The sequence below is a fragment of the Ylistrum balloti genome, unplaced genomic scaffold (assembly GCF_031769215.1).
Source record: "Ylistrum balloti isolate Yb309-2 unplaced genomic scaffold, AGI_CSIRO_Ybal_v1 Utg370614, whole genome shotgun sequence".
NCBI classification, from domain to species: domain Eukaryota; kingdom Metazoa; phylum Mollusca; class Bivalvia; order Pectinida; family Pectinidae; genus Ylistrum; species Ylistrum balloti.
This window is the reverse complement of record NW_026782377.1, coordinates 39,141-111,229: the sequence shown is the minus strand read 5'-3', so window position 1 is coordinate 111,229 and position 72,089 is coordinate 39,141. Positions and strand designations below refer to the sequence as shown.

Below are 72,089 nucleotides of genomic sequence, written 5' to 3'. Positions count from 1 at the left end.
AGATACAGGGTATGGTTTACAGGGGTACAGGGTATGGTTTACAGGGGTACAGGGTATGGTTTACAGAGATACAGGGTATGGTTTACAGAGATACAGGGTATGGTTTACAGGGGTACATGGTATGGTTTACAGGGGTTCAGGGTATGGTTTACAGAGATACAGGGTATGGTTTACAGAGATACAGGGTATGGTTTACAGGGGTACAGGGTATGGTTTACAGAGATACAGGGTATGGTTTACAGAGATACAGGGTATGGTTTACAGGGGCACAGGGTATGGTTTACAGGGGTACAGGGTATGGTTTACAGGGGTACAGGGTATTGTTTACAGGAGTACAGGGTATGGTTTACAGAGATAAATGGTATGGTTTACAAGGGTACAGGGTTACGGAGTACGGGTACAGGACTGCCCAGTTATATAGTATGGTAGGGGTATGGGGATGGACATCACAGAGGTAGGAGTACAGGGTAATGGAAGTAGGGGCACAAAGCTTAGGGAGTACAGAGGTAAAGGGTGTGAGCAGAGGTATGGATGTAGGGGTGCAAAGCTTAGGGAGTACAGAGGTAAAGGGTGTAAGCAGAGGTATGGATGTAGGGGCACAAAGCTTAGGGAGTACAGAGGTAAAGGGTGTGAGCAGAGGTATGGATGTAGGGGCGCAAAGCTTAGGGAGTACAGAGGTAAAGGGTGTGAGCAGAGGTATGGATGTAGGGGTGCAAAGCTTAGGGAGTACAGAGGTAAAGGGTGTAAGCAGAGGTATGGATGTAGGGGCACAAAGCTTAGGGAGTACAGAGGTAAAGGGTGTAAGCAGAGGTATGGATGTAGGGGTGCAAAGCTTAGGGAGTACAGAGGTAAAGGGTGTAAGCAGAGGTATGGATGTAGGGGCACAAAGCTTAGGGAGTACAGAGGTAAAGGGTGTAAGCAGAGGTATGGATGTAGGGGCACAAAGCTTAGGGAGTACAGAGGTAAAGGGTGTAAGCAGAGGTATGGATGTAGGGGCACAAAGCTTAGGGAGTACAGAGGTAAAGGGTGTGAGCAGAGGTATGAATGTAGGGGCACAAAGCTTAGGGAGTACAGAGGTAAAGGGTGTGAGCAGAGGTATGGATGTAGGGGCACAAAGCTTAGGGAGTACAGAGGTAAAGGGTGTGAGCAGAGGTATGAATGTAGGGGCACAAAACTTAGGGAGTACAGAGGTAAAGGGTGTGAGCAGAGGTATGGATGTAGGGGCACAAAGCTTAGGGAGTACAGAGGTAAAGGGTGTGAGCAGAGGTATGAATGTAGGGGCACAAAACTTAGGGAGTACAGAGGTAAAGGGTGTGAGCAGAGGTATGGATGTAGGGGCGCAAAACTTAGGGAGTACAGAGGTAAAGGGTGTGAGCAGAGGTATGGATGTAGGGGTGCAAAGCTTAGGGAGTACAGAGGTAAAGGGTGTGAGCAGAGGTATGGATGTAGGGGCACAAAGCTTAGGGAGTACAGTGGTAAAGGGTGTGAGCAGAGGTATGGATGTAGGGGCACAAAGCTTAGGGAGTACAGTGGTAAAGGGTGTGAGCAGAGGTATGGATGTAGGGGCACAAAGCTTAGGGAGTACAGAGGTAAAGGGTGTGAGCAGAGGTATGGATGTAGGGGCACAAAGTTTAGGGAGTACAGAGGTAAAGGGTGGGAGCAGAGGTATGGATGTAGGGGCACAAAGCTTAGGGAGTACAGTGGTAAAGGGTGTGAGCAGAGGTATGAATGTAGGGGCACAAAGCTTAGGGAGTACAGAGGTAAAGGGTGTGAGCAGAGGTATGGACGTAGGGGCACAAAGCTTAGGGAGTACAGAGGTAAAGGGTGGACAGCTACAATTGTAAGTATATGACAGTGGGCATGTTCAGACTAGAGGGGGGACATATGTAACAGATGGGCAAATACTGGAGTACAGTTTGATAGATATCTCTCAAGACAAAATCATTTTGAGATAATTTCATCATGTTTGACGGTAAATCTTCCAACCCGTTTCATCACTACAAATTTGTGTGTCCTTGTAGATATAAAGCAGATACAGGATAGTGCTTAAAGCTGACAGACGGACTGGGGATTGATCTAAACATATACTTCTTCTCATCGTCACCTAAGCTTAGGGTACCTGTATACATAAACAAACTATTTCTGAAGACAAACATAATTAGTAAGTATTAATACTATTCCTACAAGTCTCCAACATGCGTTTTAGTCTCTACTCATTTGTTCCCCATTTAACTTGTACTTTACATCTCTCCAGATATTACAGTCTCTTGACACAAATATCCAGACATTTATTCTCTATTTAAATCCTACAACAAGAGATATTACTTGATAAGCTTTCAGTCTGCCATCACAGACCCAGATCTCTAAGATAAGCTGGTTCCATCTCTCAGAATTACTTTTTTCTTTATATGATCACCTAATATAGATGTCCTTATGTCAAGTCTCTCAGGAGATTCCCAGGAATAAAATCTGAAGATTATTTCCCTACATATCTGTTTTGCTTTACTCTCCAATGGTATCAAGAGTGTCTGCAGAAAGGTCCTCCCTGAATTACAGTTGCATTTTTTTCCAAGTTAAATGGGTCCTTGAATTTATAAATATTTAATGTATACCTTTGAGACTGAGATAGTTAAAGGATGGTCACTCAAGACAACATATTCCTTCAAAACAGACTCTCTACTTTTCTAAAACAAACAATGACTTAATGTTTACATACATGTACAGACAGTACACAAGTACGAGATATCCTCGCAATAAGGTTAGTCATAACCTCAGGGTTATACAGAGGCATCACGTAATATCTATTGTTGTAATATATATTGGTCAGCAGGATGGATGACTTTGAAGCTAGTGAGATGACTTAACTTTGTGTTACTTAAAGTACATATTGACCCAATATTCTACACTATAGTTTCTGAGTCATATGACTTGGTGGTCAGTTAAGAATGACCTTCCAATGGGCTAATATATTTCTGACCTAAGGACATTAGCTGGACACCATAAATGTGTTGATAGGTATTCAATACAGCATAAACATGTATATCTGTCAGACCAAACTGGGAATTTATGTGACAATCTTAAAACCTAGTGAATAAACACTGAACAGTAAAATCTCATTATACAAATCAATATTCTCTGACAGTACAGCTACATATAATGCCAATAGTTATACCAGTTCGTATACTTTCAATACAAAGTATCTGTAGATATCATATATTTCAATACATCATTTAATTTAAATATATGATTACAAATCATTGAAATCTCACTATACTACCACTACACTATGAAATTTCAGTACACTCCCAATTTATAATCATTGAAATCTCACTATACTACCACTACACTATGAAATTTCAGTACACTCCCAATTTATAACCATTGAAATCTCACTATACTACCACTACACTATGAAATTTCAGTACACACCCACTTTATAATCATTGAAATCTTACTATACTACCACTACACTATGAAATTTCAGTACACTCCCAATTTATAATCATCGAAATCTTAATATACTACCACTACACTATGAAATTTCAGTACACACCCACTTTATAATCATTGAAATCTTACTATACTACCACTACACTATGAAATTTCAGTACACTCCCAATTTATAACCATTGAAATTTCACTATACTACCACTACATTGTGAAATTTCAGTACACCCCACTTTATAATCAATGAAATCTCACTATACTACCACTACACTATGAAATTTCAGTACACTTTCACTTTATAACCATTGAAATTTCACTATACTACCACTACATTGTGAAATTTCAGTACACTTTCACTTTATAACCATTGAAATTTCACTATACTACCACTACATTGTGAAATTTCAGTACACCCCACTTTATAATCATTGAAATCTCACTATACTACCACTACATTGTGAAATTTCAGTACACCTCCACTTTATAATCATTGAAATCTCACTATACTACCACTACACTATGAAATTTCAGTACACTCCCACTTTATAACCATTGAAATCTCACTATACTACCACTACACTATGAAATTTCAGTACACTCCCACTTTATAACCATTGAAATCTCACTATACTACCACTACACTATGAAATTTCAGTACACTCCCACTTTATAACCATTGAAATCTCACTATACTACCACTACATTGTGAAATTTCAGTACACTCCCACATTATAATCATTGAAATCTCACTATACTACCACTACATTGTGAAATTTCAATACACTCCCACTATACAGTTAAAAACTTTAATACTTTCAAATTCAATCTCAATATGTACCTTGATAACGTGGATATTATCATTTTCTGTCTACTACTTCCATTTTTGTCAACAGGTCAGGTTAGCCCCATTTTCCTATTTCACAACTCCTTTACATGTCACCTCTTGAATGATTTATCAAGCAAGGTGGTAGTATAGATTTTATAGTAGGTTTACTTTGTATGTGACAAAGAATATCTGAAGAGTACCAGATGTTCTCAAAATGTGATTCAACATGTTTACCTCACAGATCCTCAAAATAGAAATCCATTTTATGATTTCATAAGTGGTCTTTCTTATACATGTATTGACATTGTAATACATATATTCAGATATCAAATATATTAATTCACTCACTGAAAATCGGATATCTTAAAAAAGTGTGTTAAACAAATTTGATCAAGGTCGTAACTCCACACATACCTGTACTCATTTATACAACTGTCTAGACTGAAGTAAAAATGCATAATAGGAAAGAGTAATGAAAAATAGATCCTGGCACCACTGGGGTTGGAACAAGCAAGCCCTCCTATGTCTCTACCGAACACTCTTCCAACCACTGGAGGGAAATCCCCATTAGCTGCGACTGGTGAGGTGACCTGTACTCTCAGCGTCTACACTATTTCTTCCTTCTCAAAGTCTTTGACCCCAAAGACAACAGCAACCCAAGGACAATATCCCCAAGGATGCATCTCAGTCTCCTATAATTTAAACACTTGGATTGGTCAACAACAGTAAATCTGTAATCGAAAGTGAAAGTCCTACCAGCTGAGACTTAAGTAAGGCTCAGTACTCTTACCTTCTACAAAAACAAAAAACAAAATACTAGAAATTATGGGTTTTATTTTGGCTGACATTAAGAGATTGATGGGTTTTGAGTGTAATGGTAGATGTGGGTAAAGCTCCCAGGAACACACGGTGAGTTGGTGTCAGTCATACTAAAATCATTAATGGATACTGATTATCACTGAGGAGCATCAAGTTCACGTTAATACTATTGCTACATGTACTGATTGTCTACATCTGATTAATTCTTTCCTGTATCTACAATGAATGTAAAGTAGAAATTATCTTATGAGAAAGAGGACTGCATGGCCTAATATTTTAATATAAGCATGTACTATAAGTTAATGCATCCTCAAAGAAAAACATCCTAATTATATGTTAATACAAGATCAAGATTTTAATTTTCAGGAATTCATTTCAAGATAAAATCAACGTTGTTGGTTATGAGATAGTTAGGATGAAAATTCAATGATATTAAATTGCTCTCACACAGTGTGCATAGATCATGTAGACAAAGACATGTCTAAAACAGTTAACATCACATTGGGGAAATAGTAAACAGTAAAGCTGTGATCTGTTGTTGATCAGTGGATACCAGAGACAACAATAAAAAGAATTAGCAATATGTCTGTCAAACAAAACATGTGTAGTTTATTTGTATTCTTGTCTAAAACAATTCACTGAACTTTTGATGAAGAACTCATACACCTGTTACAAGAGACCTTAATTTACTCCTAGATCTTGTTGACAAGTGTCACAGCACCTGACAAGACAGGTATGTGAAGGCAGGATCCAGCCATCTAGATGTCTTACCATCATGTAATATGTATAAAGCAGTCTATTTTTATATCCAATCCCTAATTAGTGTATCACATATACATCTATTTATAGGCCTGAAAAGTTTACAAAATCCAGGAGACACTATATCCTTTTCCATCTGGTTAGCTAACAAACAAAATTTAATACAATTAAGTATTGTGAATTCCTTATGTACATAAGACCAATTAAACCTGGATATGATAAATTATCATATTTTTGTCCAAATATCACGTTCGTGATAAATGATGCATCTCAAAGCCTGTCCCAGTATACAATTCTTCCTTGTTGCATGAAGTTGGACATCTTTGTTAATAAGATGAAAAGTCAAACAAGAAAAACTCTACTATAAAAGAGAAAGGAGTGTAATCTCCTGGAAATTAGATCTGTCTGTGACTGTAATTTACACAGATTATTACAGGTAGATAGATCTTCACAGCATTCACCAAACCTGAATATTCTAGGAAAATAAGGTCATCATGATTGGACTATAATGGACATATAAGATACTATGTAGATCAGATAATGTATATAAAGGTACAAGGTAGTATACATTGAATACATGACGTATTAGGTGAATATGTACTGTAGAATACAGATAATGTATATATATTGATAGTATGGTGAATACAATGTACCAGGTGAATACTGTAGAATACAGATAATGTATATATATTGATAGTATGGTGAATACAATGTATCAGGTGAATACTGTAGAATACAGATAATGTATATATATTGATAGTATGGTGAATACAATGGAATAATACAGACAATGTATATATATTGATAGTATGGTGAATACAATGTATCAGGTGAATACTGTAGAATACAGATAATGTATATATATTGATAGTATGGTGAATACAATGTATCAGGTGAATACTGTAGAATACAGATAATGTATATATATTGATAGTATGGTGAATACAATGTATCAGGTGAATACTGTAGAATACAGATAATGTATATATATTGATAGTATGGTGAATACAATGTATCAGGTGAATACTGTAGAATACAGATAATGTATATATATTGATAGTATGGTGAATACAATGTATCAGGTGAATACTGTAGAATACAGATAATGTATATATATTGATAGTATGGTGAATACAATGTACCAGGTGAATACTGTAGAATACAGATAATGTATATATATTGATAGTATGGTGAATACAATGTACCAGGTGAATACTGTAGAATACAGATAATGTATATATATTGATAGTATGGTGAATACAATGTATCAGGTGAATACTGTAGAATACAGATAATGTATATATATTGATAGTATGGTGAATACAATGTATCAGGTGAATACTGTAGAATACAGATAATGTATATATATTGATAGTATGGTGAATACAATGTATCAGGTGAATACTGTAGAATACAGATAATGTATATATATATTGATAGTATGGTGAATACAATGTACCAGGTGAATACTGTAGAATACAGATAATGTATATATATTGATAGTATGGCGAATACAATGTACCAGGTGAATACTGAATGGATTTTTCACAGTTTTAATATTTCAGCAAATTGTTTTCAAGTATACACACAACTGTCATTGAATCCTTCAACATTACAGAAGTATGTATTGATACTATAGGAATTATGTGCTTTTTAAAGCTTTCATTCTCTCTTCTCCGTGTAAATCTGCAATTAATTCCTACATTAATGGTATATATTATTAGCTGTGTAACAGATATGGCTTCCTTTCAAATGGTATCAACATATCAAAGGCAAGAGGATGGAGATGACATTTAAGCTCGTATATTCTCTTAATAGAAATTAAAAATCAACATCAAGATTACATCATAGCGTAATCAACATAGTCCTATAAGGTTTAACTTTAAAGGCTCTACATGCTACTGTCACCACAAGCTTATAGTATTAAGTCTTATATTGATTAACTAGTGCAGTGTGTTAAAATTATCTTGAATTTTTTTAATAAATGTGAAAATATTGTGGGTATTACTTAATAGCAATTTGATTAACAACAAGAAAATATTTTTCGTGATTTCAGATTGATTAAAAAAATACAGAATCAGTCTATACTTAGAGAATATGAAGATTCACAATTACGTGTAGAACAATGAATGGTTATTTATTAATACAGGCCTACCATGTGCCAGCCTGTATATCACATTGTTAGCTGGGAAAAAAAACGTGAACATCAGAGTTTGGAATAGTGGAAACTCATGCTATCTCAACAGTATCTTTTCACCAGTAAGTATAAACCAAATCAGACCACAATAGTCAACAGCTCAGCCTCGAATGAAAAATCATAGACCATGACCTGGATCATATAACATCGACCTACCACTGTCAACATAAAAAAGTGCCTTTCAAAAATTTTTATTTTCATGGTTGGTAATTTACTACACTACTAATACATCTGTCTAGGTAGATAAACATCACCATAACAAAAAGTCAAGGTCAATAAACATCACCATAACAAAAAGTCAAGGTCAATAAACATCACCATAACAAAAAGTCAAGGTTAATAAACAAACCATAACAAAAAGTCAAGGTCAATAAACAACACCATAACAAAAAGTCAAGGTTAATAAACATCACCATAACAAAAAGTCAAGGTCAATAAACAAACCATACCAAAAAGTTAAGGTCAATAAACAACACCATAACAAAAAGTCAAGGTTAATAAACATCACCATAACAAAAAGTCAAGGTTAATAAACATCACCATAACAAAAAGTCAAGGTCAATAAACATCACCATAACAAAAAGTCAAGGTCAATGAACAACACCATAACAAAAAGTCAAGGTTAATAAACATCACCATAACAAAAAGTCAAGGTCAATAAACATCACCATAACAAAAAGTCAAGGTTAATAAACATCACCATAACAAAAAGTCAAGGTCAATAAACATCACCATAACAAAAAGTCAAGGTTCATAAACTAACCAAAACAAAAAGTCAAGGTCATTAAACAAACCATACCAATAAGTCAAGGTCCATAACCTAACCATAACGAAAAGTCAAGGTCAATAAACAAACCATACCAAAAAGTCAAGGTCAATAAACTAACCATAACGAAAAGTCAAGGTCAATAAACAAACCATAACAAAAAGTCAAGGTCAATAAACAAACCTTACCAAAAAGTCAAGGTCAATAAACTAACCATAACAAAAAAGTCAAGGTTTATAAACTAACCATAACAAAAAGTCAAGGTCCATAAACTAACCAAAACAAAAAGTCAAGGTCATTAAACAATCCATACCAAAAAGTCAAGGTCAATAAACAAACCATAACAAAAAGTCAAGGTCAATAAACTAAACAAAACAAAAAGTGAAGGTCAATAAACAAACTGTACCAAAAAGTCAAGGTCAATAAACTAACCATAACAAACAGTAAAGATTAATAAACAACACCATAACAAAATGCCAAGGTCAATAAACAAACCTTACCAAAAGGTCAAGGTCAATAAATAAACCATATCAAAATGTCAAGGTTTATAAACTAACCATAACAAAAAGTCAAGGTCCATAAACTAACCAAAACAAAAAGTCAAGGTCATTAAACAAACCGTACCAAAAAGTCAAGGTCAATAAACTAACCATAACAAAAGGTTAATAAACATCACCATAACAAAAAGTCAAGGTCAATAAACTAACCATAGCAAAAGTCAAGGTCAATAAACAAACCATAACAAAAAGTCAAGGTCAATCAACAACACCATAAAAAATCAAGGTCAATAAACAACACCATAACAAAAGTCTAGGTCAATAAACAAACCATAACATAAAGTCAAGGTCAATAAACAACACCATAACAAAAAGTCAAGGTTAATAAACAAGATTATTTACAAAATGTCTAGGTAAACATACAATACTACACACAATTAGGAAATGAAACAGGTCAACATGTAACACTGTACAATAACACAGATAACTGCCAAGGTCAAAATACAACACTGTACCAAAACTGTGAAAATACAATACCTTTGATAACTGTAACTGTCAAGATCAAAGTACAATACCTTTGATAACTGTAACTGTCAAGGTCAAAATACAATACCATAGATAACTGTAACCTTCAAGGTCAAAATACAATACCATAGATAACTGTAACCTTCAAGGTCAAAATACAATACCATAGATAACTGTAACTGTCAAGGTCAAACTACAACACTGTACCATATATACCTGTCAAGGTCAAAAAACAACACTGTACCATATATACCTGTCAAGGTCAAAATACAATACTGTACCATATATACCTGTCAAGGTCAAAATACAACACTGTACCATATATACCTGTCAAGGTCAAAATACAATACTGTACCATATATACCTGTCAAGGTCAAAATACAATACTGTACCATATATACCATAGATAACTGTAACCTTCAAGGTCAAAATACAATACCATAGATAACTGTAACCTTCAAGGTCAAAATACAATACCATAGATAACTGTAACCTTCAAGGTCAAAATACAATACCATAGATAACTGTAACCTTCAAGGTCAAAATACAATACCATAGATAACTGTAACCTTCAAGGTCAAAATACAATACCATAGATAACTGTAACCTTCAAGGTCAAAATACAATACCATAGATAACTGTAACCTTCAAGGTCAAAATACAATACCATTGATAACTGTAACCTTCAAGGTCAAAATACAATACCATAGATAACTGTAACCTTCAAGGTCAAAATACAATACCATTGGTAACTGTAACTGTCAAAGTCAAAATACAACAGGTTCATATCAACAAATAAGAAATGGAAAAAGCTAATTCGCAACAATAAATACCAAGTGATGATCTGTCAAGGTGAAAATACCACATGGTTTAAAATTGTCAAAACCAGATATTGTAGCTATAGAGATGCAGCACTTTAGTAAAGGAAATTGAGCAATATATACATTCCACTTAAATGGAACATGACTAACCAGTATGACATTACTTTTATATAGAATCTGCATTTATTTTCCATAATTATAGTGCAATTACAGCAATGTTCTACGGCTTTAAATGAAATACAATTCATCAAGATTACAATGTCATAATATTTCCTTGGGTTATGATTTATCTACAGAAACCTCTGAAACATTTCATACGACAAAATTAACACTATGTTTTACAAACATCATCTGTAGGCAGAATCATTTATTTATCTGTTCAGGACTTCAATTTAGCAAATATTTCGTTTTTTGGTTTGAGAGGGGTTGGAGAGAGGGAGAGATGCACTTTCTAACAAGGTGAAACAAATTGTTTTGCATCTCCCGTGGCGGAAATGATTGCACACGGACCAATCCTCTTTAAACTTCAACACCAACAAATCCAGCATATAAAGATTCTTCGAGACAAAAGATTCTAAACCAGGATGTGTCTTATTCTAATCTAATGTAAACCTTAACCACAAAGTGAGTGTTGAATGTCTACTACCGCTATGGTGAAACACTTATCGAAGTAGACCAGATTTCGCCTTTAATTACTTACCGGAATCTGAATCGGTACAAAGTTTTCAGGAAAAATCGGAGCACATTAACCTCAAATACTGTTACGTTTTCCAATACAGAAAACAAAGTCTTTAGAACTCCCATGGTTTATCTCTGTACTGAAACTTACAGCGTAGGGATGAGAGTATTTTTGGTAGGTCATAGCTACCCTAGAAAAGTTCTCTAGTTAAGTAATGGTCTATAGGGCGGTATAGGGTTGTATGTATGTCATCTTACCACTTCTACATAATAAAGGTAAGGAAAGGTAAGGTGAGATATCAAAGTAAGACAAACTAGTAGTCGATGATAAACTCCGACAAGGTCAGCAACACCCAATCAGATCCCTGAATACATGTAAGGCTGGAAGGTTATCAAAGTAGAAAAATAATATAACTTTATCTACTCAAAATCAGTTTACTGTAACGATATATCTTGTGATGTCACCGCTACATTAATGTCGGTTGACCTCTATCACTTTCACTGAGAAATGGTACGGGTTATTTTCGTATTTCGGTGTCCCGTTTGGCACCCGTTTCCACATCAATCTCGGCCTAGTTTCCTCATTACTGATAGTCAGACACACACAAATAACCACAACATTTAACAAGGCAAACAATCACAAACTTTCCCCTGTGATAAAAATGGATTGTATGTCTAACAGGGACACTGGAAACGGCGTCCTCGATATCATTGTACGTGTGCCATTTAACCCAGATTTAGCTTTATAGACACGTTGAGTTTCTTTTGATAGTCATACTGTGGTTGTTCTCATGCCAGTTTCCCCTTCAATGTTAATATCTTTACATGGTTGTGTCTGCTTTTATCCAGAATGAAGGATAAGTGACCTTTTTCTTCAAAAAACCAGACATGTTTTGAACATGTTGGCAATTTCAAATGAATCTGCAAGTCAGCAAAATGCTCGCATTTTTAAAAAAAATACTTACTGGTGTTGTTAAACAAAATATACTTGCAGTATCTAGTGAGTGTCTATTTGAGTAGGTTTACGAAAGCATGTAGGAGTTAATTTAACTAAAATCATTGTTTTCTTATTGCGTTTCATTTTTTTATCGAGTTCACATTTAAATCGGTCCGAAGGGCGAAATTTGCATCAAGATAGCTGTGAAACTCCGATTTCTTCCATCACCATGCCACGTTGAAAACATGGGGAAATGGACGAGGTCGAGATACACCATTATCACAATCAAAGACCACAAACTTGGACCATGCCAGTAATGACCTCTCGACAACTTAACTATTGATGTGATAGAACGAGAAATTACAACATAAAACACTCTAGGTATCACTCCGACATTCCGAGACAAACGCCGACATGTTAGCAAAATTATGATTCAAACTCAAGATGAACAAAAGGAAGGACTAGGGAACAGTTCCAGCAACAGTAAATTTCTCCGGTCCACTGATAACATTGCTATTTAGAACTGGCAGTCTCATATCATCGTGTGCTACTGACCAAGACTACGATGTACTTCTGTACTAGTCAAATTCACTCCATATTGCCTTCCAGAACTGTTTCATTACCTTGCAGCAATCTATGAAAGCAGTTCACTGTGCAAGAAACATAGAGATGTTTCCTCTTTAGGTATTCTTCGTATAAGAGAAGTTAATGTCATAAAACATTTTTTCTAAAGAAATAGAACACAATATAGATTGGGAATTAAGTTAATGTCGTGAAAAAAAAGAAAAGAAATAAAACGCAATATAGATTGGCAAGCAAATATAACAGCAAACCGTGCCACATATATCTGTAATAAAAGCCTGTGAAACCAGATATTAGTTAAGTAAAACATCGGATAGGACTGTTTACCCTTCAACGTCTATAACTGAATAACAATGATGTCATGTTAACCTTACACCTCAAGTGTTATAAATCAATTATACAATTTATAAAACACGTCAAAAATCACTAAAGGTCGACCCTGACCCTAATTAAGGTTAATGACCTAGGACAGCTTTTACATATAAAGAACGATGTATAGCGAGTCAGATTCCGGCACAGCCTTCCCAAAGATCTGTTTATTTCAAAAATCGATTTTCGCATTTACTATCATCAATATATAAAAAAAGAATAAAATAACCATTACATGCAGGTGTGAATGAGAAGATATCCTACAACAAAAGGGGTACAGATTTGGACTTCAATGTTTATACCCAAGGTTGTAAAACAAAGGACTAATCAATGTTGTTAACAGATTCTGACTTCACTGGAGGATGAAGAAGGGGTGTGCGCCAAGGCACTGTACAGAAAGCATCCGACATATGAAGAATAGGGGGCGTGACCAAGATACTGTACAGAATCTGACATGAAATGCTACATTTGATGATGGAGAATGGGGGCGTGACCTGGGCATTTTACATTTCACATAAAGTTCTAATTTGATGTGAGGAGTGAGAGTGTGACACAAGCACTGTACAGCATTTGATATAAAAGTCTACACTCAGTGGTGGAGAATAGGGACGTGACTATTGCACTGTACAGCATCTGACATAAAAATCTACATTTGATGATGGAGAATGGGGGCGTGACCAAGGCACTGTACAGCATCTGACATAAAAATCTACATTTTATGATGAAGAATTAGGGCGTGACCAAGGCACTGTACATCATCAGATATAAAAGTCTACGCTTGATGGTGGAGAATCGGGGCGTGACCTGGACATTGTACAGCATCTGACATAAAATTCTACATTTTACGATGGAAAATGGGGTGTGACTAAAGCACTGTACAGCATTTGACATAAAAGTCTACACTTAATGGTGGAGAATAGGGACGTGACTATTGCACTGTACAGCATCTGACATAAAAATCTACATTTGATGATGGAGAATGGGGGCGTGACCAAGGCACTGTACAGCATCTGACAAAAAAATCTACATTTTATGATGAAGAATTAGGGCGTGACCAAGGCACTGTACATCATCAGATATAAAAGTCTACGCTTGATGGTGGAGAATCGGGGCGTGACCTGGACATTGTACAGCATCTGACATAAAATTCTACATTTTACGATGGAAAATGGGGTGTGACTAAAGCACTGTACAGCATTTGACATAAAAGTCTACACTTAATGGTGGAGAATAGGGACGTGACTATTGCACTGTACAGCATCTGACATAAAAATCTACATTTAATGACGGAGAGTGGGCGCGTGACAAAGGCACTGTACAGGATATGACATACAATTCTACATTTGGTGATGGAGAATGGGGGCGTGACCAAGGCACGGTACAGCATCTGACATACAATTCTACATTTGATGATGGAGAATGGGGGCGTGACCAAGGCACTGTACAGGATATGACATACAATTCTACATTTGGTGATGGAGAATGGGGGCGTGACCAAGGCACTGTACAGCATCTGACATAAAAGTCTAAACCTAAGGATTGAGAATAAGCCTGTGACCAAGCAGGGCTTTGTACAGGTTCTGACTTTAAATTATGTGGTCAAGGATTCATATAAATCCTGACCGCAAATTCTACACCCTAGAAAGGATAATGAGGATTTGACCAAGGTTCTTACTACAAATTCTACCAGTGATGATGGAGAATGAGTATGTCACCAACGCTTTGTTGACCTCTCAAGTTATTGTAAGCTTATCAATATCATTTTTAAATGTAATGCATTTGACCTATTCTTACATGGATATCTCAAGCAAAAACGTTCAGTCTGGAATCGCTATTTCATGTTTGAGTTTGATAGGCAAAGCATAGCTACCATGGCACAGATTGTCAAAAACCATTGTAAATTCATCTATGCATAAAATCCATGCTTTCCTCTACATAGCAAGCCTAAAGGAGCCCATGTCAGGGCACAAACACTTTGAGGTCACAGAATGTCGGGATGGTATGATCTATCATTTGGTGCTAAAATAACTCGCAATAAATCATCTAGTCCGGAAGGAAATCTTTTCAAGTAAATGTCACATTTCTTACGCAGTAAAGAAAACGTGAATTGTGGGGGAGAACCACAGAGACATAACGTAGAACCACAGTATTACATCCTGGTCGCACAGAGACAACTTTATCATTGCACTATTACATACTGGTCACACAGGGACAAGTACTACTGCGCTATTACATACTGGTCACACAGGGACAAGTACCACTTCACTATTACATACTGGTCACACAGGGACAAGGTCCACTTCACTATTACATACTGGTCACACAGGGACAACTACCACCACACTAAGACATACTGGTTACACAGGGACAAGTACCACTTCACTATTATATACTGGTCACACATACTGGTCACACCGGGAGGGACAAGGTCCACTTCACTATTACATACTGATCACACAGGGACAAGGTCCACTTCACTATTACATACTGGTCACACTGGGACAAACTACTATTACATACTGTCACACACTTACCACTATTACATACTGGTCACACAGAGAGGGACAAGGTCCACTTCACTATTACATACTGGTCACACAGGGACAAGTACCACTACACTATTACATACTGGTCACACAGGGACAAGTACCTCTTCACTATTACATACTGGTCACACAGAGAGGGACAAGGTCCACTTCACTATTACATACTGGTCACACAGGGACAAGTACCACTACACTATTACATACTGGTCACACAGGGACAAGTACCACCACACTATTACATACTGGTCACACAGGGACAAGTACCACTTCACTATTACATACTGGTCACACAGGAACAACTAGTCACACAGGGACAAGTACCACTACACTATTACATACTGGTCACACAGGAACAACTGGTCACACAGGGACAAGTACCACAACACTATTACATACTGGTCACACAGGGACAAGTACCACTACACTATTACATACTGGTCACACAGGAACAACTGGTCACACAGGGACAAGTACCACAACACTATTACATACTGGTCAAACAGGGACAAGTACCTCTTCACTATTACATACTGGTCACACAGGGACAAGTACCACTTCACTATTACATACTGGTCACACAGGGACAAGTACCACTACACTATTACATACTGGTCACACAGGGACAAGTACCACTTCACTATTACATACTGGTCACACAGGGACAAGTACCACTTCACTATTACATACTGGTCACACAGGAACAACTAGTCACACAGGGACAAGTACCACTACACTATTACATACTGGTCACACAGGGACAAGTACCACTTCACTATTACATACTGTTCACACAGGAACAAGTACCACTTCACTATTACATACTGGTCACACAGGGACAAGTACCACTTCACTATTACATACTGGTCACACAGGGACAAGTACCACTTCACTATTACATACTGGTCACACAGGGACAAGTACCACTTCACTATTACATACTGGTCACACAGGGACAAGTACCACCAAACTATTACATACTGGTCACACAGGGACAAGTACCTCTTCACTATTACATACTGGTCACACAGGGACAAGTACCACTTCACTATTACATACTGGTCACACAGGGACAAGTACCACTTCACTATTACATACTGTTCACACAGGAACAAGTACCACTTCACTATTACATACTGGTCACACAGGGACAAGTACCACCACACTATTACATACTGGTCACACAGGGACAAGTACCACTACACTATTACATACTGGTCACACAGGGACAAGTACCACTTCACTATTACATACTGGTCACACAGGGACAAGTACCACTTCACTATTACATACTGGTCACACAGGGACAAGTACCACTTCACTATTACATACTGGTCACACAGGGACAAGTACCACTTCACTATTATATACTGGTCACACAGGGACAAGTACCACTTCACTATTATATACTGGTCACACAGGGACAACTACCAACACACCAAGACATACTGGTCACACAGGGACAAGTACCACTTCACTATTACATACTGGTCACACAGGGACAAGTACCACTTCACTATTACATACTGGTCACACAGGGACAAGTACCACTTCACTATTACATACTGGTCACACAGGGACAAGTACCACTTCACTATTACATACTGGTCACACAGGGACAAGTACCACTATACTATTACATACTGGTCACACAGGGACAAGTACCTCTTCACTATTACATACTGGTCACACAGGGACAAGTACCACCAAACTATTACATACTGATCACACAGGGACAAGTACCACCAAACTATTACATACTGGTCACACAGGGACAAGTACCAAGTACCACTTCACTATTACATACTGGTCACACAGGGACAAGTACCACTTCACTATTACATACTGGTCACACAGGGACAAGTACCACCACACTATTACATACTGGTCACACAGGGACAAGTACCACTACACTATTACATACTGGTCACACAGGGACAAGTACCACTACACTATTACATACTGGTCACACAGGGACAAGTACCACTTCACTATTACATACTGGTCACACAGGAACAACTGGTCACACAGGGACAAGTACCTCTTCACTTTTACATACTGGTCACACAGGGAGGGACAAGGTCCACTTCACTACTATATACTGGTCACACAGGGACAAGTACCACCAAACTATTGCATACTGGCCACACAGGGACAAGTACCTCTTCACTAATGCATACTGGTCACACAGAGACAAGTACCACCAAACTATTACATACTGGTGACACAGGGACAAGTACCACCACACTATTGCATACTGGCCACACAGGGACAAGTACCACTACACTAATGCATACTGGTCACACAAGGTCAAGTACCACCAAACTATTACATACTGGTCACACAGGGACAAGTACCTCTTCACTAATGCATACTGGTCACACAGAGACAAGTACCACCAAACTATTACATACTGGTGACACAGGGACAAGTACCACCACACTATTGCATACTGGCCACACAGGAACAAGTACCACTACACTAATGCATACTGGTCACACAAGGACAAGTACCACCAAACTATTACATACTGGTCACACAGGGACAAGTACCTCTTCACTAATGCATACTGGTCACACAGAGACAAGTACCACCAAACTATTACATACTGGTCACACAGGGACAAGTACCACTACACTATAAGCCAACTTCTGGCATTCATCAGATTATTGATGCCTGAGTTAGAAGGCCATTGTTATGCTTCTGTTTGAAGGAAATTTTCTAATCTGTTTTGGTATGTTAAAACAGGTCTGGGTGTCAGTGGTGGTCCCATGCCTTGGTGAATAGAGACCCAGGTATGTACCGACTGTCCATCTGTACCAGTTATTGGAGTGAGAGAGCCATTGACAGAATGGGGTCAGTTTTGTTCTAAATGTCATTAGCAGACATGTCTCCTTGATTTACCTGTGTCATAGGTTATTTTCCTAACAGGTATATACCAATGATATCCATAAGTTAGCACTGTAGTAAATCAATATACCTTACACACTTAAACCTTTCTGCCTTATAGCTATTACACCACAGTCTCGTGCTATTTCTATGAATGAATCAAGAGTTTTTGTATATATCGTGACTGCCCATCATAGTATAACTTAAGGGTGACTGATCAGGGTATTCACTAGAAATTCTCTATCTAACCTGTAAAGTGACCAGATTTCAAATCTAAGTGTTGATTTTAATGAGTTCTTGAGGCTGAAAAAGCCTTTAGATACTATAAGATAAGTAACTATTAATTTCAATGGAGATGGTCTCTTAATCATTAACCTCATATGTTCAAGAATCAATTAACTATTACAGATTTGACCGATTATTTTTTCCTAATTGTTTTGAGCGACAGTTGATTTTTTGTGAGTAGTATTAACAATGTTTTTTTTTAAAAACAAAATATGAGCCCCACAAAAATAAATGATTTTGCAGTACTATAAAAGTCCTCCTTTACTCAAATGAAAATGAATGTTCATTAAAATGACATCCTTTATAGTAAGTCAACACTTTTATAATTAAACACAAACAAAACTCAGATATGATAAAAAAAATCAACGTAAATACATGTATTGAGTTGAAGTTGGATTAATTATGGTTTAGGTTGGAAATAACTTATGTAGTGAAGAAGTACAGAAGGATATGTAGACTACCTACTTCTGCTTATAGACTATGGAAAATCTTTTCAGTGGTGGGTTATCTTGAAGAAAATTTCATTATTCCTTTTAGGTGAAAGCATTTTACAACACATACTCCACAAATAAAGCTAATGTAACATCACATAGTTAGCATTGTTGAAGTGTGCTAATGGGACAATTAATAGCTTGTGAGGGATTTATCATCTGTCCATCTGTCTCACAAGGGGTGAACTTCCAGACATAAGTGAAAGAGTGGTAATGTTAGTGACTGAGAATAACACTCAGTACATCCCTGATGTCAGCAGTACATAGTTGATGTTGTATCACAGAAACAACAAGTTTTCCACTGTATAATCAAACATGACACTACAGGACCTTTTCTATCAACTGATTCTAACAAGGTCATCATATCAAAATCTAGGGCTGTCACATGAGCACAGACCCTGGTTAAACTACCTATGTTACTTTTAAGTCCATTAAATATCTAAATTGTATTTCTTGTTAAGTATAGATAAACTATGTCAACATCTTTATGAGAAATTCACAAGTCTGATACTACAGCTTTGATAAAAAAAAATCAATTTAACTTTATCTAAAGCTAACATTAATGAAATCTTGACTAATTGTTCGGTGACCATTTTCTAAAGTAACACAAGAATCACTTTGTTATATACCCTTTGGGATTTAATTCTGCTATCGGCCTATTTCTCGTCATTGAAATTAGATGACTTTAAATACCCATCCACTACTTAAATTGTCCACTGCAATTTCTGTGAATGTATTTTCTCTGGAGGCAGATCTAATGTGTTTCAATTCCCCTACAGGAAGTTTTCCTTTATTATACCGTGTTGTCTACCACAATAGATGTATATAACCCAAGTACATACATTCTTATTTCAAATTGATTCCACTTTGACAACATTACATAAGACACTATGTATAGAACCCTACCATGTATCTAGAGCAATAACCTCTCACATATAAATATATATTAATGTTGATCAGTGTGTTAAATCTCCTAGAAGAAGGAAATATGTTTATGAGTGTAATCTATATTCAATACAGATAATATTTCTGTTTATTTGTTGATGTTATGACCGTATAAAGCCGTACCAGTAAGATTTTAGTATGATGTGTTTATATAATTGTATATAGCTGTGGTCGCTGAGAAAACAATAACACTATCCTTGACCAGGCCTATTTACCTATAAGAGATCAATATTGTAACATACCTTACCTGTGATATTTACCTGACCTACCTTTACCAGCTCTACATCAATACTTGTATGTATGTTGGCATTCTTACCTTTGCTGAAAAGATCTACATAAAGCTGTCAGTGACCAGAACTTAAGATATACATGTAACAATGGCGAAAAGATTATTTTTGTGTGATTTCAACCAACATTACATGTTAAATATTTTAAATTCAAAGGTGAATTAATACAAATTTGTAAAAAGGTACATGAAAGTATCTTTACACTGAAGTATATATTAACACTGATGATAAATATATATCTACACTGGTGTATTATGTATATCTACACTGTTGTGTAATATATATCTACACTGGTGTATTATATATCTACACTGGTGTGTTATATATATCTACACTGGTATATTATATATATCTACACTGGTGTGTTATATAGATCTACACTGGTGTGTAATATATATCTACACTGGTGTGTAATATATATCTACACTGGTGTGTTATATATATCTACACTGGTGTATTATGTATATCTACACTGTTGTGTAATATATATCTACACTGGTGTGTAATATATATCTACACTGGTGTATTACATATCTACACTGGTGTGTTATATATATCTACACTGGTGTATTATGTATATCTACACTGTTGTGTTATATATATCTACACTGGTGTATTATATATCTACACTGGTGTGTTATATATATCTACACTGGTGTGTTATATATATCTACACTGGTATATTATATATATCTACACTGGTGTGTTATATATATCTACACTGGTGTGTTATATATATCTACACTGGTGTGTTATATGTATCTACACTTTTGTGTTATATGTATCTACTGGTGTGTAATATATATCTACACTGGTGTGTAATATATATCTACACTGGTGTGTTATATATATCTACACTGGTGTGTTATATATATCTACACTGGTGTGTTATATATATCTACACTGGTATTATATATATCTACACTGGTGTGTTATATATATATATCTACACTGGTGTGTTATATATATCTACACACCATATATATCTACACTGGTGTGTTATATATATCTACTGGTGTGTAATATATATCTACACTGGTGTGTAATATATATCTACACTGGTATGTTATATATATCTACACTGGTGTGTTATATATATATATATCTACACTGGTGTGTTATATATATCTACACACCATATATATCTACACTGGTGTGTTATATATATCTATACTGGTGTGTTATATATATCTACACTGGTGTGTTATATATATCTACACTGGTGTGTTATATATAGCTACACTGGTGTGTTAACCTCTTTGATAAAGAGAATCTGGTACTCCAGGACCCTATTTGTTAAGAGAAGTAAGACCAATTTATCACAGTTAGCTGAGGTATTCCAAACCCCTTTGATAAAGAGAATCTGGTACTTCAGGATGCTATTTGTTAAGAGAAGTAAGACCAATTTATCACAGTAAGATGAGGTATTCCAAACCCCTTTGAGAAAGAGAATCTGGTACTCCAGGACCCTATTTGTTAAGAGCAGTAAGACTAGTTTATCACAAATAGAATGTGGTATACCAAACCCCTTTGAGAAAGAGAATCTGGTACTCCTGGACCCTATTTGTTAAGAGAAGTAAGACTAGTTTATCACAGTTAGCTGAGGTATTCCAAACCCCTTTGATAAAGAGAATCTGGTACTCCTGGACCCTATTTGTTAAGAGAAGTAAGACTAGTTTATCACAGTTAGCTGAGGTATTCCAAACCCCTTTGATAAAGAGAATCTGGTACTCCTGGACCCTATTTGTTAAGAGAAGTAAGACTAGTTTATCACAGTTAGATGAGGTATTCCAAATTCCTTTGATAAAGAGAATCTGGTACTCCTGGACCCTATTTGTTAAGAGAAGTAAGACTAGTTTATCACAGTTAGCTGAGGTATTCCAAACCCCTTTGATAAAGAGAATCTGGTACTTCAGGATGCTATTTGTTAAGAGAAGTAAGACTAGTTTATCACAGTTAGTTGAGGTATACCAAACCCCTTTGATAAAGAGAATCTGGTACTCCAGGACCCTATTTGATAAGAGAAGTAAGACCAATTTATCACAAATAAAATGTGGTATACCAAACCCCTATGATAAAGAGAATCTGGTACTCCAGGACCCTATTTGATAAGAGAAGTAAGACCAATTTATCACAAATAGAATGTGGTATTCCAAACCCGTTTGATAAAGAGAATCTGGTACTCCTGGACCCTATTTGTTGAGAGAAGTTTGACCAATTTATCACAGTTAGTTGAGGTATTCCAAACCCCTTTGATAAAGAGAATCTGGTACTTCAGGACTGTTTTTGTTAAGAGAAGGCTAGTATATTATAGAATTAGGTACATGAGGTGGCAGCATTCCTACAGATGACTACAGTACACAGGAATCTCATTCAGAGTAACATATCGTTCTAGTGTGAATCAGGCACTGTACCAGTTCTTGTATCATGATGGACATGTTATGTACATGTGTTAATGAGATATCTATCACAATAACAATGGCAGATGCTGCTGGGTTCAATTTACACCTTTATTATTATTTTTAATTTTTCCAAGTAGTCTTGACACTACCTTCTTTCAGTATTCAGATCCATGGGTTTTACGTTTTACGTATTGCCAACATTTACATATAGAACAATTACACTTAAAGTACTACCCTTACTTAGTGAACAACAGGAATGTTCAACCATGTCATTGAGTTCTCACAATAGAACATTATCACCTATCATTGGGCCAGTTATCACCTGTAATGTTGTGATAAAATACTTAATCATCTTGTTTTATTCTTGTTCAACCTGGTTAGCTTTTAGTTAACAATGACCACTTTCAACATTTCATCTGCAAAATTCATAAAATTTTCCACAAAGTTATAGAGAAACATTGAATTAATTTTCAATGGTTTTCAGCTGACTCTTACAACTTTAAGTCATAAAATCGGAAAAGTCAACACTGGTTATAATCAACATACTGTATGTCCTTTTAAACCAAAAATTAAAGCTAAATTTGAGAATCCAAAAACATAGCCTCATCTAGATGAATGTCCAGATTGGTGTCTCTAATGAAGGAGAAATAGTTGAAGAGTTCAAACAGGTTAAAGTAGATCGATAAATGAAAAAAAAAAAATCATTCTGTATATAAAGAGTCTCACTGTAGGCTCCACAAAGTCCCAGAGTGTTGATCGCGGATCAGGTCTGTTTTGAACTTGTCATTTTCAATTTCCAAAACAGAAATGGCAGATGCCAGAGGACCATAAAAAGTGTAGGAAACTGGTCTACCATGACCTCTACAGCACAGAAGCAATGCCGGATATCCTCACCTAATGTTTTTTTCTGAATCCGTGTTCTATATCACTGTCAAGAAAGCAGTTAAAAGCATAGAAACCAACTTGGAACATCTGGAAACAGTTTTAAGCTGAAGTGCTCCAATTATAAATGTCCTTTTAATGGTCAAAGCAGTTTTGTTTTCCAACTCTTTGTTCACAGATAAAATAGCTGGTGTAGATTTTGTTACGCAGCAAGAAAAATTTACCAACATTCTTTGTCATATGTTCACATTACATGCATCTTTCTATACCAGTCTGATTCATCACGAGTCTATTCATTAGCTTAGTCTTCTTACAGTATCCAGTATCACAACTGTTACTAGTCATTTCATTCTGCTCAAGTTTGTTTCACAGCTGACTTCATCTAAAGGCAAATTTAAGTCAACTTGCCTTTCAACACCATGCCATAAAATTCTGTATAAGGTATGATTTCATGAACAATTCATGTTGGTATATAACATTGACAGGCACAAAGGTTTTGAATAATCGGGAAATCCCCTGGTTATATATAGAAGGGTGTTAAAACTTTGAAGGCCTGGATATCAGTTAGTCACAACATTTAAGTTAATATATTTCATCACCCCTGTCTGATGAGATGAAATTAACAATACTGGATCGCCCCAGCAGCTCAGATCTTGGTTGGTGTTAACCAGTGGTTAGTGAAAATTTTTTTATTTCTTGTTCCTAAAAAAATGGCATTCAAAGCAAAATTGATACAAATATGAATCTGACCTGTATGAACAAACCAACAGTTGTGAAATATCAAAGAATCTTCTATTTTTTGTTAAATTCATATCAAAATTTTTTACAAACCACTGGTTAATGAACTCTAGCCAAGGTTTGAGAAACTGGGACAAAATTTGCCAAAGTTGACTTAACTCCAATGCTATCAGATGTAGTCAGCTTCCAAGTTCTTAGTATAAGGTGTTAATATATCAAATAGACTAAGAACATTTACCTTAATTTATTATAAGAAAACCAAGACACAGATATTGACTATAATTCAAAAATATTTTATTTCTGGAATTCTTCCAAAATACCAACACTGAACATTCTCCAGTGATTGAATCTATAACCATTATTAATCAGATGGTATTATGTTACATGTACGTTGTACTATGGACATGATACATATGAATATAATAATAACAAAAAAAGTTTCTGTATATGGACACTCGGTGTCTGCAATGAAAATCTGTGCTGGACAAGAATCCACAGCTTATACACATATATAGTTAATATATACAGGTACAAGACAACAGTTTACAACAGTTTATATGCTGCTGACTCAAAATCATGCTGCTGGCAGACGAATCTGTCAAGACAGCGAGATGCAAACATCTCTTTCACTCTCTCTTCTCTAACATCCCCTGTCTAAAACTTTGGCTTGGTGTCAATATCAACAATTGAACTGGTGTTCTGCTGCAATCTCATCATCATCAACATTTTTTAATTATCTATATATATTGTACATGTGTAAACCCTGATAATATTTCTTTAGCACAGTAGTTTTTAAAGATCTTTCATTTATTGAAAGTTTACAGAAATATATGTATACATATAGCTTTGAGAAAATAACAATGAAATGATGTTTTTAAATCACATCCAACTTTTTAATGAAAGACATTTAAGCAAAAACTTTAACAGAACACAGAACCTTAACAAAATTGGCACTTTCTCTTCATGATAAACAGCAATGCAGAACACATTGTGTTTCATTCCAACTGTAATATTGTTCACACACACAAACAAAACAGAAGTTTGGGTTTTCATTTCCAGATGTGATAGCCATCATTAGCTACCACAACGACACATTGTATAATATATGAGGCAAATGGAAAGAGTTTGTTTTGACAGACTCCATTTTTTTTCTATATCTGCCACATCAAAATAATTCTATGGGCCGTAGAAACGGGGTAGTACCTTCATTGAAATTTTGGACAATATCAGAAATGGTTTAGTCCAGATAACACTAAAATGACTTGTGCAAAATTCGTTTCCATTACATACATTGGGCTAAAAACAATGTTCATTTAGATCATGCATATGCTTGTTCAAAGGTGGTATGGATTAAATATCAAAACAAACTCTCCCAAAACTACTGATCTTACCTACCCAGAACTGTTCAACAATTTGCTGGTTGGGTTATTTTGTGTATTGTATCCTATGTTACGTAGTTCATATGCGATAGTGATGAACCACACACACATTTAAATGGTTATATGCATCATACTATGACAGCACAACCGCAGAACTGTAAAACGTAGGAGACGGTACACTGGACTACAAATGAATTGGAAATCTCCAACAGTCAAATATTTCAGACTGATAGTGGCATCTAGCCCAGCGGACCAGTACAACCAAGTCTCAAAATTTGCTAATGTACTTTCTATTTTCATATTTTTACACAACTTCAGACACAAGTCCACATAAGTTATATACCTGCCCAGGACCATGCACTTGCTGCAGCGAATTTAATAGAAAAGACTACTAATAGCTAGTACTGCCCTTACATTGTACTTAAAGAGGTCTCTGATATTAAACTGAGGTAAATGAAGCAGCATATATGATCTGAGAAACAGTATTTTCCACATTTTTTTTTCAAATAAACAAATATTGCAAAAACAAAATTACCATCATAATGCATGTGTAGTTTCACTCTTTGTTTAAGGTAATTACATGGTAACAAGTTTTGATACAGCAGCAACACTGCTCTACTGAACATGTACAAATTATCGTTACAGAATCTACCTAGGAAAAGCATTTTTAAAACAATTGAATAAACCTTTACATATGAAAAGCAAAGCATAAAATAAAAGAACAAAATCTATACAATAGTTGTACACCAGTTGTTATAAATCAAAAAAGAAAATTTACAATCAATATATGTATGTACAGTACATACTAAGCTACATAAGGTGAATCAGTACTCTCATCTCTCACAATGATAACACAGCAAACCGTAGTTATATTGTGAAAAATTAATTTCATTGATTGAAGTACAGCATAGCATCTCAGATGTCATTTATTTTATTTTGACTAGAAAAAAAATTGTTTCAAAATGTAAATAAGATTGGTCAGTTTTATTCTAGATAAATAATTTGATTATGAGAAAAAGATAGATCAACCAATGTTTAACATACAAATACACAATAACATGATTGTAGATCCAACTTAAGCTCGTGTCTTCTCTTCAGTAGACTTTTACATATCTAACAATATATAGCATTAATCTGAATGATCAAATAATATTCAAGGTTATCCCAGCAAGAAAAATTATCTTATATTTCAGGGCTATATTTTATATGCAGTAATACAAATGAGCATCATGTGAACATCCCAATTACACAACAAATGTTGCTATATAAGGCAGTACAATCACTCAATGTGATAAGTTTTGTGAACCCAGTCTGTTCCAGATAGATAAACCTCTCGAGGTTCTGAATCACCTGCTGAACAAATTGATAAACATCCAAATCAGCTTTTCAATGAGGGAAAAACGAACAATGTGTTCTAAATTAAGATATTGTAAAGATTAGACTACAAGACAGCTGTCCAGAAGAGAAGACACAAAGTTCAGCTAAAATTTGGTTGAAAATACCTTACGAGCTAAGCCAGCTCATGACTAACTGAAAAAGTACAACTTTGCCACACAGCAACGTTTTGCCAAAAAAAAAATGGATAAAACATGTGAATGAATGAATTCAAAGATGATTTTTTTTTTGTAAATATAAATGTATTTCATTGACATTGAATATTATACACAAAAAGGATGTATGAAATGTCACTATTCTTAGTTAAAACTTACCAATGAAAATAGCATCTCATTATTTTTATTTGAAATATTGAGCATTTGCAAAATTCTGTCTGACTACAAAGTTGTCCAAGATTCACAAATGTGCATTTTCTAACAAATACCAGCACATCTATTTCTAGACTGATTACTTGCCATGTATGACAGTTAAACAAATTATTTAAACTTGAAAGGCATATTTGTATGACCACGTCATACATGTATAATGAAGAAAAATTTAGATGAACACAGTTCTGATTTGAATGAATAGTTACTATACATTCATCACATAACATTCTCACCACTAGTTGAAAAACTATCATGTATATGCAATGTGAAACGAAAAATTTAATATTTAATGTGAACCAAAAAGTGATGAATATGCATGGTGAAGACAGTGACCTCCTAAACGATTTCCTATTCGAATGCATCAGGATATTTCAATGAGCCAGAAAACATGTCACAGATGTCATATTTATATAATGGATATCCTGATTCTCCTTAACAAATCAAATTACAGAGATATATATAGTCACTCAGATCAGATGAAACTTAAGCAATAACAACTATTGCTTTAATTATCACAGTTCAATACATAAATTCATATACAGTATCATTAGTTTCAAAAGAGAAGGTGTAATATATACATAATTGGTAAAACAACTTTCATAATTTTGTGCACAATATTGTACATTTTTACCCATCCTTTTCTGCATGTTGCCTTATCTTAATACATTTTGGTCCCTTTGCTTTCTTTCTGTTAATAATTAATAATAAAACACATACACTCCTGATCAATATTTACCATTCCTTGGCCCTACACTTTTTATAACACCACATGCTTGAACAACTGCCTTATTTTTTTGTTTCAGTACTAAGTTACTATGTAAATATTTCATTTGTACTCTAGCTAAATCTGATCAAAGACGATGAAGTGTGTATATATTTCTGATGTTCGATGCCAGACTGATGAGTTCAATCAATAACCAATGGTAGTTAACCTATTTCTAGAATAGTTGAAGCTACCTGTACAAACTACAATACAAAGCTATACACAGTCATAAACACAGTAGTTCATGATCAGCTCATCTACATATTGTTCACTCCTTTAGCTCTTGTTACTAGAACAGTCACTATTTCAAAGGTGACATCAAAGGGCCACATGGATAGACCATATTCATATGATGAAATGTGACAATTCCCATGTAACAGAACAAGTGTAAACTGATCTATTGAAAAAGCAGAAAACTGGAAAATAAAACTCAACTTGCAATGATAATGATAAAAAGTATTTTTAGTCAAAATCAAATAAATAAAATATGAAGTATTGGCAAAGACTGCTATAAAATCACTGGAAATTGACAGTGGGATTTCTAACACCAACTTAATGTACCTTATTCAGCCTAACTAGTCCACTTTAGGAACAGAAAACACACATTTCTGTCTCCCAGCTGGGCGACAAGCTTAGGATTGCCTATTCCTATTGAGTACACCAAGAGAGCTCCCACAACACAGGTAGCTTGTTTACAAGGAGTGATCTGATATACTGCCAGCTAATTATAACCTACCCTTGTATACCTGGTCTGCTCCAGTATAAAATGCTTTCATGTACAGCTACCCATCTCTTGTATTTTCCCCAATATAACCTTCCTTTAACTGCATGTAACAAACCATGCTCTGACATCATCAAAAATACCTGTGACATCATTTTTTAAAAATCAAACTGAAATACTGATTAACACCATAATAAATCACTTCTAAACTTGAAATACTTAATGAACTATGCAAATAAAACTTTTCAACATTCATGACTAAGGAAAATAGATTTCCAAATTAGAATCTACGAGATTTTACTATAATATAGATAACCCCTGAAGCGGAACCTAGCTTGTCATTACTGAATGTTACTGTGTTGGAGTAGGAGCTACACAATTCTGCATCACATTTTCTGCTGGTGTTTCCGCATACTTGGCTGCAATATGTAACTTTCTACACACTGCAAGGATGGTCTGTCACACAGGTCAAAATATGACCAGTAGCTATTTACATTTGTGCCTTAGTATTATTGTACAATACATTTATTGGCTACACAGCCAAGTTATGAAGAAAATCATAAAAAGTACAATAAGGCAATTACTATGCTATCCTTGGTCAGGGAACTGCTCTTGTCAGACCTGTACATGAAAAGTTTGATTTATGTAGACAAACTTTCTATCATCATAGTGCAACATACACTGTAATTTCACAAGTGTCACTGAATTCAAACTTTTAGAGTCCTTCTTTCTAAAGTAAGACCTAAGAAATACACTACTTTTTTCATCCCCGAAAAAACTTTCTTTTTCAAAAAAAAAAATTAAAATAAAAAGAATGTTTTAAAGGGCATTCCAATATGCAGAAAAATTTCATATTTTGCAGACAATGTCTTGATTTAATTAAAAGATTAAAGGGACTCCAAATGTCAGCACTCATATCACAGAAAAATATTGAACAGAAAAGCAACAAATGAAAATTATTCATCTAAAAACATGCACCATTGCTGCAAGAGGAAGTAACAATATGCACCAAGTTAATCTGAAAGCTTAAACTTCGACCTAAAAAGATTGCAGCAAACTTGAATATTTAGTGGTTTACTTCCAGTCGTCATTTGGTAGAATCAAATATTTTATCTGGGAACGCAAATTAAAATCAATGGTTTGAAATTTTATCATCAGATCAACATATAACCGGAACTGTATAGTTGTAAACAAGTCATGTAAAAGGTTTTTTTCACTTGATTTTATTGTAATAAAAGAAATTTGGGTGGAAAGTTAACCAAATTATACAAACTGACTTTAGAAATACACCATAAGACAACACATTACCTGTAAAATTTTTTTAGCTAACTTGAAAAATAAATATGTATTAATGAACTGAATTTAAGCACTTTGAGAAAAATAGCACAATCAGAAAGATAATTTCAGCAACAAAACACTAAATTAATTCAAGCACTGCATTGTTATTTAGAATGTGATTTAAAATTACGATGAAAATAGGCAGGATTTTTTCCCTACTAAATGAATACAAATCACTTAAGTTGTAACATCATTATAATCTGTGTTTAGGTTCATATAGCAAGGTACAATTAAATCTTCATAAAATATAATTTGCACATGCCCGAAACTGTTCACTTTCCACATCCTCATTCCTTCAAACGTTATACCCCCTCCCCCTATTAGTATCAATCTGTAGTATTGGCAGGAGGATACAAACTAATATACCTAGACATACAGCTACTGAATACTCTCATGTATTGATCTTCCAAAAATACCATATCACAGTTTTATTTATTATATTGGATAGCCACAGGCTTACAAGTAATCTCTCATTATAATACAATCTATAATACTCATCATACACATGACAACTTATGTTCAGCAGCTAAGTTCTTGTAAAAAGATCAATTCTAATTACTATATTATAAATGGAATCATATCCAATTGACAGAGGCTGTAACAACATATATATTGTTATGCCTGAATATTTCTGCTGCCTGCTTGAAGTTAATCAAAAATATGCCTTGGATATATATATATATCTCCATATTGGGAGGTGATATCAACTTATCACATTCTAAATTAGCCTGAACAGCAAAATGTAGTACACCGACGTCCTATCAAATAACAAATTTGCCCCTTTAACTGCCTCTTGCTTTGCAGTGCATTAAGGTCTACAGCTACCTATCCATTTTTTTTAAATATAGTTAAATGTGTCCTTCATGCTTAAAATCATTATGCATTTTCTATGCAGTAAATTACCTTTTAAACATTTTTGTAGCTATCAACAAGTTTTTCATTTCTAAAAAATTGTGGATTTGCTTAAACAAGCTCTTTAAAAATTACCTGGGCTAGTTGGCATCTTTATAAAGTAAGTTTTTAGAACTGCACTTAAAATCTCACGGAATGTCAGTTTTATCCAAGACATATTTTAATTATACAATTTTAGACATTAATTAAATTTATGATATTTACATTGAACATGTCATATGAAATATGTGATTTTTCTCACAGAAAAAAAAGAAAGTTTCCATCATAATTAATAGATCATGCATTGATCATTTTTTTTATCCTTTAACCTCTGTTTCATATTTAGAACTTAATTTTCCATCATGGAAAGTACCTCAACACATTTAACCTAAACATCCAATATCATGTCCGAACAATTCCATCATCAACTGAGGCGGGCAATATTATAATCATTACACAATTTCCTTCTTGTAAATTAAGCCATCATTAATGGCAATCAATGTAGATTTGAATAATATAATTGAAGATACATTACAAAGTGACAACATCAGAACTAGTACACTTGCACCAATCAAAGAACAGTTGAAAGGTATTTCACCTTCATACATACACCAACATGTTTCATCTTCTCACTCAATAAGGGATGGGGGCAATGATTGGCTGCTATGAACACTGCATATATGATGGACACAAAGGGCAAGATGATGATCCGTTGATTTGGAAAACACTACTTGTTGGTAATATGTTGAAATACTGATTTCCATTGTTCGGTGAATAGGGACCGTGAAAGAACACTTGGTCAATAGTTAAATTGTTCAACTGATCAAACTGTTGAATTTCTAGGAACTTTATATGTGCCTTTCGCTCCTGTTCCATCAACACCTGGTATGCAAGTTGATGGATTAAGTTTAAGGTTTGACGGCGTTCATGTCCCATCAGACAAATAGTACTCTCATCAACTACTCTGTACAAAGTCATCAGGTAATCATGCTTGAGTTCTTCTTCACCACTGAAGTGATTATTTAGATAAGATTCTAGTTTTTGTCTCTGCTGGTTCAGATCACTGAAATCAATGAAAAACCGAGAACACATATACCTCTCCATGGCACGAATATCAATACTTTCAACAGGGGAGTAGCCCCTCGTGAGCAAGTTGCAATACTTCAACAGTCCACCTCCTCTGATTTCCTCTGGATTTCTCGTAGAAATAAGTTTTTTGTTCAGGTGGTACCAAGCCTCCCAGAAGTCTCCATAAACACTCTCTGCTACAACTGTTGGGTAGAAGTTTTCACTCATGGGGGTGGCGGAGATTTCATAGAACGTCAACAGACTGTCCAGAATGATCTGGAACGAGTCCACACTGAACTCAAATTGCCTCTTCATCTTATCCACAAATTTTAATTCCACATTCTTTCCCTTGTTATTTGAAAGTGAAATCAAACTCCATCTGTCACCGTGTTCATTGCAAACTTTCACCATTTTCTGGACATATGCTTCCTTAAGACTACAACTGCTCATTTTCTCCTTGTTGACCCCATCTGGCAGAAAGTCCAATAAACATCCCAAAACACAATTTTTGATTTTCTGTAGCTCATTGTGGTTCGACAAGTCTACCCCAAAGATGAGGTCCAAATCGTTGTATGAACGAACATTGTCTGTGCCAAAAATGTAGCTGGCAGCGCCCCCATTCAAACGAACATCTTTGACACTTACCCCTTCATTTCGCAGCTTTTCTCGGACTACCTGTACTAAGTCCTTCAGCTTAATGTCCATAGTTGGAAAGTTTCCACGACCATGAATAGGTACCACTTCTTCCATCACTTCATGCAGACGGACAACTTGTTCGTAACACAAACCTTGAAAACGGTTAGCACATTCCATGGTGACAGCACCGTTTTCAAGTATGCTTTCAAGAAAACGTATTTTCTGAAAAAAGAAAAGACGAAATATGTGTTACTCCAATAAAAGCTTTAGCGAAACTGTCCGTCAGTCTAACGAGTCCACACTGTTGTGCAAGTCTGCAAAATTTACGCACATCGATTGTCATTCGACCTCTTATTTATTCATGCGCGATGTCCGTATGTTAGAGAAAATACTCATTATTTTGAAGCATTGTCCATTAAATAAACTTACCCTTTGAATGAAAGGCAACTTATTAATGTACACTTTGGGAAATGTCAGGTCTCACGTATTACAACCAGCGTACAACATGTAGGACTACTTTATGCGCGGAAGTGTATGGAAAGCGTAGTGATATAGCAAAACAGCTGATTAGAGATAGGGCTATTTTTGGATACACCGAGTAACAGATGAATTATGATTGGTTAATAAACTTCGTCTAGCTGTGTCGTAGTTTCATTACACAATCGTATCGTAATAATGGGAATTTCGTGAAGGCATACAATTAACAAGTTACCATTCGGTAATTTTGATAATCTTTAAGCTGACGAAATAAAAAAAGAAATAATCACAGGTAATTCATATAATCTTTAAATAGTTTATTACAGGCACAGAGATACGTCATAGAAATTCATAAACACGAAAAGAATACATGTACCAATATGACACGCTACTCAAAATGGAAAACTCCTTACAGAAAAAATACTAATATTCACCCAAGTTAGACCATTAATGTGTGGAAACAGACAGTTTTGACTGAATTAAATGTTTCTGCACAAGATACCGTCATAATATGTGATCAGTGAAAATAACCTTAGCATTGTATTTTACCATTATTAGTTTTTCGTTAGATATGCTTTTTAAGTTGCTTTAATTGTTTACAATATTCTGTTGTACTACAATATGTTATCATACACTTAAAAAGAACTAAATCATACAGTATATTTGAAAGGTTGTAGATGCATTTTCGATTCTACCCACAAGATCTTGTCATCACTGAAGTATCGTACTATATTGGACTTTTTTATGTTCATTTGTGTTTATTTGTACGAGGATAAATATGTACATTGGCGAGCACAAATGTGTTTAACATTTTTATATCGATAAACACATACATATTGTTAGTCATAATCGATCATTGCATTAATTATAATTTTTTGTGACACTGAAAAATCTCATCGAGCAATCGAGATCGGCTATTCATTGTTATGTTCAGTACGCCATACTAACAGCTGGCTGGAGGTATGTTTGGTTTTATTATTAATTTTAGTTAATTGATATCGGGATGCAGATGCGTCTCTGGGTACGGGACAGATTAAAAAATAATAATAATCTCAATAAATTTGGAGTTCCCTACCCAAATTGGACGGCTTGGGATTTCCAAACAGTTTTCTCATTACTATATTTTGTCCCCTCAACTTCTTCGAAACCATATCGTGTATGTTATGGTGATGTGACGATATACCTAATTCTACGCAATGTCTTTGGTCAAGACGATCTAGAACATGGTACGAATGGACGAAGCCCGAGGGCACAGATCCATGGACCTGTATTTGACCTACACCGATCTACATTATATGATGGATGGACTCAGGCCCTCCCTAAACTATTGCCAAGAACTGTGGTCGCCATGACATGCAGACTGGACATAACGTTTTCTGTTATTGCTAAATGATGTGATGTTTAGCGATATTTGATTGGTAAATTGCCAGAGTTGACACCTGGGAGCTTTGTGTATAAATATATAGTCCGAGACGATATTTATCATGAGAGAAACACATGATTGATTCACATAAAAGTTTATGGATACTCATAATTTCATTAAAAAAATAAACTTACCTCATTCCCCATTCTTAAATTTTCAGTACATTCCATAGTAAAATCGGTCATTTCGCTCCAACTTAAAACATCACTTTCCAAGATGTGTAAAAAAAAACACAACTTTTACTTCACAAAACAAAATGTGTCCTCTTTTATCTTTGGTATCACTCAACACTCGAAGCCCGACTGCTTTGAAAGAGTTTATTTCACAGAGTGTTGGAAAGGCGACAATAACCACCCACGATTTTTGGATCAATGTTTGACGATCTCCCTACGTAGTACTATTACTTGACTACGTCAGCTGAAAGTTTTATCACAGATCACCAAATGGCTACGTCCATTCATGGTATCGATCCAGCAGCTGAAACAACGTTTCCATATATGGAAAAGGAGATGAATGAAACTAATTCTATTATACCATGGCAACCGTTTCTTACGTCGATGCCGCACCTACTACGACACCGTGACGTCACAGAATTGCTGCTGTTGGATGGCTTTGGGACAGAATCAATAATTCGTACGGAGTTGTTTACAATAATAGCACACTATTTTACACAGGACCTAAATATAGAAATAAACATACCCGATGTTTTCCCTTTAAAACTGTTCACCGATTATGAAAGGAAATTATGTGATATCAAGGTTTTTTTTTTAATCTTGGCTATGGAAATTCCTTTCAGAGATTATCATAGTTTTCCTGTTTTGATTAGGAAGCAAAAGCCATCCGAGAAAACAATGGAAACTGTGGAGGAAGTAGAGTATATTATGATGTATAGCATTTCCCGTACGTATATTAAACCGACGTTCAATATTTCCGTTAAAACCATATCGATTACAGCTACGTTGTGTTTCTGGATATCTTCCTCGATCGATAGATATCAACTATGGAATATAATTGTAATTAAGCTCTATCGTTTGATGAAATGAAATCGATCAATATATATATGTTTAGTTTGATTGAAAAATAGTTCAGGGCAGTGTCGGCATGTCTTTTAACAGGATCTGTCACTTCATGTCAGTGATCACAGCGTCTTAGTTAATGTGACGAAATCCGTGTCCCCTGCATGTCGTAATTTCAAAGGTGTTAGCACCTGTGTGTGGTAATCTGTCAGAATTAGGAAGTACCGGAAGCCGACAAAACATCCATGGTTAGATGGATTCAAGCTTCCGACATCCTATGTGGAATGGCCACAATTGTACCGTATGTTATTCTGGAGGGGATTAAGTCGTTTGGTTATACTCGGCACTTGTTCTCTCTTCCCACCCCCAACCCCACCCCCAATCTCTCCCCCACCTCAATCTCTCCCACCCCACCCCCCCTCTCTCTCTCTGAGAATTTCCGCACTCTTGTACTCATATTTGTTCTCTTACTTCAAATTAATCGTATTCTTCTAATTTGATCATTGGTTATAAACCTTGAATAGTATGTCCAGGGTGCACTCAATTTTTGTCCTTGTTAAATACTACCAGATATGAGTGTACTAAGTAGGTTTGATGATGGCTAATAATCCTGATATTTTTAACCTCCATCCCATATTCTCACTTTTCGTTCGAAATGTCGTTCTGTGATACCACAAAATTTGAATGCTATACACCTGGGTACTGAGACTTGGTCATCATGGATGGCAATCAGAAATAAGTAGATGTCGCAACAGTTCCGTCGTATCATAATTTTTTTCCGGATAACTAACTGTTATTGGGACGAACGGGACCATTTAAGAAATATATTCCATTTAGAATAAGTCAAGCTGCCATACATGATGTCAACAACAAACAGCACACAACGAGATGTAATTAACATATCTAATTTCCTTCTTTAAGCAAAAACCGCACATAATTCATATGGCGGAATCTCTGTTTGTACTCTAACCACAAAAGTTCCGCATACTTCAGTACGCCAGCCACAATAATTATTTCGGGGTTACCACGAGTTGTTCCCCCTAGAAAGCAACGTGAATCGATATACGACCGACGAGAGATAACTCAGCCAAAAGGAGACAGGCAACAGCTCGTAGCATCGTGTTATTCACGTCAACCAAAACGGACCTGTGATTATCAATATATGGTTATTTTGTTAATAGATGTAGCTAGGTATTTTCTCCGAAGAAAAAGTTCTGCTTCCAAAACGACTGACTCTACCTCATTTCGGTTCAGATATAAAAACAGTTCGTAAGTTTAGTCTTAAATATTAATCTTAAACATAATTTCGTCAATCCATTCCCAGAACGGGACCAATTTACAAAGACAATACAGGGAATTATACCTAACGGGATTGAAGCTATTAAAACCCTGCTATATATAGCCAATCCACGCCATCTCATTTCCAAAAAGATTCCATTCCAAAATAAATGGAAGGCAATTACTGACGACACAATTGATACCCATGAATACACGTGATGAATTGTTAACACTCGGTTTAAGAACCACTAGATATTGTTCATTCATCACGACTATTGGGAAACAGGCATGTTTTATAGTTCCTGTGACACAATGTGCGCTGAACAGGGAAAACTTTGTTCGGTGAAGTAGGCTAGATTGTCAAATGAGTGTACACGAGTATATATCGTATCGGTTCTGCATGTTACACGTATTTAGACCAATCCTGATGTGCTTGTAACATTATTTATTTATTTATTTTGGATGTAGAGTGAGAAGCTAGATAAACTATATACATAGAACAAAAAAAAAAATAATAACAAAAAAACATTTAAAGGGACATAACTCTTACACAAAACGGCGATATTTAAGGGTAGTTTGATGTCTATCTCTAGCAACCATAACGCTATTCAGCCAACCACAGTAGTAGAAACATCTCAATTAAACCTACAATATAACTATTAGCGACGTTTGATTTTGAATGATTCATCACTATGCAGAAGACAGATGAACATATTGAGAGCGATCTACAGATATCGTTCAACCATGGACTTACAATGCGTTAAGTCTGTGTTCTACAAAGATCTGGTCTTACAGCGATCTACAGCTATCGTTCTACAACGATCTGGACTTACACAGATCTACAGCTATCGTTCTACAAAGATACGATCTTACACAGATCTACAGCTATCGTTCTACAAAGATCTGGTCTTACACAGATCTACAGCTATCGATCTACAAAGATACGATCTTACACAGATCTACAGCTATCGTTCTACAAAGATCTGGACTTACACAGATCTACAGCTATCGATCTACAAAGATACGATCTTACACAGATCTGCAGCTATCGTTCTACAAAGATCTGGTGTAACACACATCCACAGCTATCGTTCTACAAAGATCTGGACTTACATGGATCTACATCTATCGTTCTACAAAGATCTGGACTTACATGGATCTACATCTATCGTTCTACAAAGACCTGGACTTACCCAGATCTACAGCTATCGTTCTACAAAGATCTGGACTTACATGGATCTACATCTATCGTTCTACAAAGCTCTGGACTTACATGAATCTACATCTATCGTTCTACAAAGATCTGGACTTACATGAATCTACATCTATCGTTCTACAAAGCTCTGGACTTACATGGATCTACATCTATCGTTCTACAAAGATCTGGACTTACATGGATCTACGTCTATCGTTCTACAAAGATCTGGACTTACATGGATCTACATCTATCGTTCTACAAAGATCTGGACTTACCCAGATCTACAGCTATCGTTCTACAAAGATCTGGTCTTACACAGATCCACAGCTATCGTTCTACAAAGATCTGGTCTTACACAGATCCACAGCTATCGTTCTACAAAGATATGGTGTAACACACATCCACAGCTATCGTTCTACAAAGATCTGGTGTAACACACATCCACAGCTATCGTTCTACAAAGATCTGGTGTAACACACATCCACAGCTATCGTTCTACAAAGCTCTGGTCTTACACAGATCTACAGCTATCGTTCTACAAAGCTCTGGTCTTACACAGATCTACATCTATCGTTCTACAAAGATCTGGTCTTACACAGATCTACAGCTATCGTTCTACAAAGATCTGGTAAAACACACATCCACAGCTATCGTTCTACAAAGATCTGGTCTTACACAGATCTACAGCTATCGTTCTACAAAGCTCTGGTCTTACACAGATCTACAGCTATCGTTCTACAAAGATCTGGTCTTACACAGATCTACAGTTATCGTTCTACAAAGATCTGGTCTTACACAGATCTACAGCTATCGTTCTACAAAGATCTGGTGTAACACACATCCACAGCTATCGTTCTACAAAGCTCTGGTCTTACACAGATCTACAGCTATCGTTCTACAAAGCTCTGGTCTTACACAGATCTACAACTATAGTTCTACAAAGCTCCGGACTTAAACCATTATAACTTACGTTTAATCATTTTGTTCTTAATTTTGTTTTAGTTTTGAAAATGATCATTTATTTTTCCTAACAAAATTTCTTTCTCAAATAATATAGTTTAAACACGACTTTTTTCCATACCATGAATTGTTTTGATATTACACTTTTTATGTCTCTATCAACAGAGTGAACGTAAGTCTTAACACTAACGTCTTCACACAGCTCACAACCAGTCTTAACACTAACGTCTCCACACAGCTCACAGACAGTCTTAACACTAACGTCCCCACACAGCTCACAAACAATGTGACCGTACAAAGTCTTAACACTGACGTCTCCAAAAAGTTCAACGACAGTCTTTTCACTAACGTCTCCACACAGCTCACAGACAGTCTTAACACTAACGTCTCCACACAGCTCACAGACAGTCTTAACACTGATGTCTCCACACAGCCCACCGACAGTCTTAACACTGACGTCTCCACACAGCCCACCGACAGTCTTAACACTAACGTCTCCACACAGCTCACCGCCAGTCTTAACACTAACGTCTCCACACAGTTCACCGACAGTCTTAACACTGACGTCTCCACACATCTCAAAGACAGTGTGAACGTACTCAGTCTTAACACTGACGTCTCCACACAGCTCACCAACAGTCTGAATACTAACTTCTCCACTCCGCTCATAAACACTGTGAACGTACTCAGTCTTAACACTTACGTCTCCACACAGCTCACCAACAGTCTGAATACTAACTTCTCCACTCCGCTCATAAACGCTGTGAACGTACTCAGTCTTAACACTTACGTCTCCACACAGCTCACCAACAGTCTGAATACTAACTTCTCCACTCCGCTCACAAACAGTGGGAACGTACACAGTCTTAACACTAACGTCTCCACACAGTTCACAGACAGTCTGACCGTACACAGTCTTAATACCGACGTCTCCACACAGCTCACAAACAGTGTGAACGTACACAGACTTAACTCTGAAGTCTCCACACAGCTGCTCACTGACAGTGTTAACACTGACGTCTCCAGACAACTCACAAACAGAGTGAACTTACTCAGTCTTAACACTGACGTCTTCACACAGCTTACGAACAGTATGAACGTATTCTGTCTTAGAATTGACGCTTCAACACAGCTCACAGACAGCCTTTACACTGACGTCTCCACACAGCTCACAGACAGTCTTAACACTAACGTCTCCACACAGCTCACAGACAGTCTAAACACTGATGTCTCCACACAGCTCACAAACAGTATGAACGTATTCCGTCTTAGAACTGACGCTTCAACACAGCTTTCAGACAGCCTTAACAATGACGTATCCACATAGCTCACAGACAGTCATAACACTGACGTCTCCATACGGCTTACAGTATGAACGTACTCAGTCTTAACACTGACGTCTCCACACAGCTCACAAACAGTGTGAACGTACTCAAGTCTTAACACTGACGTCTCCACACAGCTCACAGACAGTCTTAACACTAACGTCTCCACACATCTCACCGACAGTCTTAACACTAATGTCTTCACACAGCTCACCGACAGTCTTAACACTAACATCTCCACACAGCTCACAGACAGTCTTAACACTAACGTCTCCACACATCTCACAGACAGTCTAAACAGTGACGTCTCCACCAGCTCGCAAACAGTGTGAACGTACTCAGTCTTAACACTGACATCTCCACACCGCTCACCGCCAGTCTTAGCAACGACATCTCCACACAGCTCACAGACAGTCTTAACACTTACGTCTGCACACATCTCACCGACTGTCTTAATACTAACGTCTCCACACAGCTCACAGACAGTCTTAACAATGACGTCTCCACACGGCTCACCACCAGTATTAACACTGACGTCTCCACACATCTCACCGACTGTCTTAACACTACCGTCTCCACACATCTCACCGACAGTCTTAACACTTACGTCTGCACACATCTCACCGACTGTCTTTATACTAACGTCTCCACACAGCTCACAGATAGTCATAACACTAACGTCTCCACACATCTCACCGACAGTCTTAACAATGACGTCTCCACACGGCTCACCACCAGTTTTAACACTGACGTCTCCACACATCTCATCGACTGTCTTAACACTAACGTCTCCACACATCTCACCGACAGTCTTAACACTGACGTCTCCACAAAGCCCACCGACAGTCTTAACACTAACGTCTCCACACAGCTCAACGACAGTCTTAACACTAACGTTTCCACACATCTCACCGACAGTCTTAACACTGACGTCTCTACACAGCTCACCGACAGTATGAACGTATTCTGTCTTAGAACTAACGTCTACACACAGCTCACCGACGGTCTTAATACCAACGTCTCCACACAGCTCACAGACAGCCTTAATACTTACGTCTCCACACATCTCACCGACAGTCTTAACACTAACGTCTCGACACAGCTCACAGACAGTCTTAACACTGACGTCTCCACACAGCTCACAGACACTCATAACACTGATGTCTCCACACATCTCACCAACAGTCTTAACACTAACGTCTCCACACATCTCACCGACAGTCTTAACTCTGACGTCTCCACACAGCCCACCGACAGTCTTAACACTAACGTCTCCACACATCTCACCGCCAGTCTTAACACTAATGTCTGCACACATCTCACCGACAGTCTTAACACTGACGTCTCCACACAGCTCAACGACAGTTTTAAGACTAACGTCTCCACACATCTCACCGACAGTCTTAACACTGACGTCTCCACACAGCTCACCGACAGTATGAACGTATTCTGTCTTAGAACTAACGTCTACACACAGCTCACCGACGATCTTAACACTGACGTCTCCACACAGCTCACCGACAGTCTTAACACTAACGTCTCCACACAGCTCACAGATAGTCTTAACACTAACGTCTCCACACAGCTCACAGACAGTCTTAACACTGACGTCTCCACACAGCTCACAGACACTCATAACACTGATGTCTCCACACATCTCACCAACAGTCTTAACACTAACGTCTCCACACAGCTCACCGACAGGCTTAACAATGACGTATCCACACAGCTCACCGACAGTCTTAACACTAACGTCTCCACACAGCTCACCGACAGTCTTAACACTGACCTCTCCACACAGCTCACGAACAGTATGAACGTATTCTGTCTTAGAACTAACGTCTCCACACAGCTCACAGATAGTTATAACACTAACGTCTCCACACATCTCACCGACAGTCTTAACAATGACGTCTCCACACCGCTCACCACCAGTTTTAACACTGACGTCTCCACACTTCTCACCGACTGTCTTAACACTGACGTCTCCACACAGCCCACCGACAGTCTTAACACTAACGTCTCCACACATCTCACCGCCAGTCTTAACACTAATGTCTCCACACATCTCACCGACAGTCTTAACACTGACGTCTCCACACAGCTCAACGACAGTCTTAACGCTGACGTCTTCACACAGCTTACGAACAGTATGAACGTATTCTGTCTTAGAACTGACGATTCAACACAGCTCACAGACAGTCTTAACACTGACGTCTCGACACAGCTCACAGACAGTCGTAACACTGACGTCTCCACACAGCTCACAAACAGTATGAACGTATTCTGTCTTAGAACTGACGCTTCAACACAGCTCACAGACAGCCTTAACAATGACGTATCCACATAGCTCACCGACAGTCATAACACTGACGTCTCCACACAGCTCACAGACAGTCACAACACTGACGTCTCCACACATCTCACCGACAGTCTTAACACTAACGTCTCCACAGAGCTCATCGACAGTCTTAACACTAACGTCTCCACACAGCTTACCGCCAGTCTTAACACTAACGTCTCCACAAAATTCACCGACAGTCTTAACACTATCGTCTCCACACAGCTCACCGCCAGTCTTAACACTAACGTCTCCACACAGCTCACCGCCAGTCTTAACACTAACGCCTCCCCCAGCTCACCGACAGTCTTAACACTAACGTCTCCACACAGCTCACCGCCAGTCTTAACACTAACGTCTCCACACATCTCACCGCCAGTCTTAACACTAACGTCTCGACACAGCTCACAGACAGTCTTAACACTTACGTCTCCACACAGCTCACAGACACTCATAACACTGATGTCTCCACACATCTCACCAACAGTCTTAACTCTAACGTCTCCACACAGCTCACCGACAGTCTTAACAATGACGTCTCCACACAGCTCACCAACAGTCTTAACTCTAACGTCTCCACACAGCTCACCGACAGTCTTAACAATGACGTATCCACACAGCTCACCGACAGTCTTAACACTACCGTCTCCACACAGCTCACCGCCAGTCTTAACACTGACGTCTCCACACAGCTCACAGACAGCCTTAACACTGACGTCTCCACACAGCTCACAGACAGTCTCAACACTGATGTCTCCACACAGCTCACAAACAGTGGGAACGTACTCAGTCTTAACAACGACATCTCCACACATCTCACCGACAGTCTTAAGAATAACGTCTCCACACAGCTCACCGACAGTCTTAACACTAACGTCTCCACACAGCTCACAGACAGTCTAAACACTGACGTCTCCACACAGCTCACCGACATTCTTAACACTGACGTCTCCACACAGCTCACAGACAGTCTGAATAGTAACTTCTCCAGACAGTTCATACACAGTATGAACGTATTCTGTCTGAGAACTGACGCTTCAACACAGCTCACAAACAGAGTGAACGTACTCAGTTCTAACACTGAGGTCTCAACAAAAACTGTGTCAATACTACTGCCACAAAAACAACAAACCTTGTCAATACTACTGCCATACAAAAACAAACCTTGTCAATATTACTGCCACCAAAACAACAAACCTTGTTAATACTTCTGCCAGCAAAACAACACCCCTTGTTAATACTACCGCCACCACAACAACAAACCTTGTTAATACTTCTGCCAGCAAAACAACACCCCTTATCAATACTACTGCCACCAAAACAAACCTTGTCAATACTACTTCCACCAAAACAACACCCCTTGTCAATACTACTGCCATCAAAACAAACCTTGTCAATACTACTGCTACCAAAACAAACCTTGTCAATACTACTGCCACCAAAACAAACCTTGTCAATACTACTGCCACCAAAACAAACCTTGTCAATACTACTGCCACCAAAACAAACCTTGTCAATACTACTGCCACTGCCAATACTACTGCACCAAAACAACAAACCTTGTCAATACTAACCTTGTTAATACTTCTGCCAGCAAAACAACACCCCTTGTTAATACTACCGCCACCACAACAACAAACCTTGTTAATACTTCTGCCAGCAAAACAACACCCCTTATCAATACTACTGCCACAAAACAAACTTTGTCAATACTACTGCCACCTAAACAACAAACCTTGTCAATACTACTGCCACCAAAACAACACCCCTTGTCAATACTACTGCCACCAAAACAAACCTTATCAATGCTACTGTCACAAAACAAACCTTGTCAATGCTACTGCCATCAAAACAAATCTTGTCAATACTACTGCCACCAAAACAAACCTTGTCAATACTACTGCCATCAAAACAAACCTTGTCAATACTACTGCCACCAAAACAAACCTTGTCAATACTACTGCCACCAAAACAAACCTTGTCAATACTACTTCCACCAAAAGAACACCCCTTGTCAATACTACTGCCATCAAAACAAATCTTGTCAATACTACTGCCATCAAAACAAATCTTGTCAATACTAATGCCACCAAAACAACACCCCTTGTCAATACTACTGCTACCAAAACAAACCTTGTCAATACTACTGCTACCAAAACAACAAACCTTGTCAATACTACTGCCATCAAAACAAATCTTGTCAATACTACTGCCATCAAAACAAATCTTGTCAATACTACTGCCACCAAAAGAACACCCCTTGTCAATACTACTGCTACCAAAACAAACCTTGTCAATACTACTGCTACCAAAACAACAAACCTTGTCAATACTACTGCCACCAAAACAAACCTTGTCAATACTACTGCCATCAAAACACCCCTTGTCAATACTACTTCCACCAAAACAACACCCCTTGTCAATACTACTGCCACCAAAACAACAAAACTTGTCAATACTACTGCCACAAAAACAACAAATCTTGTCAATACTACTGCTACCAAAACAAACCTTGTCAATACCACTGCCACAAAAACAACAAACCTTTTCAATACTACTGCTACCAAAACAAACCTTGTCAATACCACTACCACAAAAACAACAAACCTTGTCAATACTACTACCAGCAAAACAACAAACCTTGTCAATATTACTTCCACCAAAATAACACCCCTTGCCAATACAACTGCCACCAAAACAACACCCCTTGTCAATAGTACTGCCACCAAAACAACAAACCTTGTCAATACTACTGCTACCAAAACAACACCCCTTGTCAATACTACTGCCACCAAAACAAACCTTGTCAATACTACTGCCACAAAACAAACCTTGTCAATACTATTGCCACCAAAACAAACCTTGTCAATACTACTGCCACCAAAACAACACCCCTTGTCAATACTAATGGCACCAAAGCAATAAATCTTGTCAATACTTCTGCCATCAAAGCAACACCCATTTTCAATACTACTGCCACGGAAATAAACCATGTCATTTCTACTGCCACTAAAATAAAACAATCTGTCAATAATACCATAAGAAAACAATCCCTACCAGTTCTTAAGCCACCCAAAAGCCCTGTGAATTCTCCTGCTACCAAAATGTAGCCTGTATACAACGCTGCGACGAAAAAAAACCCTGTCAACACTACTGCCATCAACTCAATCTCTGTCAAATCAACTACCACACACCCTCTCAATACGTCTGCCACTTAAACAAATCCTCTCAATACATCTGCCACTTAAACAAAACCTCTCAATACATCGGCCACTTAAACAAAACTTCTCAATACGTCTGCCACTTAAAACAAACCCTCTCAATACGTCTGCCACTTAAAGAAACCATTTAAAACTTGTCATGTATTCTGTTACTTTACATTACATTTGTACCTTGTCAATACTACTGCCACCAAAACAACAAACCTTGTCAATACTACTGCCACCAAAACAACAAACCTTGTCAATACTACTGCTACCAAAACAACACCCCTTGTCAATACTACTGCCACCAAAACAAACCTTATCAATACTACTGTCACAAAAGAAGCCTTGTCAATGCTATTGCCACCAAAACAACAAACCTTGTCAATACTACTGACACTAAAACAAACCTTTTCAATACTACGGCCACCAAAACAAACCTTGTCAATACTACGGCCACCAAAACAACAAACCTTGTCAGTACTACTGCCACCAAAACAAACATTGTCAATACTGCTGCCACCAAAATAACAAATCTTGTCAATGCTATTGCCACCAAAACAATAAACCTTGTCAATACTACTGACACTAAAACAAACCTTTTCAATACTACGGCCACCAAAACAAACCTTGTCAATACTACGGCCACCAAAACAACAAATCTTTTCAATACTACTTCCACCAAAACAAACATTGTCAATACTACTGCCACCAAAACAACAAACCTTGTCAATACTACTGCCACCAAAATAAACCTTGTCAATACTACTGCCACAAAACAAACCTTGTCAATACTACTGCCACCAAAGCAACACCCCTTGTCAATACTACTGCCACCAAAACAACAAACCTTGTCAATACTACTGCCACCAAAACAAACATTGTCAATACTACTGCCACCAAAACAGCAAACCTTGTTAATACTACTGCCACCAAAACAACAAATCTTGTCAATATTACTGCCACCAAAATAAAGCAATCTTTCAATAATAGCATCAGAAAACAATCCCTGCCAGTTCTTAAGCCACCCAAAAGCCCTGTGAATTCTCCTGCTACCAAAATTTAGCCTGTCTACAACGCTGCGACGAAAAAAAACCCTGTCAACACTACCGCCATCAACTCAATCTCTGTCAAATCTACTGCCACTTATCATATCAAACCCTCTCAATATGTTGCCACTTAAACAAACCCTCTCAATACGTCTGCCACTTAAAAAAATCCTCTCAATGTGTCTGCCACTTCAACAACCCCTGTCAATACGTCTGCCACTTAAACAAATCCTGTCAATACGGCTGCCACTTAACCAACCCCTGTCAATACGTCTGCCACTTAGACAACCCCTCTCAATACGTATGCCTCTTACACAAATCCTGTCAATACGTATGCCACTTAAACAAATACTGTCAATACGTCTGCCACTTAAACAACCCCTGTCAATACGTCTGCCACTTAAACAACCCCTCTCAATACGTTTGCCACTTACACAAATCCTGTCAATACGTCTGCCTCTTAAACAACCCCTCTCAATACGTACGCCACTTAAACAAACCCTGTAAATACGTATGCCACACAAAACAAACCCTGTCAATACGTCGACCACTTAAACAAACCCTCTCAATACGTCGGCCACTTAAACAACCCCCGTCAATACGTCTCCCACACAAAACAAACCCTCTCAATACGTCTGCCACCAAAACAAACCTTGTCAATACTTCTGCCACAAAACAACAAACCTTGTCAATACTACTGCCACCAAAACAACAAACCTTGTCAATACTGCTGCCATCAAAACAACAAACCTTGTTAATACTAGTGCCACCAAAACAACAAACCTTGTCAATACCACTGCCACCAAATCAACAAACCTTGTCAATACTACTGCCACCAAAACAAACCTTGTCAATACTACAAAACAAACCTTGCCACAAAACAAACCTTGTCAATATTACTGCCACCAAAACAAACCTTGTCAATACTACTGCCACCAAAACAACAAACCTTGTCAATACTACTGCCACCAAAACAACAAACCTTGTCAATACTATTGCCTACAAAACAAGACCCCTTGTCAATACTACTGCCACCAAAACAAACCTTGTCAATACTACTGCCACCAAAACAACAAACCTTGTCAATACTACTGCCACCAAAATAACAAACCTTGTCAATGCTACTGCCATCAAAACAACAAACCTTGTCAATACTACCTTGCCACCAAAACAAACATTGTCAATACTACTGCCACCAAAACAACAAACCTTATCAATACTACTGCCACCAAAACAACAAATCTTGTCAATATTACTGCCACCAAAATAAACCATGTCATTTCTACTGCCTCTAAAATAAAACAATCTGTCAATAATACCATAAGAAAACAATCCCTGCCAGTTCTTAAGCCACCCAAAAGCCCTGTGAATTCTCCTGCTACCAAAATTTAGCCTGTCTACAACGCTGCGACGAAAAAAACCCCTGTCAACACTACCGCCATCAACTCAATCTCTGTCAAATCTACTGCCACTTATCAAACCCTCTCAATATGTTGCCACTTAAACAAACCCTCTCAATACGTCTGCCACTTAAAAAAATCCTCTCAATGTGTCTGCCACTTCAACAACCCCTGTCAATACGTCTGCCACTTAAACAAATCCTGTCAATACGGCTGCCACTTAACCAACCCCTGTCAATACGTCTGCCACTTAGACAACCCCTCTCAATACGTATGCCTCTTACACAAATCCTGTCAATACGTATGCCACTTAAACAAATACTGTCAATACGTCTGCCACTTAAACAACCCCTGTCAATACGTCTGCCACTTAAACAACCCCTCTCAATACGTTTGCCACTTACACAAATCCTGTCAATACGTCTGCCTCTTAAACAACCCCTCTCAATACGTACGCCACTTAAACAAACCCTGTAAATACGTATGCCACACAAAACAAACCCTGTCAATACGTCGACCACTTAAACAAACCCTCTCAATACGTCGGCCACTTAAACAACCCCCGTCAATACGTCTCCCACACAAAACAAACCCTCTCAATACGTCTGCCACCAAAACAAACCTTGTCAATACTTCTGCCACAAAACAACAAACCTTGTCAATACTACTGCCACCAAAACAACAAACCTTGTCAATACTGCTGCCATCAAAACAACAAACCTTGTGAATACTAGTGCCACCAAAACAACAAACCTTGTCAATACCACTGCCACCAAATCAACAAACCTTGTCAATACTACTGCCACAAAACAAACCTTGTCAATATTACTGCCACCAAAACAAACCTTGTCAATACTACTGCCACCAAAACAACAAACCTTGTCAATACTACTGCCACCAAAACAACAAACCTTGTCAATACTATTGCCTACAAAACAAGACCCCTTGTCAATACTACTGCCACCAAAACAAACCTTGTCAATATTATTGCCACCAAAACAAACCTTGTCAATACTACTGCCACCAAAACAACACTCCTTGTCAATACTACTGCCACCAAAACAACAAACCTTGTCAATACTACTGCCACCAAAATAACAAACCTTGTCAATGCTACTGCCATCAAAACAACAAACCTTGTCAATACTACTGCCACCAAAACAAACATTGTCAATACTACTGCCACCAAAACAACAAACCTTATCAATACTACTGCCACCAAAACAACAAATCTTGTCAATATTACTGCCACCAAAATAAACCATGTCATTTCTACTGCCTCTAAAATAAAACAATCTGTCAATAATACCATAAGAAAACAATCCCTGCCAGTTCTTAAGCCACCCAAAAGCCCTGTGAATTCTCCTGCTACCAAAATTTAGCCTGTCTACAACGCTGCGACGAAAAAAACCCCTGTCAACACTACCGCCATCAACTCAATCTCTGTCAAATCTACTGCCACTTATCAAACCCTCTCAATATGTTGCCACTTAAACAAACCCTCTCAATACGTCTGCCACTTAAAGAAATCCTCTCAATGTGTCTGCCACTTCAACAACCCCTGTCAATACGTCTGCCACTTAAACAAATCCTGTCAATACGGCTGCCACTTAACCAACCCCTGTCAATACGTCTGCCACTTAGACAACCCCTCTCAATACGTATGCCTCTTACACAAATCCTGTCAATACGTATGCCACTTAAACAAATACTGTCAATACGTCTGCCACTTAAACAACCCCTGTCAATACATCTGCCCCTTAAACAACCCCTCTCAATACGTTTGCCACTTACACAAATCCTGTCAATACGTCTGCCTCTTAAACAACCCCTCTCAATACGTCCGCCACTTAAACAAACCCTGTAAATACGTATGCCACACAAAACAAACCCTGTCAATACGTCGGCCACTTAAACAAACCCTCTCAATACGTCGGCCACTTAAACAACCCCCGTCAATACGTCTCCCACACAAAACAAACCCTCTCAATACGTCTGCCACCAAAACAAACCTTGTCAATACTTCTGCCACAAAACAACAAACCTTGTCAATACTACTGCCACCAAAACAACAAACCTTGTCAATACTGCTGCCATCAAAACAACAAACCTTGTGAATACTAGTGCCACCAAAACAACAAACCTTGTCAATACCACTGCCACCAAATCAACAAACCTTGTCAATACTACTGCCACCAAAACAAACCTTGTCAATACTACTGCCACAAAACAAACCTTGTCAATATTACTGCCACCAAAACAAACCTTGTCAATACTACTGCCACCAAAACAACAAACCTTGTCAATACTACTGCCACCAAAACAACAAACCTTGTCAATACTATTGCCTACAAAACAAGACCCCTTGTCAATACTACTGCCACCAAAACAAACCTTGTCAATATTATTGCCACCAAAACAACCTTGTCAATACTACTGCCACCAAAACAACACTCCTTGTCAATACTACTGCCACCAAAACAACAAACCTTGTCAATACTACTGCCACCAAAATAACAAACCTTGTCAATGCTACTGCCAGCAAAACAACAAACCTTGTCAATACTACTGCCACCAAAACAAACAATGTCAATACTACTGCCACCAAAACAACAAACCTTATCAATACTACTGCCACCAAAACAACAAATCTTGTCAATATTACTGCCACCAAAATAAACCATGTCATTTCTACTGCCTCTAAAATAAAACAATCTGTCAATAATACCATAAGAAAACAATCCCTGTCAGTTCTTAAGCCACCCAAAAGCCCTGTGAATTCTCCTGCTACCAAAATTTAGCCTGTCTACAACGCTGCGACGAAAAAAAAACCCTGTCAACACTACTGCCATCAACTCAATCTCTGTCAAATCTACTGCCACTTCACAAACCCTCTCAATATGTTGCCACTTAAACAAACCCTCTCAATACGTCTGCCACTTAAAGAAACCCTCTCAATATGTCTGCCACTTCAACAACCCCTCTCAATACGTCTGCCACTTAAACAACCCCTCTCAATACATATGCCACTTACACAAATCCTGTCAATACATCTGCCACTTAAACATCCCCTCTCAATACGTCTGCCACTTAAACAAACCCTCTCAATACGTCTGCCACTTAAACAACCCCTCTCAATACATATGCCACTTACACAAATCCTGTCAATACATCTGCCTCTTAAACATCCCCTCTCAATACGTCTGCCACTTAAACAACCCCTCTCAATACGTCTGCCACTTAAACAAACCCTCTCAATACGTCTGCCACTTAAACAAACCCTCTCAATACGTCTGCCACTTAAACAAACCCTCTCAATACGGCGGCCACTTAAAACAAACCCTCTCAATACGTCTGCCACTTAAACAAAACCTCTCAATACATCGGCCACTTAAACAAAACTTCTCAATACGTCTGCCACTTAAAACAAACCCTCTCAATACGTCTGCCACTTAAAGAAACCATTTAAAACTTGTCATGTATTCTATTACTCTACATTACATTTGTACCGGGAGTTATCATTACTTAGCCAAGACATATCTTAACGGACTGTCTCACATGTTTCACCTCGACGATGGTTATCACCAAATGTGTCAATGGTTCAAGCTACCTTCAAATTAGTCTATGGTGTAGCTATCGTCAAATGTGTCAGGAATACCATTTTTCTCAACAATGCTACTCTTTATCTCAACATTGTCTCGAAATATCTCGATGTTACATCCTCCACGTGTAAACTACTTCCTTATTGATCACTGTTCTACTTTCACAAGGCCAAGAACCGTAAAATATCTGATTACGACATTTTATTTGTCTTTAAATTTCCATGTTATTACTGCAGGTACTGTTTTTACATGTCTATAGGATATCTTATTACCACAACTAGTTGTTTTTATACTCCATAGAATATCTTCTAACTGTAGAGAACTGTTTTTACACGACACTGGAATCTCTATTACCACAATTAGTTGTTTTTTATACTCCAAAGAATATCTTCAGTTATAACTGCAGATAACTGTTTTACATGTCAATATAATATCTTCTAACTTCAGGTAACTGGCTATTATAACTATCTTATGACTGTAACCGTCTTTATATGGTCATTAACGTATTTTAACTGGCATTGTTGTATGCCTTAAATCTTTATTATTGCAACCGTCCATTCTCATGGCCAAGGGTTATCTGCTCTTGGGTCTAGAAAAAGTAACATCATTTATATGTATTGGTCAATCAAACTGTATCATTAATTTCCGTTTTATAATTCCGATGACTAGATGAGTTTATATCAAGGATCTTCGGGTGAATGTAACCTTTTGATACGAAAGAAAAAGGATTACACCTCTTTCTATTGTATACTGATGTCTGGAACCAAAACATTTGGAATTCTGAATTGATAAATGAAACTCGACATAAGCAAAATTGGTATACAGAACGGAAAGTGTGCTAATGCAATAAAGTTTAGATATTGAACACTTACCTAAAAGGAGCTTATGTCACCATAACCATTAGGTAATTCAGAAAAGAAATTATATTTTTCTGTACATAGCAGAGCTTTAGTGTCATTAATAAAGATTAGATATATGATGACGGGCGACACGTATCAGATAAAAACGATATCAGATCTAACGTTAATATATTTCATCTTGTCTCGTGCTCTCAAGTGTCTCCTTATACGGTTTTCCTTTGTCCATATTTGGCTATGATGTTATTAAATTTGAACACTGATTTTTCAATTAAGTTTATCACAGATATTGTTATATTGAGGACGAACCCTAGAATATCGAATCAACGACATGCGATCACCATTTGCTGGAAGAAACAAAGATATAACTATGTACCTCGTTCCTATAGGGACATGGAAACCAAGCTTATCATACAGCTTAGTGTCTAGCCACAAGGATGTTACGTTGTATGTAAAATGGGGGAAATCAAGCGATATTTTGTCCTGTACATTCAAATCTAGTAAATATATCCGATGAATATGCTCAATAAATTTGGTGTTGTTTAGAGGCAGGACATATATAGAAGAGTTTTGATCTTTTTATCGGTAGTAAGTTAACTAAGGCTGACGTTCCCTTAGTTATCATCAGTACGACAATGATCTCTGTGAAAATCTCACTAACAAACGCCACGAATATTGTCACGGTTATGTTCTGATTTCATCTTGGTATTGGAAATCAGTATGATTCATAGCTAAATACTAGTTTGAGATTTGGAATGGTAGTTTCAGGTTGGCAAAGTAAGGTTTTTTTAAACAGTTTTTTTAAAAGAGCAAAACGGATCAGCGTTCTTTAAAATCTACCTTGTGCTGAAGTAACTTGAATGGAAATTTCATGAACGACTAGTCTAACCAACAATAAAACGTAGGCTTTGTGTATATTTGTGAACTTCAGTAATCCAATATAAATGAGGAAGTTCAGTATCGAAATCAATACCCGATAATCAAAAAAAAAAAAAAAAAAAAACATGTAATAATTAAGCATATTAATTACTGTAAGTTAGTATTTCTTCCTTGGAAAAATGGACTATGTGTAGTTTGAGCTTCCTTGGTTATCAAGCAAGCCTAGTTCTTTTGTAGGAACGGAAGGTTTTAAGTTACAGCAAACTAATACATTTTGCTACACTTTAGACGCCTCAGTTATCGGTCTTCTAGTACGATGGGCAGTTATCATATTCATAAATTAGTATCTGGTGATGGAGTTTAAATATCATTTAATTGTGGTAGAGGTATAAAGGTCTTAACTGAAATTAATTAAACAATATCAAAACTTTCAACATATATTTAATCCGAAACACTGATTAATGACCACACTATGATAAAGATAGATGTCAAATTTGTAGGTCGTTTTATTAAGGGGCGAATTTAAGGGACATACCTATGTACTATAGGCTATTGATTCTATGTCGGCTATGTGACAAGGATAATGATGATTTACAGGCGACTGTATGTAATTAGTACTTATAACAATCCTAAATATGTTGTTATCCGTGAAGTAGCTCAGATGAATGTATTACTCGAGACTTTTGTCATAAGGTCGACGTCGTGATCAAGCGGCGCCTAATTTACTGTCTATTACACAAGCCTAGACGCTACCTGTGATGTCAGGGACCAGTCCAGATAAAGCTTAGTTACCTTAATGTCAGAGAAACGATGATGTGCTTTCTCCAATATTACTAATATTACTATAACAAATAAGTTTCCGTTGAAACGAAATAAAACACGAACATACGGGCAATCATAAATTCGACATACATCATATACAAATCGCTGTGCAGGTTAAAAAAATTATTAGAAAGTTGAAAATTTGGACACTTTTCAGATAAAACTTGATACTGTACTACCACAAAGTTATGAGAGGCTTGTCTTCATATCAGGTAGGTCACACATCCTGGTCGCATTTTTAAAAATTCGATTTCTCGGTCTTCACCAGTGCAAATTTACTTGTAAAAGCGGACGACCGGTTGGTAACATTGCGGTAATTAGGAGGTGATCTTATTATTCTGTTGTAGCTGTAATAGAGCAGTTTATTTCACGGGTAATGGGCATTTGTCCCCCGTATTACAACCACACACTTACACCAAATTACGGAAATTTAATCCGGACGCCCACTCTAAACGATTTAATCGTAAATTTATCGCTTAAAAATCAAATATTACACAAACGCGCTGTGTCGGTAAACTTGTGTATGTTAACCTTCGTAGATCTTAAACAGAAAATCGAAAACCTTAATTCCTTAAATCTTGAGTAGGGACTAAGCAACGTTAAGTCCACGACTAATCAGGAAAGAGTGGTTCACATGAAAGTAGCGTAAAAGTCAGGTCATACAGGTCGGTTGTTAGGAGGCCATCGTTACGTAAACAAAAAGTTAGGGGGCCATCATTACGTAAACAAAAAGTTAGGGGGCCATCATTACGTAAACAAAAAGTTAGGGGGCCATCATTACGTAAACAAAAAGTTAGGGGGCCATCATTACGTAAACAAAAAGTTAGGCACTAAACAAAAAGTTAGGGGGCCATCATTACGTAAACAAAAAGTTAGGGGGCCATCATTACGTAAACAAAAAGAAACTAGGGAAATATCAGGTTGTACATATAAATTTGAAGAGGCATTAGAGGTAAACAAGGCATGTGTTCTAGAGTAAACTATCAATACTCAGTTTTCATGGGGTTTAAAAACATCGATATATCAATAATCTATTGAGCTATTTCTTCACGAAAAAATTGTCCAGAATTTCTGTCTGCGCGATATTGTATTATCTAAGGAGAAGAAGTGGTTAGAATGAAACAGATATTTGCTATCGGTTTAATATCCCTATACCGTTTGGCATAAACTTTGACGAATAACCTCTGGTACATCAGACCTATGCATATGTTCCTAGCTTATCTGAGACATACCAAGGAAAGCGATATGTTAAAGGAATCTTATGTAGCCTGTAGCAGTCTATCAATTCTCATCGAATCAAATGTATATCTTAACATTTAATTGTGTATAAACCCTTGACAATTGAACAGTTTTAATTGAACTCGGTGCTCAGCACGTATGTTAGATACGGTTCGAAAATCTGAAATACTGACAAGTATTCGGGATGTACACAAAAGAATAATCTGACTATTTTGACTGTTTAATTTACAAAATTCGTACGCAAAATAGAATGTTGCATTTTGTATCGAATCTTTCCTCACAATTCAATCAGGACGGGAATTAATTGCCACAGAAGGAGAGGGGTACAAATCAGTATGCACCAATTGTATTGTTGTGTGTCACACACCTACGGAGCATGGAAATTATCAAATTACGCTGCAATGCTTTTGGAATGCCTGACAGCGTACGACGTAATGCGTCCAACGTTGAAGGTGTGTTTATCAGACGTCGCCCCATTTCTTTCAGAGACAAATCAGGGGACACAGCAGGCAAATAACGTTTCTCTGCTGTAGATATGCTCCAACTACACGTACAGTAGATGTGTTGAGTTGACCTGCTTTTACGCTGGCTATTGCAATAAATCAAAGAGCATGATGACTTATATCTTCGTCACGACAGCGCACACCGATTAAGTCGCCTTCCACTATAACCAAAAGGGTCCTCACATGCCTTGTAATGCCAACCCATATCAAAACACTGCCTCTTCCGAACTAACGGGGCTTAATTACAAAAATGTCACTGTTTTTTGTTTGCTCAGAAAAAAACCCAGAAAAATGACACAGGGTTAGTACCCTCAGGTTGTGCTTTCTATTTTCCAGACTCGGACAGATAATTCACAATCAGTAAAGCTTTCTCGGTAAAATTGATATTGATAAAAGTTTGCGTTTGTCTCTCGAGACATAGATTTTTTTATTAAGGCACATTCTAATATGACTATTTAGAATAATTCACTCTCTTAGATACAATATAGATGGATATTAATCCTCACAGTAAGACCCTGCGTTTCCAGATTCATATCCTACTGTGAAAAGGTGGTTGGCAGAATTTAAACGTGGCAGGCAGAGCCTTGGGGATGACGCCCGTCCTGGAAGTCATGTTGCTGTCGCTTCCCCAGAAATGGTCAATAAAATATATGCTATTGTTATGGCTGACAGGTGAGTTACAGAAGATTTATAGCCAATACTTTTAGGATTTCACAGGAAAGAGTACATCTCATTCTTAGGGAAGGTCTTGCAATGAGAAAATTCTCAGCTCGTTGGATAACCAGACTTCTGACAGTTGATCAGAAGCACATCACTTGCGTCTATCATTTCACCTAGAGGCCAAACAATAGTCTAAACAGTCACCCTTGCCAAAGAATGCAAAGACTGTTCCGTCAGACGGAAAGGTCATGACCTCAGTATTCTGAGATGCTGATGGTACTCTGATGGTAGACTATCTGCAAAAGGGACAAAAACATTAATGACACATATTATGCATCAATTATTAGGCAGTTAAAGAAAATATTGAACTCGTGCGTCGCGGAAAACTCAGTAAAGGTGTATTGTTCCACCAGGACAATGCCACTGTGCACAAGTATGTCATTGCCATGGCCACCATTAACGATTGTGGCTTTGAATTATTGGGCTTATGCTTTATTCGCCTGGTCTCGCTCCATCAGACTTGCATCTATTTCCAAAATTGAAAAAGGCCATTTCCGGAACCCACTTTCGTTAAATGATGACGTCATACATGCTGTGGAGAACTTTCTGAACGGTCAAGGAAAGGACTTCTTTGAAAGTGGCATTGGGTCCCTTAAACATGGCTGGCAAAAGTTTATAGATACTGAAGGGGATTATGTCAGAAAATAATGCAAAATGTCCGCCAAAAGGCAAACCCTTTAATATAAGGCTTATAACTTACCAATAAGCCCTCGTTCGTGTGACTTAATTGTTGACGTAACGTCACACAATCGATGTGACAGGGGACGGTTACATGCATCATTCATGAAATGAGATAAAGTATTGCCTTTAAAGTGTGGATACGCATGTCCAGGATAAGAGCAAAATATATCAACCTAATGATGGGCTATTCAGAAGCATTGTGTTGTTTTTCTATTGTTCTGCAAGGATGTCGGACGTCTGTACATAAATCTTATGGCTTCGACTTCGTTCTATCGCTAAAAATTCGCCCTGATAGGCTTAAAAGAGGATAATTGTACATGTAATACACTGTCTGAGATATTTTGACACTAGGTCTTCCTAATGACATCGCATTTGTTATTTTCAGAACAATGAAACGTTAAGGTCTAGGACATAACAAATAAACGAAGTGTCTGCTGCAGTCCTAAATGGACTTATTTAGCATTCTAAGCTTGATCAGTTCAATGTCTAAATATGACAAAGGCAGACAATACTTGAAGGCAAAAACACCGTGTGTTAAGTGTGAAAGACAGGGATAGGCACACACCTAAAGCTTTGCGTGTTTCTTCTTACATCTCCTTGATAATTCATTTTAGTTTCCATAGTAAGGCATTCTACATAGGATTTATTAGGTAAGCTAGTCTGGTCCGTGTTACGCGGGGTATTTTTGTCTTGTTCCATAAGCGGTGTCGAATGATTATGTAGGATTGTCCGGGTTTCACACAACAGACACACCATGTCAGTGCCACCATTGACTGACTTACAATACAAGAACATATAAATGTAGTAATGACGTAACATATTAGAGATTAATATTATACAGGTCAGTGGTGAAAATGGATACTGCATTGTTGTCGTCATAACACGTAAAACACAATTATCGCTTTAATCAAAAGCGATAACGAAATAAACATATGATTGTCAAGCAGTCGTTTATAACTGGTTCTTATATGAAAACAAACAATAAGTTTATTTGCAACGTTTTACAGCTCATCAAGCTGTTCAATCAAGCCTTTATCAAAACTACAGACCAGCATCCTTAGTACTATCAAATCTGGTCTACAGTCTTATTGTGATACCCAATATTAAAAGACAAAACCTTTATTCTCTTGTTACGAGAATTTTATTTCCAAGAAATGTGAAAGTCGGTATATATGTATAGTTGTGAACTACACTGAAGCGTATTTCGTAAAATGTTCAAAATCAAAGAAGAATTATACGGAGGGCGAAATAATAAAAAGGGTTTCTGTATCTGGTTGACAACTTCGTCGAGTTTGATGGCAAGATCTTCCAACAGACTATTGGCATACCCATGGGAACTAACTGTGCCTCTTTGTTAGCTGACTATTTCATACAAGACTGAAGAGCTGATTAAAACACAAAGACCGCGCAAAGTCGTTCAATTTCAAATAAACTGATGACGTCTTTCATTAACATGAAATTTATTGACCACGTCCATCATTTATACCCACCGGAGTAAGAACTCAAAGATTCTACACACTCTTCTACATCAGCCACTTATCTTGGTCTTTTCCTACAAGAAACCAACACGGACAACTTTCCCCCGAATTGTATGATGAACGTAATGATTTCAATTTCCCTATTGTAAAATTTTCCATTTCTTGATAACAACACCATGCACCACCATCCTAAGGCGTTTAAATATCGCAGTGATTCGATATTTAAGGGCATGTTCCGATTATTCATTATCACGACTTTCGTGCAAGACGTCGTCAACTGATTGACAAGAAAAAATTTCAAAAATGGAAGTTAATAAAAATTATAGGGAAGTTTTACGGTTGTCATTGTGATCTTATTGAGAAACATTCTCTGTCTTTGTGTCATATGACGATGGACCTGTATGATGCTCGTTAGTTTGCCTGTTGGTTTCATTGCGGTATACATTGTTTTCGTTTTAGAACTTGACATTACTTAAAATGGATTTACCAAGGTTTACATGGGCAGGTGTCGTCGATGAAGCAAACGACACTTGCTCTTCCGGAACACATGGTCTTGTTCTCCTTATTCTTTTTTTATGAGTCCCCGTTTAAATCGTTTGAAAATATTTTGCGCTAGTTTTATCGAATTTATTGACATGTTGGTATTTTCTTATTTTATTTTCATATTAGGACCGAGAACTGCTGAGCATCACAATTTCAGTTAGCATAAATAAAATACATATTCTAATAAATGACAATATTTGGCAAATTGCAACTTTGTCGTCTTGTTTTATTTGGTAACAAAATTCCAACTGTAAATTGGTGATACATCAGTCTTCCAATGGTGTCATTTTATAACCATTTGATGCTATATTTAGACTCACAACTCGCACAGAACCGCCATTATATAGCTCCGAGATAAACACTCTAATTCAAAATACGATATATTTTTTAGATATCAATAGCTTCGATCGATATCGTGAGCGCTTAAAGCCAGCTTAATTTTCACATTAAAACATTCTTGGATGGTTTGAGATACATACAAGTACAAACATAAGCTATCGGTTGATCTCTGTAAAAGGATAACGTGTTTGATGTAAAACAAAACAGTCTGCTGATTGTTTTTTCTCTTACACGTAAAACATATACTATTTTAACTATTAAAGGAGTGTCTCTACCATCTAAAACATTTACTAGAATACAGCAATCAGATCGTCGCCCACCGCCTGGAAGTACATGTCTGGGATATTAAGAAACACGTAGATTGGACCCACCGGGAACAAAAGACCAAGGCTTTCTTGTGTTGCTGAGCGCGATGTATTGTATAGCATACACAAACATAAGGTAGGCATTGTCCTTCGACATTTATGTTAAAAACAAGAAGACGTCTGCGATTAAAATGGGAAATGGAAACAATTTTCTACCTGAAGGCAATACGTATACATGTATAATTAAATACACGTGAAGACAACGTCTAACGCTATCACGAACAGCTGGTACAACATCATTGTTACTCTGTCTGTCAATAGTCACCGACAACTTTTAATGAATACCCAAAGCTTTGAAGCTGTGACTCCCGACCGATTAATGAGCAAATGAGTCTCAAAACAACACCAGGTCACATCCATATCCACCGTAGGATGGCGGTTTGTTCACGATTTCTCTTTTGAATATAGGTGACATATGGGGAAATATTTACTGATAAAAAAATCTTATGAAACAAGCGGTTTTCCGTTATAGATCTTTCTCTCCAAAAGCTGGAAGAGTGAGACATTGAAAACAGGATGGCGAATGAGGGAAAGTTCCAATGTTTTCTCAGGCCTACCATCAAAGGAACAGATAACGAAAACAGGATGGCGAACGAGGGGCAGTTTCTGTTTTCTCAGGCCTACCATCAAAGGAACAGGTAACGAACACAGGATGGCGAACGAGGGGCAGTTCCAATGTTTTCTCAGGCCTACCATCAAAGGAACAGGTAACGAACACAGGATGGCGAATGAGGGAAAGTTCCAATGTTTTCTCAGGCCTACCATCAAAGGAACAGATAACGAAAACAGGATGGCGAACGAGGGGTTGTTCCAATGTTTTCTCAGGCCTACCATCAAAGGAACAGGTAACGAACACAGGATGGCGAACGAGGGGTTGTTCCAATGTTTTCTCAGGCCTACCATCAAAGGAACAGGTAACGAACACAGGATGGCGAACGAGGGGCAGTTCCAATGTTTTCTCAGGCCTACCATCAAAGGAACAGATAACGAAAACAGGATGGCGAACGAGGGGCAGTTCCAATGTTTTCTCAGGCCTACCATCAAAGGAACAGGTAACGAACACAGGATGGCGAACGAGGGCAGTTCCAATGTTTTCTCAGGCCTACCATCAAAGGAACAGCGATAATTGAAGGGTTAGCACATCAGGAAAGATTAGAACCAGCGTGACAACAACAAATTATCACCCATCAGAATCGCTTAAAATGGTTAAGCCCAGAAACATTGAAAATAATAAGTATGATTAGTGATATGGAGATACATACTCAAGGGAAAAAGAAACGCAGGTTGACATTATTTGCAATAGCTTGCTAACGCGTTGTTAAAGAACAATGAAAATTGGCCAAGTAACTCTGTAGATTACAGTGCACGTGGTCCTGTATATAATGTTGCATTATTGTATTGCGCAACTATGTCTTCCGGGGAAAGCACTAAACAGGTAAATCTCGTGCACAGCAGTGTTCTGACATTGAGTTACACTGCTCGTCATACCATTATGTAGTCTTCATGGAGACACAGCATTTTCCTAATTTTAAATAGGATTGAACAATGGCACGGCTGACCTTCAGAGGGGTCAGGCGATTGCGATGATTATGCAAGGTCAAAGGCAAATACAGGTTACTAGACATTTCGGTGTCCATATTTGCACTATAGAACGTCTCGTTAGACGTCTAAGATAAACTGAGCGGGCTGCCGACAGACATAGGTTTTGGTGTTCGCGCATGATGCCACGACAGCTTTATTCGTCCCGTGCATTTGCGCAATCAGCACCTTGCTGCCACTAATCTACCCTTCATACCACAGGTACTCATAACCGTCCTATTAATGTAAAAACTGAAAGGTAACAATTGCAGGAAGTTGGTCGGTCTGCGGGCACGTCAACAGTTTGTAGGTCTGCCCCTTACCGCTGCTCATCGCCATCGTCGTATGGCTTGTATGGCGGCACATGCCCACAGCATATTCGCATGGAGGCAGTGGAGGCGGGTCTTGTTTACTGGTGAGTCCCGGTTCAACCTGTTTCGAGCAGACGTTCGAAGTCGTGAATACCGACGCCGTGGAGAACGTTTTGTCGACTTCTGCGTAGAAGAGACGGATAGGTTAGGGGATGGATCGGTTATGGTGTGGGGAGGAATCTCACATGGAGTTATATCACCACTGGTTGTAGCAGCGAGTAATTTAACTGCTGCTAGGCATAGAGACGAGATCCTCCGGCCCCATGTTGTTCCTTTTTTGTAGCAAAACAACCTCACATTCCAGCAGGATAATGCTCGGCCCCATGTAGCGAGGATCTGTCACGACTTTCTCACTAACAACAATATCCGCCCACTGAACTTGCTATTGAGCACTTGTGGGACCAGCTGGATAGACAGGTTCGAAAACGTCCCCCTGTTACTCTGGCCCAACTGAGAACAGCCCTCTTGGAAGAATGGGCCCACATCCCAATGAGGAAAATAAACATATGAACTCCATGTATATAACCAGGGCTGTGGAGAGAGCGAATGGGGGACATACTCGGTATTGACAAGCCAGCGCCCACAATATGTCCATCTCGATTTCAGATTACAGAGTTCTCTTTCAATTCCCTTTCAATTACTCCTAAATCACTTACCATATGCAAATCGCTGATTTTGCAGTTTGTTCTGTATGGATTAATCTTCATTCTTAATTAAAATATTGAACATTATCCTCGACGTCTTGCCTAGAATCATCTTCAAAGTTTACCCTGCGTTTCTTTATCCCTTGAGTATATATACTTTATAAATACCTGTCCGTGCTAACAAAACAAATTAAACAAACTGAACAAAGGAATGCAAACTGGAAACGAGAGATCGCCGTACTGTAAAATTACACTATGCCTTAAGCATGAACCAATCACTGCAAAGTAAAATCTAAATAAAAAAATGCTTAATTGAAAAAAACCACACCAGACAAATGGATGAGGTAAAACGAGGCTGATAAATAGGAGAGCGACAAAAGAGTGGTGATCCATACGGAGGACCCTCCGAGCAGAACAGACCTAGAATTAAGTGTGTAAAGAAAGACGAAAAAAAAAAGAAAACATTTCATGGCTCAGAATAAAGGCACCTGCAGAATTTGGGAAAGAGAACGAGATGAAAAAATCTTAATAAAGAAAACACTACGATAAGGGAGAAATATATAACAGTAAACAGACGATGGGATATTTAAATAAAATACAAAGATCTGTACAGCGAAAAAAACCGTCATTCACTCTCCATGGAAATGTGAAAACAAAGAAATAAAAATAAACTTGTAATGAAAAACGACAGAGAAATGACGCAATTAACATTGCAGGTTTAAGATGCCCAGAGATAATATTGTAACGAAAGCATCAGAAGAAACATTCAAATGTCACCAACTTTTTTGTTAATATCTAGCAAAACTTACATAGACTCATAGACGGTGTGACGTAAAAATCAGCGAATGTGAATTTATCAGAGATCAGAGTACGAATTCCGGTTTCAACATGAGACAAAAACAAATGTTAAAATCCATAAAAACCAATATCTTAATTAATTTCTACGAAACCGCTCCTTAATTTCTCTTAGTCAATCACGCTGCTCATTATGAAGAACTTTTATATTCCGGGAGAATCATGGAAGTTAGCAAGTTCAACACGTTTATTTCTAATACAAATTGGAATTTATTTATCTTGTAAATAACTGATGACTTGATTTATATAAAGTATTCGTGTGATTGTAATTGATTCATGGATCGACAGGTAGACGTTATATTTCTAGACATTGTCACATCAGATATAAAGAACGAAAAGAGAACCGGAACTTGTCAATGATATCGTCTATATTGGTTTTTTTATCATGAGAAGTTCAATGTAAGATATTTATTGTAGTTATCATGATTCCCTCCTATGTAAACGTCGATCATCTGCCTCAACGTTGCCGATGACCACCATATATGGGTTAAAGCCACAATGATTGCCGTTACAACATGATGGCGTTGATCCAATCAAAGTATGCGTTACATCATCATTGTGTTAGAATACTGTATAAACCTTATTCACAGGAAATCACTCTATTGAATGTCTACATTAAAAATAATATTAAACTGAGCAGTATCATAAGCATGACGATTTTAATTGTCGTAACGTCAACTCTCACTTACAGATGATGGCTACGTCAAAATGATCGAATTTCTGGTTTACGATGTCTGCGTTGAGTTTGGTTGTAAACCCATCTTACAGACTCGGAGTTTATCTCTCTTAAAATAGGCAACAAATACCCAGCGCAGTCATTCGACGTGTTCAGATATATGGATGATGACGTACCGTGAAAATAAAAAACGATACTTACCAAATATTGGATATAAAGAACGCTTACTGCAATATATAAACGATATCATGAAATAACAAGTCTATAGTCCCACCAGAATTAGATATAAAGAACATCAAAATCGCGTCCGTATCATCTACACTAGCGTGAGGATTTTCAGGTGGTAGCGACTCGCTCTTATGCAGCCTGTGGTGTTTTATAGTTTGATTCATTATTCAGGGTCTGCTTCCAATATAACGATAAAAGATGGCTACAACTGGCCAATAAAAATAAGGATCTCCACCATGATCTCATTTTTGAAATGTTCCTTTTCCTTATGCGATGTGACATGTTCAATACTCGTTAGTATATGGGAGTTGGCTTCCTTAGTTATGGCAATTTCATTCTGATTTTAAAAGCTGGAAATTGACCTAGATTTACATGGCTGGTGCCGTCAATGAAGCAGAAGACGCTTTCTCTTCCTTAGCAATTGGTATTTTTCTCTTCGTACTTTTGAAGGTTTTCGATGAGTATCTTTTTCCAGATTTAATCCTCGTTTTATCGATTTTCCTGTCAGAAACTGATAGCATGGATATATCACAACCAATAGACTTATGGATCTTTCGGTCTGATTGGATGTCTTATTTATGCGGTAGAAGTTTGCCGAAATCCATGCTGTATCTTGCCCCGTTAGTTTTATTGACATCATCAGTGAAGATATAAGACAACATATCAATAAACCCCGAGAGATTTTGTTCATGTTCGGAATTGATGTATACAGATGTACACCAACTGATCATAATAATTGTGATGCGGCAGCTGTTTATATTGACTGTCATTTTACGTCACCAGAAATAGACTATATATAAAGATCGTATTCGATGCAATAACATCACGGATTTTGTATTTGAGATTGTGTTTAATGTGTGTAATATCAGACTCTTAAACATTCTATATACAGATTGAACATAATGGCCTAGTCTATTATCTAGAACACGTTCTTCTCATGTTAAATGTTAACTGCATCACTGTGCAGTGTGAAGATATGACATTTCATTTGAATGAAATGTCTACCTTCACGCCCCTTTTGGAATATCGACTTCTTCACGCAACAAGAGAGTGTCAGGTGAACAAGGCGGTTCCTTGTCAATGGACAATAATCAGAATAGGTAGACTTTTTTTTATCACAGCCATTTGTTGTGTAGACTATTCGATGACTACACTGTTGCCTTCATCAGACAGAAAACCAATGTGAATATCCACACTGAGGTACTTTTCGGTGGTAATCTAATCTTCTGTACTCTCAGGTAGAATGTGATAAGGTAATAGTGTATAGAGGTCAATTGCTGATCTTCCACACGTACTTTAAGTGGTAACGATGTTCTACTCTGTGAAAGTCGATTCGGCTACAGTTTGCTTTAAATCTGTGTGAGAGTCTATGCCTTCTCTTCGCCCCTTTTATAGTAGCCTTTCTAGGACGGTTGTGGATGACTTGTCTTGTTGGTTTTCGTGTCTTTCTTGTGTTTACCGAGCCAGACCTTAATCTTCTTCCAGTTTCTCCGACATAAGACGTATCTCAATTCTTTCATCCGATCTTGCCTACGCGTTCCGCGACATAAGTGTTTTAACCTTAGAATGATACCTTTGAACACCTCTGTGGAAATACGCTCCACTCAGGTCATATTTCTGATGAAGATGCAGTCTTCCAAACGTCAGACGTAAATTTTCATACTGTTTTCTCTCTCGAGAAATAATCATGTTCTTTTAGACAATATACAATTTAAAAATTATCTACTCAAACAAGTCAATAAAACTTAGAGTAATACAATCAACAAACGAATATCGGGTTAACAATATATAAATGTAGTATTTTGTGATGACAAGATATGTATGTAGAAACGTTTGACTACGGTTTCAACACATTACATGTGTCTATACAAACGGAAAACAAAGCCAGTCTATTCCAGACGAAATCTCGTATACATATAAATTATTCCGGTTCAGGATTAGGTGCACGAGACTTGTATTACAATATATTACAAATAATCTCTAGTCGCTGGTGAAGGACACAACCGATCATCTCGATTCGGCACTTTAGCATAATAATGCAGAATATCTATAATGTTAACAGATTTATTACAGACTAATATGACCAGACAACATACTTGTGCGTGTTTCCAGTCTGTTATGTTGTTTCTTATACACTTATATCAAAAGGTTACCACAAGGCCAATACCTTTCTACCTGTCAACACGGAAACTAACATACACCGTAACGTATTACAAAGATACTTGATAAAAAGGTCTGATTTCGACAGTATTGGTCAGTAATTCTGAACATATAATGTGTTTTATGTAAAATACAGACTTTGCTAATGGACATATTCTTATCAATGTTTGTGTAATTCATGAAACCATTCAAGAAAGTTCCAGCATGAAGCAAGCGGTATGGGTAATTGTGTTTAGGATTGCAAAAATCAGTCAGTATACTAGTCTGACAGTATGAATCTTCATTATCAGGGCGAGCAGAAAATATAGAGAATATAGAGAAACCTATGGCAAAATGGCAGAAAAAACAATTCAGGCATAGAAAACAGTTCTTTGTGGAATAAGAACGCCAGCAAGTCGGAAGAAAAGGGGGCGGGGAGTAGGGAAGGGGTAGGGCAACAATAGGAAAAAAACCCACAAAAACAAAATTAATAGGCATATATCAGGCAAATGCCGGAGTTTGATATGTGATTTAGCTTTAATTGATGAGTCGTCTTTAGGCCATTCATGCATTACTCTTTGGACAAGGAAAAATAACATTGGATCCTGTCACATAATATGTAAAGACTGACCTTTACCATTCTGGACAAATCACAACAGATTAGGTGTTATCACAAGTATCCCAGGCGCTAAATACATCCTAGGGTTACTGCTGGGGCGTGAACACGCCGGAAATAACTGGTGATGAAACATTTGCAGTTAAAAACGAACAAACATAACCTTGGTTTGCAAAAAAGACGTCCTCGACTGACAGAGGCACGTGTTATTTTGTACACCATGGAATTGTTAAAACATTCTTGGAAATGATTTATTTCTCTTGCGGTAAAATATATTGATTTTAAGATTTTAATCAAGGGGACTATGGATTTTTTTTCTGTCGGAATGTAACGACGCCATTGAGTTGTTAGACAGTTCATTGGAGGAGAAAATATCTTCGCTTTTTCTCACGTGCCTCTGTAACATGACAACCTGCATGGGAGAACAACAATGATGACGCCACAACGATGACAACAGTCTAACAGTTACGTCAGTGAATCATCATCATCATTATCATCATCATCATCATCATCATCATCATCATCATCATCATCATCATCATCATCATCATCATCATCAGTAATGACCAGGCTTTAATGGTAGATGGAGATGAGATCGATATTTCTCCATTCATTTCTGAAACTGGTTACACTCATTGCATTCAGTTTTATAGTGAGTGACAAGATCTGATTAGGATTTTTTAAAGGCTATAGGTCATATCGCTAAGGAAGCCGAGACTTAGATCAATACTTAGGTGTTTTCTCCTGCCTTCCACTGGTTAACCTGGACTTCTCTCAACTAGTAACATACTGTTTCTCTTACCAGTAGTAACTAATGTCCTTGTCACAAGTAGTTACATAGCGTCCTTCTCACAAGATACTCACACAGCGTCCTTCTCACAAGTAGTAACATAGCGTCCTCCTCACAAGTAGTAACATAGCGTCATCCTCACAAGTAGTTACATAGCTTCCTTCTCACAAGTAGTAACATAGCGTCCTCATCAAAGATACTCACACAGCGTCCTTCTCACAAGTAGTAACATAGCGTCCTTCTCACAAGTAGTAACATAGCGTCATCCTCACAAGTAGTTACATAGCTTCCTTCTCACAAGTAGTAACATAGCGTCCTCATCAAAGATACTAACACAGCGTCCTTCTCACAAGTAGTAACATAGCGTCCTCATCAAAGATACTAACACAGCGTCCTTCTCACAAGTAGTAACATAGCGTCATCCTCACAAGTAGTAACATACCGTCATCCTCACAAGTAGTAACATACCGTCATCCTCACAAGTAGTAACATAGCGTCATCCTCACAAGTAGTAACATAGCGTCATCCTCACAAGTAGTAACATAGCGTCATCCTCACAAGTAGTAACATAGCGTCATCCTCACAAGTAGTAACATAGCGTCATCCTCACAAGTAGTAACATACCGTCATCCTCACAAGTAGTAACATAGCGTCATCCTCACAAGTAGTAACACAGCGTCATCCTCACAAGTAGTAACATAGCGTCCTTCTCACAAGTAGTAACATACCGTCATCCTCACAAGTAGTAACATAGCGTCCTTCTCACAAGTAGTAACACAGCGTCATCCTCACAAGTAGTAACATAGCGTCCTTCTCACAAGTAGTAACATAGCGTCCTCATCAAAGATAACATAACACAGCATAGCGTCCTTCTCACAAGTCCTCACAAGTCTCACAAGTAGTAACATAGCATAGCGTCCTCATCAAAGATACTAACACAGCGTCCTTCTCACAAGTAGTAACATAGCGTCCTCATCAAAGATACTAACACAGCGTCCTTCTCACAAGTAGTAACATATCGTCCTTCTGTTAAGTTGTAACTTAACGACCTTCTCTTAAGTACTGACATATCATCCTTCTCCCAAGTAGTATCATAGCGCCCTTCTCACGAGTAGTAACAAAGCATTGCGAACAAAACCTTTTCCTCCCAAGTATGTACAGAAAGTCCTTCCAAATAGTTACACAGCGTTCTTATCCTCAAGTAGTAACACGAAGCCCTTCTCTCAGGTAGCGACATAGCGTCCTCCTCCAAAGTAGCGACACAGCATTTGTCTCGAAAGTAGCAACACAATATTTTGTTTCAACATTCCTAACCCAGTGTTGCACTACCAAATCATAAACAACGTCCTTCTGCAAAGTACGAACAAGGTGTTCATCTTTTCAACTAATAACACAGCGTTCTCCCAAGTATTAACACAGAGTCCCTCCAAAAGGAATGACACAGCGTATCTCTCCCGGGCAGTAACACACCATCCTTCTCCAAAGTAGCATCGAAGCATTTATCTTCAAAGTAGTAACACGGCACTGTCTCCCAAGTACTTATCTAGCGTTTCACTCCAAAGTAGTAACACAGCGTCCTTCTTACAAACAGGAAAACAGTACCGTTATTCAGAATAGTAATACACATTTTTCTAGTAGTAACCTAGCGTTTGTCTCAAAAGTAGTAACACAGTAATGTGTCAGCTAAACGGTAATACAACACTGGATTATATACTATAACAGCGCCCCTCTGAGAAAAAATAACACAGCGTCCCTCTCCTCCAAATAGTTTCTCTTGCAACTTGTTCCAATTTAAATTTCAAATAAGTAAATAGATAAATATATATATATATGAGTAGCTGCGAAGAGCAAACTCTGGATCATTTCAGTTTCTGTCTGTCTAAAGGAAAGATGAGAACCTTGGTGAATAAGGTATAATTTTCACTCATTGTAAAGTGTGGATGTGATGAAATGACTGATAAATTCTACAGGTAGAGAAAAAGCAAGAAATCAGGGACACTGAGTACAATTTCTACGGAAGCGTATTCCGGCTACGTGAAATTTCGAGTTAGTAATCCGAAATTTTGAGATGTTAACCCGAAATTTCGAGATAGCAACGCGAAATTTTGAGTTAGTAAGTCGAAATTTCGAGTTATTGAAATTTTGAGATATTTACCCGAAATTTCGAGATAACAACTCGAAATTTCGACTTACTAACTCAAAATTTCGAATTACTAACTCGTAATTTCGAGTAAAAATAAAACACAACGTGGCCGGAATACGCTTCCGTAAATTTCAGTACCTTAGCAACGAATGTTTAGGATGGTCCTCGATATACATGTATTATTATTGCTGACAGTCTTACTAAAGCCCGGCGGACACACATAGCAGTTTAATTATAACTTAATTCGAAGGAATTGCTGTCAGACATTTTTTCAATAGATGCAAAAACAAAATATCTTTCGACTGAGTTACTTTATTGTCCTCTTGGACGTGTGCACTCTTTTCTCCTCACTACATTAAAAAAAATCTGCAATGCCAAGCAGTGCAGGAATATAATTCACCAATGGAAGATTAACATTTATGTCTCTGGCTAAGGCATATGGAATCGTCTTCATGACTGTTGGCAAGAAAAAAATGAAAATTATCCTCGAACACGCCTCTTTAGATATCAATTTGTCATACGTTGTACTGTTTGATGGATGAGAACGATGTGGTTATTGACATAAACGTTGTTTACAATTTCGAAAACAAGAAACGATATCATAATTACAGGTACAGTTCCGGAGATGAAAGAGTGCAAACATATTATAAATGAAATTAGAATATTCAAGCAAATTCATGGTGTAAAAACCATGGTGTATAATAGAGCTACTTCCCATTGATCTATGTGTCCTGGACAGGAGACTGTAATTGGGTTATTTATAAGGCTGATTTCTAGATATTTCTGTAGTTGGTTAAAAAAAAGTAGCTTTAGAAAAAAAATGTCTTTTTGTCATAGCGCTTTATTAAATTTTTAAGACAATCCATAATTCTCATTATTCCAAATCAAATTAATTTTTAGTCATTTTCTGTCGCCAGGAGAACGATTTTCATCCTTTTTTTTATCCCCAGATGATTTCATAATCGATTTCAATTCCCAGAATTCCATGGAGAGATTTCCGGGCTATTTGAATGATGAACATGGGACACTGAGAGAGGGATTTCTATGGATTCTGCCTAGTTCCTTTGTTCTTCCCTGGAGACGTTTTCCTTATCGAATAAAACATCC

General features: G+C 37.4%; 3 protein-coding genes across 3 annotated transcripts; 1 reads left to right on the top strand and 2 right to left on the bottom strand.

Annotated features, from left to right (window-relative positions):
- Positions 1 to 31,274: 31,274 nt before the first annotated feature.
- LOC132557019 (terminal nucleotidyltransferase 5C-like) lies at positions 31,275 to 33,508 on the bottom strand. The gene has a single exon (XM_060221482.1). It carries the CDS (start codon positions 33,419 to 33,421, stop codon positions 32,204 to 32,206), a length of 1,218 nt encoding a protein of 405 aa, XP_060077465.1. The 5' UTR covers positions 33,422 to 33,508; the 3' UTR covers positions 31,275 to 32,203.
- Positions 33,509 to 35,587: 2,079 nt separating this feature from the next.
- On the top strand, positions 35,588 to 40,923 carry LOC132557022 (uncharacterized). Its single transcript, XM_060221484.1, has 2 exons — positions 35,588 to 35,745; positions 39,762 to 40,923. Exons 1-2 carry the CDS (start codon positions 35,588 to 35,590, stop codon positions 40,921 to 40,923), a joined length of 1,320 nt encoding a protein of 439 aa, XP_060077467.1.
- Positions 40,924 to 40,934: 11 nt separating this feature from the next.
- On the bottom strand, positions 40,935 to 44,077 carry LOC132557021 (cysteine-rich, acidic integral membrane protein-like). The gene is made up of 2 exons (XM_060221483.1): positions 43,421 to 44,077; positions 40,935 to 43,061 (listed from the first exon to the last, which is right to left on the bottom strand). The coding sequence occupies exons 1-2, from the start codon at positions 44,075 to 44,077 to the stop codon at positions 40,935 to 40,937; spliced, it is 2,784 nt and encodes a 927-aa protein (XP_060077466.1).
- Positions 44,078 to 72,089: the final 28,012 nt, after the last annotated feature.

Excerpts from the sequence above, each read along its gene's own strand:
- LOC132557019 (XM_060221482.1), bottom strand. The coding sequence starts at position 33,421 with ATGGAATGTGCTAACCGTTTTCAAGGTTTGTGTTACGAACAAGTTGTC.
- LOC132557021 (XM_060221483.1), bottom strand. The coding sequence starts at position 44,077 with ATGTGTGGAGATGTCGTTGTTAAGACTGAGTACGTTCCCACTGTTTGT. Across the intron at positions 43,062-43,420 it reads CGTTAGTGTTAAGACTGGCG|CTGTGTGAAGACGTCAGCGT; the intron begins GTAAGCTGTGTG and ends ACTGTTCGTAAG.
- LOC132557022 (XM_060221484.1), top strand. The coding sequence starts at position 35,588 with ATGGCTACGTCCATTCATGGTATCGATCCAGCAGCTGAAACAACGTTT. Across the intron at positions 35,746-39,761 it reads GACGTCACAGAATTGCTGCT|AGTGAACGTAAGTCTTAACA; the intron begins GTTGGATGGCTT and ends CTCTATCAACAG.